The 72,089-nt window shown below is 37.7% G+C and overlaps 1 protein-coding gene across 2 annotated transcripts; it reads right to left on the reverse strand.

Moving 5' to 3' along the window:
• Positions 1 to 802: 802 nt before the first annotated feature.
• Positions 803 to 46,046, reverse strand: SHCBP1L (SHC binding and spindle associated 1 like; the record flags this gene model as incomplete). Of its 2 annotated transcripts, none has more annotated exons than XM_082663519.1 (10): positions 803 to 1,054; positions 1,884 to 2,006; positions 2,856 to 3,106; positions 4,332 to 4,485; positions 23,212 to 23,317; positions 34,228 to 34,446; positions 34,516 to 34,602; positions 35,505 to 35,719; positions 43,716 to 43,865; positions 45,552 to 46,046. In XM_082663519.1, the coding sequence occupies 10 exons, from the start codon at positions 46,023 to 46,025 to the stop codon at positions 803 to 805; spliced, it is 2,031 nt and encodes a 676-aa protein (XP_082519645.1). The 2 variants fall into 2 exon arrangements, with proteins under 2 accessions (XP_082519645.1, XP_082519644.1); XM_082663518.1 differs by having other exon boundaries at positions 45,618 to 46,025.
• Positions 46,047 to 72,089: the final 26,043 nt, after the last annotated feature.

Here is a 72,089-nt window from a genome sequence, read left to right on the forward strand (position 1 = left end):
CTGAATAAAAGTCAAATTGTGGAAGGAAAGATTAGGGACTGAAGCCTGAGTGCTTATTTTCTTTTATATCCTGAAGTCAATGTAAGCTGTGCTTTGTGAAAAAGGCCAGTTTTTTCTTACAAAACAAACACCCTATTTTAGAGGACACATGCCATCCAATTTAAAGATTATATTTCCTAGCTTCATTTGCAGTTAGATGCAGCCATGTGATCAGATTCTAGCTGGAGGGAGGCATGAAAGTTGAAATAATGTGTGTGACTTTGAGGGAGAAATAATTTCTTTGTTTTTTGCCTCTCTTATTTTGAATTTTCTTGTTTCCTATAGTTAAGCCTAAACATAGTGCTATCTTATCTTATTCCAGTTACCTGCACAGATAAATGGGAATGAATCAGGTATTGTCCATAAACTTTTTTTATTTTTTCAATTCTCTACATAAAACACCTAAAGCTTCTTATTGGACTCAGACTATATAAAACAATATTTAAAACCACAATTGTTTTTGGAATTAGTGATGATGGTATATACTAAAAATATACTAAATAGCACTGAATTATTTTAAAATAATAAATAAAAATAATAAATATTTAAAATAATAAATATTTTTAAAGTGTGAATTTTATGATATGTAAATTATATCTCAAAACTTATTTAAAAAAACATGTTAAAATGAATCATTCAATGAAAGCATTAAATATTTAAATTTTTAAATTAAGTTTCACATTTAATTAAAACTACCATTTCTGTGGGATACGAGAATTATTAAATATCTGAAACATAAAACTTTAACATAGATCCAGATGCTTTAACTTGTTACTATTCTGATAGCCCCCTTTAGGTTTGCTTCTATTTTATTATTACTCATTTCCAGATTCAGATTTTGCATTACTTTGGAGAGCATATTATCATCTTTTTTATCTCCTGAAGCAGTCCCTTTGCTGAGGGCTTCTTCTGCTACAATAAAAAACTGTTCAGTTGGTTGAAGAATGCTTACTCCGTAGCCATTGTTGTTGTAAATATGATTATTGGTCATCTTCAACTTGGGTGCTGGAAGAACCTGTTAAATTATTCAAGGAAATTAGTTTTTCAATTTCTATAAAAATAAAATATGAACTAATGAACATCTCATAAACTCTAGAACTTATTCTTGAGTTTACACATTTCTTTAGAACAACTGAATCTCTCAGTTTTGAACAAGTATTATTTTCCTCACACTGGATTAATGTAATACTAACTACAAAAAGTTTTAATATTAAATGGAGTTTTCAATTTTATCCATTATTGATAAAGACAACTGATTCTAGATGGGGATACAGCAATATCCCATGATAAATATGAAAATAATTTCAGATAATGAAAATGCTAAAGATGAAAATAATTTAAAATAATGATATGTAAATTAGTGTTCTAGGGAAAACTTCATTAACTATGCGAGTCTAGAGAGGGATCTAGAAAAGTAGAATTTATAGAAGTAGAAAGGAATGGGAAGGCATTTCACTTATAAATTATTGCTATTAATGTTTTAATTGGTTAGCTTAAATTATTTTACAAAGTTTGAAAGTAAGACTTAAAATATTTAATATATTTATCCTCTTAATTTGCTTTACCTTGGAAAATCTATTACAGGTCTGCTCAGTGAAAAATTAAAACATTTATAAGAGTACTTTCTCATATTCAAAGTTATTTACTAAGAATTTAAGTTGAAATTATTAAATAAGACTAAACTTGTTTCCTATCAACCATCATTTAAACCATATTTTAATTACTTGTACCATACTTTTCCAAATCAACAATAATATTTAGACTAAAATTTAAGACTGAAGGTATCTTTCTAATAATTATTTATAATTCTTACAACAATTCTATGTTAAAAAATGTGAAAATACCTTCATATTAACTCCACCTAAGGTGCTTTTTGAACTGTCAGTTGTTCTGAGGTTATTACAGTGATGAATTTCATTCCTTTCCAAAATAGCTATGCTTCCAGGATACAGTTCAACACCAGCACCCTGTAAATTAAAAGCAAATAAAACAATCTATAAAACACATGCACCTCTCCAAAATTTTCTTTATATTTGAAAACTAATTCTATATTAGCAATCTAAACACACTAAGTTACATGAAAATACATGATAGTGCAGACAACAATTTTGTGGAGATAATGTTTAAAACAAATTGTTTGTGTCAGAGAATCATTGGGCCTAGAAGGAAGGTTGAAGTCATATGGCGTATAACATTCTCTCCTACCCAAATCAAGTCTTAGAAGGGAGTCAAAGACCTCTTTAAGCAACTTTCAATAGTTATAAAAATTCATTTATATATACTCTAAATCCCTCATAATTCTACTTAAGTATTTCCTTATTTTAGTGGGAACTAAGAAAAAGTCATTCAGTAAAAAGGTCTTATTTTTCTGCTTCCTTTAATCTTTTTTTGATTCAATTTTCTAGTCCTTTAATGGTCTTTGTGATTGTTATCTTTAGACTCAAGCTGTCAGAACTAATCAATACCTTACAGCGTCTGATAGCTTATAAGTACTTACATCTTTTTAAGTAAACGATCAAGTAACTGACTCATGATCTGTTTTACAGCCACTGATACCTAGATTTTTTTTAAAAATCACACATAAACCAAAACTAGTAATTTCTTACTTTGGACTTAGGCAGTTTACTTTTCCTAAGTGTACTAAGTGTATAATGACACACGTATACTTGTTCTCATTTTATTTACTTTTGTCAGTTTCTAAGTTTAATTATAATTCAATTAAAAGATAAAATAATTGTTACCCTTTGTTTCCATATTAAGATCACTCAAAGTTATCAATAGCCAAATAAACCCATAAATTTTATAAAATAAAATACCTGGGCACCAGTTATTTCACAGTCTGTAATTGTCAAAGCAGCTCCTGTAAGAACACACACTCCTGTTCCTTCACATTTTAATACACAGTTTTCTAGAGTCATGTGACCAGACTCCACCACCACAATACCATCAACTGTCCCTTGTTGTATCAAAGATAGATGCATTAATTTCACATTATCAGCTTTGGACACCACAAAACTGTCATAAGAAGGTTCAGAAGTAATCATAATTTCCTCTCTCTTTCCAATTCCTGATGTATAAAGACAAAAATACATAATTAAATCAGTACTCCCAAAGCTTAAAGCCCTTTAGTCATTCAATAATACTTGTTCTTACTAAGTGTTTCTTTTCACACATTTTTAATAAGTAACATCTGTAATTATTCAGTCAGCTAATTAGATACTTAACTATAATGTAGTCTTTTGTCCTTATTTTGATGCCATGATGGAAGAATCTGGGTTTATAATCAATCTAAATGTACCTATGGTACTTATTCAACATATTCCTTCCACTATATATTTCCCTATATTATATAGTGAGCAGTCATCTACAAAATGTGTAAGATACAAAAAGTATCTTACCAAAACCTGGTTTCAAAACCATTATAAATTACCATAACGAAAAAGACTGGCAGAGACTTGAATTAGGTTACAAGATTAATGTAATCATATCCATAATTTTGTTCTAGAGTAGTATGAGCAATCTTCTAAATTTAACATCAATCCAAAAATGAGGGGTTGGATCTTTAAGAAGACTACCAATTTTTAAAATTACAAATATGATCCTTATTACCCATATAGTTCAGCAAAATATAACTGACTACAGTCATCAAAATCTAGTGAAAATTTTGCTCAATTTTTGAATTGATAGCAAAGTTTAAGTCATCTGTCTTTTCTTTTGGCTAGACAAGGGGAATAACCTTACTTTAATGTAAAAGGGCAAAATTAAATATGTTCACTAAATATGTTCAGAACCTAAAAGAAATTTAGTAAACTCTGCTTTTTTACTTCTTGAGTTTCCATGTGAATTAAACTTCTTGAGAAAATGCTGAGCATATTTTAATATAGCCTTACATTTAGGTTTCCCTACTAGAGTGCTATGAAGTGCTATGAAGACAGAGGAGAAAAAAGTAGTTTAGGTAAAAATATAGAGCTAATAGAAGATATCGTGAACTGATTTTTTTTTTTCTGATTTTGAGTATTTATTTAGAATCTCTGCTTGTAGTGCTACATTATCATGGGGAAAAAGTAGTCTCATTGATTTGCTCTGGTACAGTATGTCCAAACGAGGTCACCTGTACAGATAATATACTACTGAACAGATGAGAAAATCTTAACTGTAAAAAGCACATAAGGGATTTTTGTGAAACATAAAACCCTGTTCTAATTTCTAGTAATCTGATTAACCATGTTTATAAAATACAGTTTCTCCAGCATACATTGCTGTTAAAAAATTGCAAAGGATGCCTTGCTAACCCTTTATAACGATGTCATCAGTCAATAAAGCAAGATTTACAGCTTGATATTCTCCTGGAAAAATAACTACTGTATCTCCACTATAACAACTGTCCAAAGCCAAATCCAAATCATCATGCTGTTGGAGAAGTGTGTCTGAAGATAAGTCCTTTACCTGAAAAAAAGAAATAAAACAATAGGTCAAACTGAAACAGGTCATTTTAATCAGTTAACTCATTGGTAACATGTGCTTTTCCCAAAGACTGACTTTGTATAGGTAGTGCACTGTAAATACTCTGTGTATTTATGTTCATTAAATGCTCAAAGTATCAGTCCATCAATTAAGGAATGATGAAAAGAGATTTTCTCATTACAATTACATTCACTAGTGAATGATTACAATCACTAGTAATTTTACAGCTATTAAATACAGCCAGAAGTCATATTTTGACCTTTACATATTACCTCCTAAGCCTCACAACAGTTCTTTGAGGTAAAGTATTATTATACCCTTGTAATGTTAAGAAATTGAAACTCGGTGAGAGTAAATGATTTGCCCACGGACACAGAGTTAGTGGGTGGTGAAGCTAAGTTTTAGATCTAGATGACACCAGATCTCTTTCCTACTGGAAACTACTACTTTGTTTTAACTCAAACTGACTCTAAAATTTTGGTAAACCAACAAAAATTTATATATTAAAGATTCTAGAACTAAAAGCAAAAAAGTACCAGAAATTTGCACTGGGAGTAGGAAAGGGGAAAGAACTTCATTATTAGTGCCATGAAGAATGAGGAACTTTAAAAATAAAATCTGGTAACTAAAAATATACTCTGAAAAAATGCCTATTCTTTTATCCCAGTAGAAATGGCATCATCATTCATATATCGTTTTTCTTATTATATAAGAGGCACTTATTGTAAAAAACAAAATGAAACAAAGCATAACAAAAATGGAAATTTTAACCTAAATAAAATATATAGATATTTCCTTCTTATCTTTTTCCCATGCATATATTCATTTATTCGTAATACCAATATATCATACCATAGATGCATATGGTTTTGAATCCTGATTTTTCTCATTTCATTATATCACATTTCCCCATGTCTTTAAATATTTTTTCAAAGCCTAAATTTTTTTTTTTTTAATTGGGGATATAGTTGTTTTACAACGTTGTGTTAGTTTCTACTGTACAGCGAACTGAGGTGGAGTTCCCTGTGCTACATAGCAGGTTCTCATTAGTTATCTATTTTATACATATTAGTGTATATATGTCAATCCCAATCTCCCAGTTCATCCCACCCACCCCCTTACCCTCTTGGTGTCCATATGTTTGTTCTCTACGTCTGTGTCTCCAAAGCCTAATTTTTATGATTTACATAATAATACATCATACAGATGTGTCATGATTTTCTTACCCTCATTTAGATAGCTTACATTTTTTTCAATATTACAAAAATACGACCACAAATAAATTATGCACATCGCTAGTTATTTCTTTAGGATAAACTAGATTGAGAATGACTAAGTCAAAAGGTATAAAACATTTTAAGCCTTTTGGATACATATTGCTAAACCACCCTCCAAGAAAGTTTAACCAAATGAAACTTGGTCTGAGAACTCACTTTTCTGCAAGCTCATCAGCATGGGGTATCTTTTAAATGTATAAAAATATTTGCCATTTTAATAGGCTCACTGCCTCGTTTTAATTTTCTTTGATAAGCAGGAGTGAACATTTTTTTCCAGATATATATATGAAACTCTTAAAATCCTCACTAAATCAGCAAACCAATACAGTCATTTGTGCTTGTATTACATCTTAAATACTCTAAATACTTCTGTAGCAGACAGTACAAGGACTACCTCTGTAAATACTTTGGAAGAACTCTAGAATACATCTCATTTATATATATATATATAAAAAAAAATTTTTTTTTTGGCCGTGCCATGTGTGCGGCTTGCAGGATATTTGTTCCCCAACCAGGGATCGAACCCGTGCCCCTTGCAGTGGAAGCTCAGAGTCCTAACCACTGGACTGCCAGGGAATTCCCATCATTTATTTTTGCCTTATTCACTGAAACAGGAAACATAAGAAAAATGTTTGATGGGGGAAGATAATGAGTTTAATTTTGGTGCCAGTTAATTTGAGGCACCAGTGGAGTCACTCAGAGATATCCGGTAGACCATCTATATAAGGATCTAGAATACAGGACTGAAATCTGACAAGGTATAAAGATCCTAGAATTGTTTACTTGTATGATAATTCAAGCATGGGAATGGGTGAGATTAGCTATAAGAATGTATAAAAAGGAAAAGGTAGCACCCTTGTACAGAACACTGAGGAATAACATTTAAAGGATAGGCAAAAACAAGATATTACAAAGAAAACTGAGGAGTGGCCCAAGAGGTGGTAAGAAAATCAGATCAAGGTGTCATGAAAGGAGGAAGTAGTTGATCATGTCAAATGCTGCTGAAAGATTAAAAGAGATGGTAATCCCTACTGCATTTAGCCACAGCTTGGTCCCACATGACCACAAGAGCATTTTCACTGGTGTTCTGGAGGCAGAAACCAGATCACAGTGAGTAGAGGCATGAATGGGAAAGAAGACAAGTGAAGCCAAATATTTCAAGAAGTTTGGCTCTGCAAGGGAAGAGACAAAGATGTGGTATTTAGGGTAGATATTGTTTTGTTATTTAAGATAAGACAGAATTGAGCATCTCTCAATGCATTCAGGAAGGAGAGAGCAGAGAGAAAGATACAAGAAAGAGGTGACACCCTGGAAATAGTGGAGTAAAGAGCTCCAAGAATTAGTACTTCTTCTAAAGCAAACAAATTGGCAAAAAATGACAGAATCAATGTTTTTTTGTAACTCTGAAATCTAATTAAACATAGCAGCCAAGGAAGTGCTAGATGAAGAGGTTGTTAAAATTCATTAAGAAAGTGTTCTGGTGTTTTTACTTACTTGCCTACCATATCCCATCCTCCAGACTGGCGGCAGTTGAGTGAATAGCAACAGCCCATATTTCTGATGTGGCTTGCTGGCACTGGGATGGGTGAGGGGTGGGGGAAATAGGGATCTTATTCTCAAAAAAATTGTGACTGCATTTTGACCTGTCTGATGATCAGTATCTCAGGAGAGGGACTGGCAAAGAAACTGACCTTTGTTTCACCTCCCCCAGGATGGAGCAGCTTTATAGTAGCATCTGATGAAAGCATTTAAAGACATACTCTACCCAAAGCTACCTGGGACAAAGGATGAAGGAAGGGCAAGGAAAAGCCTACAAATGAGGAGGCTGAAGAGGAAGATTCTTGGGGAAATAAGAGCTACCTTATATACTGGGGAATCTACAGTAAAATGCACAATCTCAGGGATGGATGCATACTCAGAAGAGATCTGTAAAGACCTTAAGCTTGTGCTTCTGGCTGATCACTGGGCCCTGTGCAAGCAGGAGGTGAAAACTAAGGCAGAGTTGTAGGCAGCCTGGCTTAGTTTGAAGGAGTGCCTCAACTCAGAGCTAATCTGCAAAGGCAAGGAGTTTTTTGTTTTAGTTTTTCTTTTTAGCTGCAGGTGTTTAGGGAAATTTCTGTCAGGTCACCGACTAACTGCTGAGATAACAGAGACTTCAGCAGCCACACACAAAAAAGAATAGAGCCTTTGCAAAAACAGTTTGGAAAATTCACTAAACATATGGACAACTGCAGTCCTAAACAACCAATACAGCAAACCCTGGGGATGGGGTAGAATACAATTTCCAGAGTTACCACATTATAATATTAAAAATACCCAGTTTTCAACAAAAATTATAAGACATACAAAGAAACAGGAAGCTATGGCCCATTCACAGGAAAAAAAAAAAAAAAAAAGAGATTGACAGAAACCATCTCTGAGGAAGTCCAGAAAAGACTTTGGACTTACCAGACAAAACTTTAAATCAATTGTCTTAAATAGCCTCAAAGAGCTCAAGGAAACCATGGATAAATAATTAAAGGAAACCAAGAGAACAACAGATGAATAAATAGAGAATATCCATAAAGGGATAAAACTTATAAAATTGAACCAAATAGAAATTCTATAGCTGTACAGTAAAAGTACAAAAAAGTACAATAGTTGAAATGAAAAACTCACTAGAGAGGTTCAATAACAGGTCTGAGCAGGCAGAAGAATAACAAACTTGAAGATAGGACAATTGCAATTATTGGATCTAAGGAGCAGGAAGAAAAATGAACAAAGTCGAAAGGACCAGTGGTATCCCATCAAGAACACTGATATGGGAATCCCAGAAGAAGAGAGAAAGAAAAGAGCAGAAAGAATATTTGAAAAAATAATGGTTGGAAACTTTCCAAATCTGTTGAAAGATGTGAATCAACACATCCAAGAAGCTTAATGGATGCAGAATAAATACAAAGAGATCCACACCAACATACATTATAATCAAACTGTTGAAAGCCAAAACAGAGAGTCTTGAAAGCAGCAAGAGAGAAGCAATTCAATATGAACAAAGGACTGGCAATAAGATTAACATGATTTCTCATAAGAAACTATGGAAGCCAGAAACCAATGAGATGACATATTTAAAGTGCTAAAAGGGGGGAAAAAACACTATCAACCAAGAATTCTATATCTGGCAAAACTATCCTTCAAAATAAAGAAAAACTTAAGACATTCCCAGATAAACAAAGCCTGGATCTTCCCTGTGCTAAAGGGAGTCCTTCAGACTGAAGGAAAAGAACACTAGATAGTAACTCAAAGCCATATGAAGCAGTAACTCCAGCAAAGGCAGCAAATACATGGGTAAATATAAAGCTGGTAATATTATAATCTTTGTTTGTAACTCCTTTTCTTTGTTTCCTGTATGATTTAAAAGAGCAATGCATGAAACAATTATAAATCCATGTTAATGGGCAGACAATGTATAAAGATGTAATTTGTGACAACAGCAACATAAAGTAGGAATGGAGCTGTAAAAGAACAGAGTGTTTGTGTGCTATTGAAGCTAAGTTGGTATCAATCCAGACTAGACTGTTATAAATTTAGAATGTTAATTGTAATCTCCATGGTAACCACTAAGACGATAACTAAAAATATACAGAAAGGAAATGAGGAGTGAATCAAACAAAACGCTAGAAAAAACTCATCAAATACAAAAGAATATGACATATAGAAATCAAATGGCAAATGGCAGAAGTCCTTTCTTATCAGTAATCACTTCAAATGTAAATGGATTAAGATCACCAATTAAAAGATAGAGACTGGTAGAATGGATAAACATGATCCAATTATATAATGTCTACAAGGGACTCACTTTAGGTCCAAAGACACAAATAAATTAATAGTAAAAGGATAGAAAAAAACATTTCATACAAATAGTAACCAGAAGAGAACTGCAGTGACTATACTAATATTAAATAAAATAGACTTTAAGTCAAAAGTTCTTACCAGAGACAAAGAAGGACATTATATATTGACCAAAAAGAATTTATTCATCAAGAAGATATAATAAGCACGTATGCAGGAAACAATGAGGCCCCAGAATATATGAAGCAAACACTGGCAGAGCTGAGGGGAGAACTAGACAGTTCTACAATAATATAATAGTTGAAGACTTCCATACTCCATTTGCAATAATGACTAGTACATCTACAGAAGATCAATAAGGAAACAGGATTTGAACAACACTATAATTCAGCTAGACCTAATACACACAGAACTCAATACAGAAGAATACATATTCTTCTTAATTGCACATAGAACATTCTCCAGGATACACCATATGATAAGCTACAAAACAAATTTCAATAAATGTATCCTCTCTGACCACAATGAAATTGATTTAGAAATGAGTAACAGCAGGAAAAACTGGAAAATTCACAAATATGTGGAAATTAAACAACATTCTTAAACAACAAATGGGTCAAAGAAAACCCAAAGAAAAAATGAGAAAATGAGGTGAATGAAAACAAAATCACAACGTACCAAAACTTATGGGATGCTCAGAGTGGAGTTCAGAGTGAAATTTATAGTTATAAATGCTTATATTAAAACAGAAAGATCTTGGGGCTTCCCTGGTGGTGCAGCGGTTGAGAGTCCGCCTGCAGTTTCAGGGGACACGGGTTCGTGCCCCGGTCTGGGAGGATCCCACGTGCCATGGAGTGGCTGGGCCCGTGAGCCATGGCTGCTGAGCCTGCGCGTCCGGAGCCTGTGCTCCGCAGCGGGAGTAGGCCACAACGGTGAGAGGCCCGCGTACCACAAGAAACAAAAAAAAAAAAAAAAGAAAAGAAAAAAGAAAGATCTTGGGGACTTCCTTGTTGGTGCAGTGGTTGGGAATCCACCTGCCAGTGCAGGGGACACAGGTTCAAGCCCTGGTCTGGGAAGATCCCACGTTCTGTGGACCAACTAGGCCCGTGCACCACAGCTGCTGAGCCTGCGCTCTACAGCCTGTGAGCCACAACTACTGAAGGCCTCATGCCTAGAGCGCATGCTCTGCAGCAAGAGAAGCCACCGCGATGAGAAGCCCGCGCACCGCAACGAAGAGTAGCCCCCACTCACCACAACTAGAGGAAGCCTGCGCGCAGCAATGAAGACCCAATACAGCCAAAAATAAAATAAATAAATTTGAAAAAAGAAAGATCTCAAATCAGTAACCTAACTTTATATCTTATGGAACTAGAAAAAGAAGAACAAACTAAATCCAAAGTCAGCAGAAGAAAGAAAATAATAAAGATTAGAGCAGAGATAAATGAAATGGAGAACAGAAAAACAATAGAATTAATGAAATCAAAAATTGATTCTTTGAAATGATCTATGAAATTGACAAACCTTTAGCTAAACTAAGAAAAAAGGGAGAAGGCAAAAAATAACATCAGAAATGAAAGTGGAGACACTACTACTGAACTTCTAGAAATAAAAAGGATTATAAGAGAATATTATGAACAAATATACACCAACAAATGCTCCAACAAAATGAACAACAAAATGAACTGTACAAATTTCTAGAAATACACAAATTACCAAAACTGAGTCAAAAAGAAATAGAAAATCTGAACAGACCTAGAACAAGTAAAGAGATTGAATCAGTAATCAAAAACCTCCCAACAAAGAAAAATCTAGGACCAGATGGCTCCATTAGTAACTACTACAAAACATTTAAAGAATTAACACCAATTCTTCTCTCCAATTCTTCCAAAAACAGGAGAGAACAACTCCTAACTCCTTCTATGACGCCAGCATCCTCTGATAACAAAGCCAAAGAAACCAGAAGAAAACTACAGACCAATTTTGCTTATGAATATAAATGCAAAAATCCTCAACATATTCTAGCAAGCCAAACCCAACAGTATTTTAAAAGTTATACACTATGACCAAGTGGGATTTATCCCAGGAATTCAGGGGTAGTTTAACATATAAAAATCAATCAATGCTACATTAATAAAATAAAGGGGGGAAAGAAACTACAGGATCGTCTCAATTGATGTATAAAAAGCATTTGAGGGCTTCCCTGGTGGCGCAGTGGTTGAGAGTCCACCTGCCGATGCAGGGGACATGGGTTCGTGCCCCAGTCCGGGAAGATCCCACATGCCGCAGAGCGGCTGAGCCCGTGAGCCATGGCTACTGAGCCTGTGCGTCTGGAGCCTGTCCTGTGCTCTGCAACAGGAGAGGCCCGTGTACCGAAAAAAAAAAAGCATTTGACAAAATCCAATACCTTTTCATTATAAAAACCACTCAAAAATTAGGAATAGAGGGGAACTTCCTCAACACAATAAATGTAATTTACGAAAACCTCACAGTTAACATCATAATCATAGAAGACTGAAAACTTTCTCCCTGTATTAGTTTCCTAGGGTAACAAAATATCACAAACTTAGTTAGCTAAACAACAGAAATTTATTTTCTCACAGTTCTAGAGGCTGCAAATCCTAGATCAAGGTGTCAGTAAGTTTGGTTTCTTTTGAGACCTCTCTCCTTGGCTTGCACATGGCCACCCTCTTGCTTCCTCTTCACATGGTTGTCCCTCTGTGCATGTGCACCCTGGTACCTCTTTGTGTGTCCAAATTTTGTCTTCTTATAAGGACATCAGGCAGTTTGCATTAGGACCCACCATAAGGACTTCATTTTAACTTAATCATTTCTTTAAATACCCATCTCCAAATACATGTAGTTATATTTTGAGGTATGGGGATTAAGACTTCAACATACGAATTCTGGAGAGACACAGTTCATCCTGTAACACTTCCCTACAATCAGGAACAAAACAAAGACACCCATTTTTACCACTGCTATTCAACACTGTACTAGCCAGAAGAAGTTCTAGCCTGAGCAACTAGGTAAAAATAAATAAAAGGCATCTAGACTGGAAAGGAAGAAGTAAAACTATTTCTATTTGCAGACAACATGATTCTACATATCATATACATAGAAAATCCCAAAAGAATTCACCAAAAAAGTATGATAGCTATTAAATTCAGCAAAGTTGCAGGACACAAGATCAACACACAAGTCAGTTTTGTTTCTATATACCAGCAATGAACAATCTGAAGAGAAAATTAAGGAAATAATTCTATTTACAAGAGCATCCAAAATAATAAAATATCTAGGAATATTTTTTACATACATATAAGGTGAAAGCCTTTATGTAAAAACTACAAAACTTTGCTGAAAGAAATTAAAGAATGCCTAAGTAAATTGGAAGGCTCCATGTTTATGGATTGGAAGCTTTTCATATTGCTAAGATGGCAATAATACCCTAATTGATCTACAGATTCAATGTAATTCCTGTCAAAATTCCAATAGCCTTTTTAGCAGAAATGGAAGATCTTATCCTCAAATTTATATGGAATTGCAAGGGACCCTGAATATCCAAGACAGTACTGAAAAAAAAATTGGAGAACTCACACCTCTGATTTCAAAACTTACTACAAAGCTATGGTAATTGAACTGTGTGATACTGTCATAAGGATAGACAGTATCTGAAACAGAACTGAAAGCCCAGAAATAAACCCATACAACCAAGGCCAACTGATTTTCAACAAGGGTGCCAAGACTATTCAGTGGAGGAAAGAACAGTCTCTTCAACAATGGTGTTGGGACAACGGGATATCTACATGCAGAGAAATAGAATTGGACTCCTCACTCACACCATATACAAAAATTAACTGAAAATGGATCAATGACCTAAATATAAGAGATAAACTATAAAACTCTTAAGAGAAAACATAAGGTTAAATTTTTATGACCTTGGATTTGGCACTGGATTCTTTGGTATGATACCAAAAGCATGAGTAATAAAAGAAGAAATAGATAAACTGAACTTCACCAAACTTTAAAACGTCTGTGCGTCAAAGAACATTATTAAGAAAGTGAAAAGACAACTATGAAATGGGAGAAAACATACATAAACATACATCTAATATGAATCTAGTATCCAGAATATACAAGGAATTCATAATCAGTAACAAAAAAACAAACAGCCCAATTAAAAATGGGCATAGGACTTGAAGAGATCTCTCTCCAAACCAGAGATACAAATGGCCAACAAGCACATGAAAAGACGAAATGAAAATCAAAATCACAATGAGATACCACTTCATATACCACTAGGATGACTTTAATGAAAGAGACAGATAAGTGCTGATAAAGATGTAGAGAAATCAGAACCCTCAAACATTTCTGGTGGGAATGTAAAATGGTTCAGCCGCTGTGGAAAACAGTTTAGTGGTTCTTTAAAAAGTTAAACATATATGGTTTAACATATGTAGTTGACTGGAAGGATATTTAGGACATTAATTCAATAGAGAATACAGGAGGACTAGGGATGGGATTAATTAATAAGTTAAAAAAAATTAATAAGTTCAGGTCGAGGAAACACCATGGCGGAGTAGAAGGATGTGCTCTCACTCCCTCTTGTGAGAACACCAAAATCACAACTAGCTGCTGCACAGTCATCTACAGGAAGACACTGGAACTCACCAAAAAAGATACCCCACATCCAAAGACAAAGGAGAAGCCACAATGAGACGGTAGGAGGGGCGCAATCACAGTAAAATCAAATCCCATAACTGCTGGGTGGGTGACTCACAGACTGGAGAACACATACCACAGAAGTCCACCCACTGGAGTGAAGGTTCTGAGCCCCATGTCAGGCTTCCCAACCTGAGGGTCTGGCAACAGGAGGAGGAATTCCTAGAGAATCAGACTTTGAAGCCTAGTGGGAATTGATTGCAGGACTTCGACAGGACTGGGGAAAACAGAGACTCCACTCTTGGAGGGCACACACAAAGTAGTGTGCACATCAGGACCCAGGGGAAGGAGCAGTGACCCCAGGGGAGACTGAACCAGACCTACCTGCTAGTGTTGGAGGGTCTCCTGCAGAGGTGGGGGGTGGCTGTGGCTCACGGTGGGGACAAGGACACTGGCAACAGAAGTTCTGGGAAGTACTCCTTGGCATGAGCCCTCCCGGAGTCCGCCATTAGTCCCATCAAAGAGCCTGTAGCCTCTAGTGCTGGGTTGCCTCAGGCCAAAAAACCAACAGGGAGGAAACCCAGCCCCACCCATCAACAGTCAAGTGGATTAAAGTTTTACTGAGCTCTGCCCACCAGAGCAACAGTCAGTGCTACCCACCACCAGTCCCTCCCACCAGGAAACTTACACAAGCCTCTTAAGATAGCCTTATCCACCAGAGGGCAGACAGCAGAAGCAAGAAGAACTACAATCCTGCAGTCTGCAGAACAAACCACATTCACAGAAAGACAGACAAGACGAAAAGGCAGAGGGCTATGTACCAGATGAAGCAACAAGATAAAATCCCAGAAAAACAACTAAATGAAGTGGAGATAGGCAACCTTCCAGAAAAAGAATTCAGAATAATGATAGTGAAGATGATCCAGGACCTCAGAAAAAGAATGGAGGCAGAGATGGAGAAGATGCAAGAAATGTTTAACAAAGACTTAGAAGAATCAAAGAACAAACAAACAGAGATGAATGATACAATAATTGAAATGAAAACTACACTAGAAGGAATCAATAGCAGAATAACTGAGGCAGAACAGATAAGTGAAAGACAGAATGGTGGAATTCACTGCTGCGGAACAGAATTAAGAAAAAAGAATGAAAAGAAATGAAGACAGCCTAAGAGACCTCTGGGACAACATTAAACACAACAACATTCGCGTTATAGGGGTCCCAGAAGAAGAAGAGAGAGAAAAAGGACCAGAGAAAATATTTGAAGAGATTATAGTCGAAAACTTCCCTAACATGGGGGGCTTCCCTGGTGGCGCAGTGGTTGAGAGTCCGCCTGCCGATGCAGGGGACGCGGGTTCGTGCCCCATCCAGGAAAATCCCACATGCCATGGAGCAGCTAGGCCTGTGAGCCATGGCCACTGAGCCTGCGCATCCGGAGCGCATCCAGAGCCTGTGCTCTGCGGCGGGAGAGGCCACAATGGTGAGAGGCCCATGTACTGAAAAAAAAAAAAAAAATTAACTTCCCTAACATGGGAAAGGAAATAGCCACCCAAGTCCAGGAAGTGCAGCGAGTCCCAGGCAAGATAAACCCAAGGAGAAACATACAGAGACACATAGTAATCAAATTGGGAAAAATTAAAGACAAAGCAAAATTATTGAAAGCAGCAAGGGAAAAATGACAAATAACATACAAGGGAACTCCCATAAGGATAAAAACTGATTTCTCAGCAGAAACTCTACAAGCCAGAAGGGAATGGCATGATATACTTAAAGTGATGAAAGGGAAGAACCTACAACCAAGATTACTATACCCGGCAAGGATCTCATTCAGATTCGATGGAGAAATCAAAAGCTTTACAGACAAGCAAAAGCTAAGAGAATTCAGCACCACCAAACTAGCTCTACAACAAATACTAAAGGAACTTCTCTAGGTGGGAAACACAAGAGAAAAAAAGGACCTACAAAAACAAACCCAAAACAATTAAGAGAGTGGAAATAGGAACATACATATCGATAATTACCTTAAACGTGAATGGATTAAATGCCCCAACCAAAAGACACAGGCTTGCTGAATGGATACAAAAACAAGACCCATCTATATGCTGTCTACAAGAGACCCACTTCAGACCTAGGGACACATACAGACTGAAAGTGAGGGGATGGAAAAAGATATTCCACACAAATGGAAATCAAAAGAAAGCTGGAATAGCTATACTCATATCAGATAAAATACTTTAAAATAAAGAATGTTACAAGAGACAAGGAAGGACACTACATAATGATCAAGGGATCAATCCAAGAAGAAGATATAACAATTATACATATATATGCACTCAACATAGGAGCACCTCAATACATAAGGCAACTGCTAACAGCTATAAAAGAGGAAATCAACAGTAACACAGTAATAGTGGGGGACTTTAACACCTCACTTACACCAATGGACAGATCATCCAAAATGAAAATAAATAAGGAAACAGAAGCTTTAAATGACACAATAGACCAGATAGATTTAATTGATATTTATAGGACATTCCATCCAAAAACAGCAGATTACACTTTCTTCTCAAGTGCGCATGGAACATTCTCCAGGATAGATCACATCCTGGGTCACAAATCAAGCCTCAGTAAATTAAGAAAATCGAAATCATATCAAGCATCTTTTCTGACCACAATGCTATGATTTTAGAAATCAATTACAGGGGAAAAAACCCGAAAGAAACACAAACACATGGAGGCTAAACAATACGTTACTAAATAACCAAGAGATCACGGAAGAAATCAAAGAAGAAATCAAAAAATACCTAGAGACAAATGACAATGAAAACATGACAATCCAAAACCTATGGGATGCAGCAAAAGCAGTTCTAAGAGGGAAGTTTATAGCTATACAAGCCTATCCCAAGAAACATGAAAAATCTCAAACAATCTAAACTTACACCTAAAGGAACGAGAGAAAGAAGAACAAACAAAACCCAAAGTTAGCAGGAGGAAAGAAATCATAAAGATCAGAGCAGAAATAAATGAATTAGAAACAAAGAACACAATAGCAAAGATCAATAAAACTAAAAGCTGGTTCTTTGAGAAGATAAACAAAATTGATAAACCTTTAGCCAGACTCATCAAAAAAAAGAGGGAGAGGACTCAAATCAATAAAATTAGAAATGAAAAAGGAGATGTTACAAGAGACACCTCAGTAATACAAAGCATCCTAAGAGACTACTACAAGCAACTCTATGCCAACAAAATGGACAACCTGGAAGAAATGGACAAATTCTTAGAAAGGTATAACCTTCCAAGACTGAACCAGGAAGAAATAGAAAATATGAACAGACCAATCACAAGTAATGAAATTGAAACTGTTATTTAAAATCTTCCAACAAACAAAAGTCCAGGACCAGATGGCTTCACAGGCAAATTCTGTCAACCACTTAGAGAAGAGCTAACACCCATCCTTCTCAAACTCTTCCAAAACATTGCGGAGGAAGGAACACTCTCAAACTCACTCTACAAGGCCACAATTACCCTGACACCAAAACCAGACAAAGATACTACAAAAAAAGAAAATTACAGACCAATATCACTGATGAATATAGATGCAAAAATCATCAGCAAAATACTAACAAACAGAATCCAACAACACATTAAAAGGATCATACACCATGATCAAGTGGGATTTATCCCAGGGATGCAAGGATTCTTCAGTATATGCAAATCAATCAATGCAATACACCATATTAACAAACTGAAGAATAAAAACCATATGATCATCTCAATAGATGTAGAAGATACTTTTGACAAAATTCAACACCCATTTATGATAAAAACTCTCCAAAAGGGGGCATAGAGGGAACCTACCTCAATGTAATAAAGGCCATATACGACTAACCCACAGCAAACATCATTCTCAATGGTGAAAAACTGAAAGCATTTCCTCTAAGATCACGTACAAAACAAGGATGTCCACTCTCACCACTATTATTCAACATAGTTTTGGAAGTCCTAGCCACGGTAATCAGAGTAGAAAAAGAAATGAAAGGAATGCAAATTGGAAAAGAAGAAGTAGAGCTGTGACTGTTTGCCGATGACATGATACTAAACATAGATAATCCTAAAGATGCCACAAGAAAACTACTAGAGCTCTTCAGTGAATTTGGTAAAGTTGCAGGATACAAAATTAATGCACAGAAATCTCTTGCATTCCTATACACAAATAATGAAAGATCAGAAAGAGAAATTAAGGAAACAATCCCATTCACCATTGCAACAAAAGGAATAAAATATCCAGGAATAAACCTACCTAAGGAGGTAAAAGACCTGTACTCAGAAAATTATAAGACACTGATGAAAGAAATCAAAGATGACACAAACAGATGGAGAGATATACCATGTTCTTGGATTGGAAGAATCAATATTGTGAAAATGACTATACTACCCAAAGCAATCTACAGATTCAATGCAATCCCTATCAAATTACCAGTGGTAGTTTTAACAGAACTAGAACGAAAACTCTTAAAATTTGTATGAAGGCACAAAAGACCCCGAATAGCCAAAGCAATCTTGAGAAAGAAAAACAGAGTTGGAGGAATTAGGCTCCCCGACTTCAGACTATACTACAAAGCTACAGTAATCAAGACAATACGGTACTGGCACAAAAACAGAAATATAGATCAATGGAACAAGATAGAAAGCCCAGAGATAAACCCACGGACCTATGGTCAACTAATGTATGACAAAGGAGGCGAGGATACACAGTGGAGAAAAGACAGTACCTTCAGTAAGTGGTGCTGGGAAAACTGGACAGCTACATGTAAAAGAATGAAATTAGAACACTTCCTAACACCATACACAAAAATAAACTCAAAATGGATTAGAGACCTAAATGTAAGACCGGACACTATAAAACTCTTAGAGGAAAACATAGGAAGAACACTCTTTGACATAAATCACAGCAAGATCTTTTTTGACCCACCTCCTAGAGTAATGGAAATAAAAACGAAAATAAACAAATGGGACCTAATTAAACTTAAAAGCTTTTGCACAGCAAAGGAAACCATAAACAAGATGAAAAGACAGCTCTCAGAATGGGAGAAAATATTTGCAAACGAATTAACGGACAAAGGATTAATCTCCAAAATATATAAACAGCTCATACAGTTCAATATTAAAGAAACAAACAACCCAATCCAAAAATGGGCAGAAGACCTACATAGACATTTCTGCAAAGAAGACATACGGATGGCCAAGAAGCACATGAAAAGCTGCTCAACATCACTAATCATTAGAGAAATGCAAATCAAAACTACAATGAGGTATCACCTCACACCAGTTAGAATGGGCATCAACAGAAAATCTACAAACAACAAATGCTGGAGAGGGTGTGGAGAAAAGGGAACCCTCTTGCACTGTTGGTGGGAATGCAAACTGACACAGCCACTATGGAGAACAGTATGGAGGTTCCTTAAAAAACTAAATATAGAGGGCTTCCCTGTTGGCACAGCAGTTGAGAATCCACCTGCCGATGCAGGGGACACGGGTTCGTGCCCCTTTCCGGGAAGATCCCACATGCCGCGGAGCGGCTAGGCCCGTGAGCCATGGCCGCTGAGCCTGCGCGTCCAGAGCCTGTGCTACGCAGCGGGAGAGGCCACAGCAGGGAGAGGCCCGCGTACCGCAAAAACAAACAAAGAAACAAACAAACAAAACTAAATATAGTATTACCATATGATCCAGCAATCCCACTACTGGGCATATACCCAGAGAAAACCATAATTCAAAAAGACACATGCCCCCCAATGTTCATTGCAGCACTATTTACAATAGCCAGGTCATGGAAACAACCTAAATGCCCATCGATAGACGAATGGATGAAGAAGATGTGGTACATATATACAATGGAATAATACTCAGCCATAAAAAGAAATGAAATTGAGTCATTTGTTGAGATGTGGATGGATCTAGAGACTGTCATACAGAGTGAAGTAAGTCAGAAAGAGAAAAACAAATGTATATTAACACATGTATGTGGAACCTAGAAAAATGGTACAGATGAACCAGTTTGCAGGGCAGAAGTTGAAACACAGATGTAGAGAACATACGTATGGACACCAAGGGGGGAAAGCCACGGGGAGATGGGGATGGTGGTGTGCTGAATTGGGTGATTGGGATTGACATGTATACACTGATGTGTAAAAAATTGATGACTAATAAGAACCTGCTGTATAAAAAAATAAGTAAAATAAAATTCAAAAAATTTTTTTAAATTAATAAATTCAAATTTAGGATTGTTGTATGTTAGTGAGACATAAGGTAAAGGTGCTGGGAAGAACTTGTAGTAATGTTGGTCAGCAAAGAATACAAGCAAGAAGGGAAAGAGAAAAGGGAATGAAATTACTGAAAAACCACTGTGTGCCAGACACTGCTAGGTATTTTATACATAGCATCTCATTTCATTCTCAAAAAACCCTATAAGGTGTCAGTGGTGGTGGTAGCCGTAATAGTAGTAATAAAATATTTATTTAGTACTTACTATGTGCTGGCCATTATTCTAAGCACATCACATATATGAACTCATTTAATCTTCATAGCTCTATAAATAAGGAACACTCATAGCTCTATAAATAAGGAAATAAGGTATTATCCCCATTTTACAAATGAGGAACTAAAGCACAAATGGGCAAATAACTTGTTGAAAATCACATAAGTAGTAAGTGCCAAAGCCAGAATCTGAATCCAGGCAGTTTGGCTCCAGAGATCATCATCCTCATCAGAACAGTACACAGTTTTTTCTCTTTTTAAAGCACTCTGCAAATAGAAATTGAGGTTCAGAGGTCAGGCAGCTTGCCCAAGACAGGCTATTTACCTGACTACAAAGTCCATGCCTTTTCGCTATACTACTTGTGAAGATCACCAGCATAAAGATGATGGGCATGGATAAAACTGTTTAAGGAGAGAGTATAGAGGAGGAAAAACACCAAGTAAAGAATCTTCAAAGTTGAGAAAATTGTTAAAGGCTTATGTACATAGCTGCAACTACCGTCAAATTAAAATTTTTTGTCAACCTCAAAGGTAAATCTAAAATCAAAGATCCAAGCAAAGTGGAAGTTGATGATAACTGCCTTCTCAGAGTAGCCTTCCTCTCATTATCCTGTCCTCTGAAGTTCATGGATATTTACTTACACAAATGAAGAAAGGGTAGCAAAGCACTGAATAAAAATCAAATAAATTTCTTACTGCCATATAGGAAAATAAAGCCAAAAACAGATTTAAAAACAAAAGAAAGATAAATAAAAATATTTTAAAAGGCTGGAGATAAAAGCAAAATCTATACCTTACTTTACAATGATGTTTTAAAAGATGGTTACAAATATAATTGGTGGAATAATTAACGTTACTGAAAATCTGATCTAATAAGCAAATCAAAGGAAAGTTAAATTTTGTTGAAAATAATAAAAATGGGTAGAATAGCAGATAAGACCAGTCTAATAGTCCAGCTTTATCTCTAACCACTCTCCTCCTAGGTATTAAACACCATCCTTGCTGGACTTCTTTTAGTTCTTCACATATACCCCATACTCTCTTGTCAAACATGCACTCATTTACTAATTCAACAAAAACTGCTCAGCACCTACCTCGTGCTAAGCATCATGCTAGGTGATTGGATGAATGGTAAACATACACCCCTTGCTCTCAAGAAGCTCATATTCTAGTAAAAGAGACAGACATGCAATAGATAGCCACAAAAGTATTTAATACAGTCATGATAAGGAAAAGTGCCAATAAGAGAAAGTGCAGGGTACATGGGAATATGTAGTAAAATGTATTCTGGAAGGTTGAGAAAGCCTTTTTCTACGGAAATGACATTTAAATTGAGACCTAAAGGATGTGCAGTAGCTCTCTGAAACAACATGGTGTACACCAGGATATGGTATTAATGAGGAATAAAAGAGGGTACATGAAGGTGATAAGGGATAGGATTAGGCTAACTCTCAGAAGATTGTAATTAACAACTGGGTAGATAGTGGAGCCATTTACTGAAACAGAGAACTCTAGTATATAAACAAGTCAATGGATAAGATCATGAATTTAATTGTGGACATCTGAGTTGAAGTAATCAAGGGGTGATGAGTAATAGGCAGCTAGACATATAGGTCTGGGGCTCAGAACGGAAACGTGGGCTGTGGATACATATTTTAGATTATCAGTGTATATAACTGAAGTCACGGGAAGAGATCAGATAAATCACTTAGGGATATTATAGTGCAGAAAAAAGATAAGTTCCAAGCATTTAGAGGACAGAAGGATAAAAAAACTAGACAGACTGAAACCAGCAAAGTATTGTAACAGAAGACAATGAAAAAGAGTATTCCAAGGAGAGAGCTGTGAAATGCTACTGAGAGGTCAAACGAGATAGAAATATTTACTCTGACTTAGAACACTTTCCCCTCTTGGGCTGGTTAAATTTACACTCATCCTTCAGGTTTCATCTGGTTATTTCTTCCAGCCAGCACTGCCAGAATTCCTAACTCTGGCTTATGTACCCATCTTATATGCCTTCTGTACATACTCCTATCATAGCATTTATCATTTTGTGTTGTAATTGTAATAGCCTATTTACTTGTCCATATCTCCACCATAATTCAAACTTGTCAAATGTATGGAAGAAGCAAGACTGTGGGTCTGGTTCAAAACTGTATCTCCCTCAAATGCAGTATTTCTCGTATTTGTCTCCCATAGCTACTAGCATAGCACCTGGCAACAAGACTAGTACTCTGTAAATAGTTGCTGACATATATTTATTTAGTACCTATTAATTGCCAATCTCTGAGCTGGACGTAATGGAGGAAATAAGGCATTACTGTCAGATAAGAATCCAACCTTCAAAGAGCTTCTTTTCTGATTATATGCAGCTATATAAATGAACAAATAATAATAGTGTATTTCTTACCATGTCAGTAGTCATCACTTTTGCTACGATATGTGTTATAGTCTTTCCAAAGTCTCTTTTTCCTTTCCTACGCCTCAGAATTCTTGGAAAGAAAGGCCCATGAACTCTGAAGTTGAAAACATTTATTTATGATTAAAGTAACATGAAAAAGACAACATATACTTACTTAGAAAATTAAAACTTGGTACTAAGCATCTTTGAGAAATAGGTTTCACTAATTTTAAGCTTCTTGAGAGCAATGAGCAACTTGAGAGCAATGCAACAATTGAAATCTTTTAGATAACTGAGTGTTTAAAGCTTTGAATTCTAAATTCTTTTCATTTTAATGAAAATCTGCGTGCAACCCACTACAATCATCTCAACTTTTCAATACAGTAGAAATTTTCTTGATTGTACTTTCATAATCCACTGAATTGTAGACACTTGAAGCAGCGATAGGTTATGTCTGTGATACTGAGGTATAAGAATGTTTTGGGACATGCCTAATTTGAGATACTATGTTCATTTAACAGATTGTTTTTGTTTCAAAGGTTAAGTTCTCCATAGATATAGTTGGCTGCTGGCCTCCCAGCAGAACAATTATAGCTTCCCTCTTCATTGCTTCTTAACTGTTGGATGTTCAGCGCTCTTTCTCTTCTTTCTGCTTTTCTTTACAGTTCCTGTTTCCTATCAATCATGTAAATGTCATCAAAAGAAAGAAAGGAAAAAAAAAATTGAGTATAACTTTTACCGTTACTGTCAGCCAAAAGGGATACTCCTTTTTCAACATATTTACCAGTAGTCTCCTTCGGTGTAATCTTTTGGGTTCTCTGCAGCACTTTGATTATTGCCTGATGCTAATGGGATGCAGCATTAATACCAATATTTTTCAGCTTATATTTCAATTGTTAATATTTTTGTAAAGCTTAAAAATTCAGAAAACTGTTTCTAAGAATTTATGACACCAATTATTAAATTTTGAATTTTAAGATACTAGCAATGTCCTCCAAAGCAAAAGTTTCATTCAACATTTCAAAATCAAACCCATTCAGCATTTTTATACCTATTTAAGCAATTGGTTTTGATTTTGAGAGAAATACTCATACATTTTTTTCACTGTATAGCTAATTACTAGTTGCTCAAAGAGTAAAGTATCTTACATGCAGGAAATAAGTAGTTTCTCATACAATCCTAGTTTTGAAATTAAAGGTATATGTGATTTTTTAAATTATACCTTTATTAAGGTATAATTTACATCACAGACACTCATTTTAAATGAACCATTCTATGAGGTTTCACAAATGTAAACACCCATTTAACTCAATCATAATAATCAAGATATAGAACATTCCCATCATACTGATAAGTTCCTTCATGCATCTTTGCAGTCAATCCTCCACATCCACTCCCAGAAAACCACTGATCTGCTTTCTGTCATAGATTTCCCTTTCTTGGAAGTTTTTTTTTTGTTTTTTTTTTTTGAGGTACGGGGGCCTCTCACTCTTGTGGCCTCTCTCGTTGCGGAGCACAGGCTCCGGACGCACAGGCTCAGCGGCCATGGTTCACGGGCGCAGCCGCCCCGCGGCATGTGGGATCTTCCCGGACCGGGGCACGAACCCATGGCCCCTGCATCAGCAGGTGGACTCTCAGCCACTGCGCCACCAGGGAAGCCCCCTTTCTTGGAATTTTTAAATGGAATTTTAAAATGGAATATGCTATGTACTCTCTTGTGTCTGGCTTTTTTCAGTCAGACTATTTTGAGATCCATCATGTTATTTTGTGTATCAGCAATTTATTTCTTTATAGCGCAGAGCAGTATTTCATTATAGGATTTTCTATATACAAGCATGTCATCTGCAAGTACAGATAATTTTACTTTTCCCTTTCTGATCTGGATGACTTTTATTTCTTTTTCTTGCCTACTGCTCTGGCTAGTAACTCTAGTACAACTGAATACAAGAATGGACATACTTGTCTTGTTCCTGATCTTAGGCAGGGAAATATCCATTCTTTCATCAGTAAGTATGATGTTAATTATAGGTTTTTCATAGATGGTCTCAAACAGGTTGGGAAAGATCCATGCTATTCCAAGCTTTTTGAGAATTTTTGTTGTGAAAGAGTGTTGAATTTTGTCAAATGATTTTTCTATAACAATTGAGATGATAATATGGCTTTATTGTGTATTACATTGATTTATTTTCATATTTTAAACGAACCTTGCATTCCTGGGATAAACTCCACTTGTCATAATGTATGATCCTTTTTATATGTTGCTAGACTCAGTTTGTTAAAGTATTACTGAGGATTTTGCATCTATATTTATATGGGATAGTTTATGTAGTTTTCTTGTTATGTCTTTCTATAGTTTTAGTATCAGGGTGATTGATAGTGGCCTCATAGAATGAGTTGGGGAGGTGTTCCCTTCTCTTTTTATTTTCTGGAAGAGTTTGTAAAAAACAAAAATTGGTGTTAATTCTTTAAATGTTTGGTAGAATTCACCAGTGAAGATATCTGGTCCTTGGCTTTTCTTTGTGGATAGTTTTTAAATTTGCTAATTCAATCTCCCTACTTGCTATAGGTCCATTCAAATTTTCTGTTTCTGTTTGAGTCAGTTTTGGTAGATTGTGTCCATTTGATCTAGGTTATCTAATTTGTTGGCATATAATTGCTCATACTATTCCTTAATAATCCTTTTTATTTCTGTTCATATTTTCAACTTATTTGGGTAAATACCAACGGTTTGAATAAGTTTAGCTTTTAAGAAACTATCTAACCATCTTCAAAAGAGGCTGTACTACTCTGTATTCCCATAAATAATGAGAGTTCCTATTGCTCCACATCCTTGTCAGCAATAGGTATTGTCAGGTTTTTGCTTTGTTTTGTTTGTTTAGCCATTCTAATAGGTTATAATGAGATCTCATTTTAATTTGTAATTCCCTAATGACAAATGATGTTGAGCATCTTTTTTTTAATTTATTGATTTATTTATTTTTGGCTGTGTTGGGTCTTCATTGCTGCGTGTGGGCTTTCTCTAGTTGCAGCGAGCGGAGTCTACTCTTTGCTGCGGTGCGCGGGCCTCTCATGGTGGCTTCTCTTGTTGTGGAGCATGGGCTCTGGGCATGCAAGCTTCAGTAGTTGTGGCACGCGGGCTCAGTATTTGTGGCTCACAGGCTCTAGAGCGCAGGACCAGTAGTTGTGGCACACGAGCTTAGTTGCTCCATGGCATGTGGGATCTTCCCGGACCAGGGACTGAACCTGTGTCCCCTTCATTTGCAGGCATATTCTTAACCACTGCACCACCAGGGAAGTCCCTCAAGCATCTTTTTATATGCTTATTTACCATTTACCATCTATATATTTTCTTTGGTAAGGTGTCTGTTTAAGTCCTTTTCCCATTTTTAATTGGGTTATTTGCTACTTATGAATGAATTTTAAGAGATCTATCTATATCTATCTATCTATATATTAGATATGTCTCTTTTTTTTTTGGCCACACCACATGCCATGCAGGATCTTAGTTCCTGACCAGGTATTAAACTCGTGCCCACTGCAGTGGAAGCGCAGAGTCCTAACCACTGGACTGCCAGGGAATTCCCCTAGATACAAATCCTTTATAAGATATGTGTTTTGCAAATATTTTCTCCGAATCTATGGCTAATCTTTTCATTCCCTTAACAGTGTCTTTCACAGAGCAGAAGTTTTTCATTTTAATGAAGTCTAATTCATCATCTTTTTCTCTCATGGATCATACTTTTGGTGTTGTATATAAAAACTCATTGCCAAACCCAAAGTCACATAGATTTTCTTCTGTTTTATTCTAGAAGTCTTAGTTTGTTTACATTTAGGTCTACGGATCACTGTGAGTTAATTTTTTGTGAAAGGTGTAAGGTCTGTGTCTAAGTTCATGTTTTTACACAAGGACATTCAATTATTCTAACTCCATTTGTTGAAAAGAATATCCTTTCTCTATTTAATTTCCTTTGCCAAAAATCAGTCAACTATATTTGTGTAGATCCATTTATGGACTCTCTATTCTGTTCCATTGATCTATATGTCTATTCCTTCACCAATACCATGCTCCTCTGATTACTGTAGCTTTATAGTAAACCTTAAAATTGGGTAGTATGAGTACTCCCACTTTATTCTTCTTTGGTACTGTGTTGGCTATCTTAGGCTATTGCCTTTCCATACAAATTTTAGAAGTAGGTGGTATCTACAAAATAGCTTTCTGAGATTTTCATTAGGATTGCATTGAATCTATAGATCAAGTTGGAAAGAACTGACATCTTAACAACATTGAGTCTTCCAATCCGTGAACATGGACTATCTCTTCATTTATTTACATTCCCTTTTCTTTTCTGTCATCATAGTTTTATAATTTTTCACATATAGATCCTATACATATTTTGTTAGATTTATACCTAAGTATTTCATTTTTTTGGCTCTACTGTAAGTGGTATTTTTTAGAATTCTAAATTGTTCCTGGTTTATAAGGAAGCAATTGACTTTTTAACTGAGGTTTACTGATTTACAATATTATATTAGTTTCAGGTGTACAAAATGATTCAAAATTTTTATAGATTATAATTCACTTATAGTTATTATAAGATATTGGCTATATTCCCTGTGCTGTACAATATATCCTTGTAGCTTATTTATTTTATACATAGTAGTGTGTACTTTTTAATCCCCTACTCCTATCTTGTGTCTCCCCCTTTTCCTCTCCCCACTGGTAACCACTAGTTTGTTCTCTATATCTGTAGGTCTGTTTCTTTTTTGTTATAGTCACCAGTTTGTTTTATTTTTTATATTCCACACACAAGTGAATACAGACAGTATTTATTTTTCTCTGTCTGACTTATTTCACTAAGCATAATACCTCCAGGTCCATCCATATTGTTGCAAATTGCAAAATTTCATTCTTTATATGGCTGAGTACTATTCCATTGAATCTATATGGACTTAGGTTGCTTACATATCTTGGCTATTATAAATAATGTTGCTATGAACATTGGGGTGGAAGAAATTGACTTTTGAATATTAACCTTGCATCCTGTGAACTGGCTATACTCATTTTTTGTTCCAGGCTTTTTTGTTATTGTGGTGGTTATTTAGGATTCTCTATGTAGACAGTCATGTCATCTGTAAAGAGTTTTATTTATTCCTTCCCAGCCTGTATACCTTTCATTTCTATTTCTTGTACTATTGCACTATCTAAGACTTCTAGTATGATGGTGAATAGAAGTGATTAGAGAAAATATTCTTGCCTTATTCCTAGAGGGAAAGCATATAGTTTCTCACCAGTGAGTATGATGTTAGCTGTAGAGTTTTTGTAATGTTCTTTTTCAAGAAGAGGAATTCTCCTCTAGATCTATTATTATTATTGCTTGATCTATCAACTATTGAAAAAGGGATGCTGAAGTCTCCAACTATAATAGTGTATTTGTCTATTTGTCCTTGCATTTCTATCAGTTTTTGCCTCACATACTTTGATTCTCTGTTGTTGGGTGCATACACACATTAAGGATTGTCATGTCTTCTTGGAAAATCAAACCATTTATCATTATGCAATTCCTGATAATTTTACTGATTCTGAAAGCCTACTTTGTCTGAAATTAATATAGCTACTCCAGCTTTTTAATGGTTGTGTTAGCATGAAGTATCTTTCTCTAACCTTTTCCTTTGAACATTTCTAAGCCTTTATGTTTAAAGTGGGTTTCTTGTAGATGACATATGGTTGAATCTTGTCTTTTTATCCACTTTGACAATCTCTTATCTTTTGATTTATGTATTTAGATCATTCACATTTAAAGTAATTATTGAGGAACTTCCCTGGTGATCCAGTGGCTAAGACTCTGTGCTCCCAATGCCAGGGGCCTGGGTTCAATGCCAGGTCGGGGAACTAGATCCCACACGCTGCAACTAAGAGGTCGCATGCCGCAACTAAAGACCCCACGTGCCACAACTAAAAAGATCCCGCGTGCCACAACTAGGACGCAGCACAACCAAATAAATAAAAATTTTAAAAAATAAATTATTGATATCGTTAAATTAATATCTACTACACTTGCAACAGTTTTCTATTTGTTGTACCTCCTTTTTGTCTCCTCTAGTTTTAGCTGAGCATTTAGTAATTCCATTTTATCTTCCCTCTTAACATATCAATTATTTTAAAAAGTTTTTTTAGTGTTTGCCCTATAGATGGCAATATACATTTTAAACTAAGTCCACCATCAAATAACACTATACTACTTCATGTACAGTACAGGTACCTTTTAACAGAGTTTTCCCATTTCTCCCCTCCTATCCCTATGATATTACTGTCACTTATTTAACCAATCCATAAACAATTACCACCTAATACCATCATAACTACTATTACTTTAAATAGTTATCTTTTAGATTGATAGAGATCTATTGAGAATAAGAAAAAAAAAAGATTTTATCTTCATTTATTCCTCCTCCAAAGCTCTTCTTTTGTATAAGTAGATCTGAGTTTCTGACCTTTACTAATTTTTCTTCTCCCTGAAGAACTTCCGTTAGCCTTTCTTGCAAGGCCAATCTACTGGTGACAAATTCCTTTGGTTTTTGTTAGTTTGCTCTTCTTTTTTTTTTTTTTTTGGTCTAAGGAAGCTATTCCCCTTCACTTTTGAATGATAATTTCACTAGACATAGAATTCTAGGATGGTGGTTTTCTTTCAACACTGAATATTTCACTCTACTATCATCTTGTTTACATGATTTCTTATAAGGAGCCCACTGAATTTCTCATTCTTGTTCACCTATAGGTAGGGTTTCCTTACCCCCCTAGGCTTCTTTCAAGATTTTTTCTTTATCTTTGATTTTCTTCAGTTTAAATATAATATGCCTATTTATACAATTTTGGGGTATTTATCCTGCTTGGAGTTCTCTAAGCTTCCTGAATCTGTGGTTTGGTGTCTGCATTTAATTTGGAAAATCTTCACCATTATTATTATTTTTTTTTTTCCTGCGGTACGCGGGCCTCTCACTGTTGTGGCCTCTCCCGTTGTGGAGCACAGGCTCCGGACGCACAGGCTCAGCAGCCATGGCTCACGGGCCTAGCCGCTCCGTGGCATGTGGGATCTTCCCGGACCGCGGCACGAACCCGTGTCCCCTGCATCAGCAGGCGGACTCTCAACCACTGCACCAACAGGGAAGCCCTTTCACCATTATTAATTTAAATTTTTTTTCTGCTGCATTTCCTTTTTCTCTTCTGGTATTCCAATTACACATATGCTACATTCTTTGAAACTGTTCCACAGTTTTTGTATGTTTTGTTGTTTTTTCATTATTTTTTCTCTTTGCATTTCAGTTTGAGACAATGCAATTGACATATCTTCAAGCTTTCTGATTCTTTCCTCAGTTGTGTCCCATCTACTGGTGAGCCCTTCAAAGGTATTCTTCATTTCTATTTACAGTGTCTTTGATTTCTAGCATGATTTTTTAATTTGTTCTTACAGATTCCATCTTCTGCTTACATTAGCCATCTGTTCTTGCAGGTTGTGTACTTTTTCCCATTAAAGTCCTTAACGTATTAATCATAGCTTTTTTTTTTTTTTTTCTTTTTGGCTGTACTGCACGGCATGCAGGATCTTAGTTCCCTGACCAGGGATTGAACCTGTGCCCCCTGCAGTGGAAGCACGCAGTCCTAACCACTGGACTGCCACGGAAGTCCCAATCACAGCTATTTTAAATTTCCTGTTTGGTTAATTCCAAAATCATACTTGAGTCTGGTTCTGATGCTTGCTTTCCCTCTTCAGACTTAGTTTTTTCTTGCCTTTTAGCATATCTTATAATTTTTTGTTGAAACCCACGCATGATGTATTGGCTAATAGGAAGTGAGGGAGATAGGCTTTTAGTGTGAGGTTTTATATTAATCCAACCAGGAGGTAGCCTGTGTTTGTTGTAGCTTTAGGTGTCAGAGGCTTCAAATTGCTGTAGTTTCCATATTTCTGTCTCCTCTCCTTTCCATATTTCTGTCTCCTCTCCTTTCCATATTTCTGTCTCCTCCTCTTCCTTTAAAACTACTCTTGGAAGAGTCTGCGTCTTACAGGTCTTTTAACTATAATCCAGTTATTATACTGGAATCCTGTTGGTGTGGTTTTAAGTTTCGGCAGAGAGGAAATGTTCTATATTCTTATGATTGATTTTCAGAATTTTACTGAGTCTGTATCACCAAACTGTGACCTTCACAAGTGTTTCTTAGTCTGCTCTTTACCCAGACAAGAAGGCTAGATGGGGCTAGAGTCAGGGAAATGCTCTTCCTCTAGGTGGGAAAAAGCTCTGGTAAAGTCTTTTCCCCTGGAGAATAGATCTTTGTTATGGAAAATGCTCGGGGTATATTTCACAGTGGTTACTTTTCCCTTCACCCTGCCACAGTCATAATGGGATCTTTCTTGGCTCTTCACCTGAGAACCTAGTGAGACTCCTGGAGGTTAAACCCCACAAAGGTATGAGGTCTCCCTAAGAACTGCAGCTCCCCAGGAGTTTCTCTCATACTCGTTAACATTCAGCCTCCAGCAATCTATCAAAATTACCATTTAAGTCTTACAATTTATGGCTCTAGTGGATTCTGTTTGAGGTAAGCAGATCTTAGCTGTGACTCTTACCTTTCTCCAGATTTCAGGGTGGCAGTTTGTCCTGTGACCTCAGTTCTCTGATAGTTCCAAGAAAGTAATTTTCAAGTTTGTTCAGCTTTTTTCTTGTTGTAAGGATAGGACTGATAACTCACAAGCTCTTTGCATGTCAGAGCTGAATCTGGAAATCCTTGGTTCTATTTTATAGTTTTCATTTCTCTGTTGAGATTCTCTGTATACTTATGCTTTCCTTTAGTTCTCTGATATAGTTATAACAGCTGCTTTGAAGTCTTTGTCTGACAAATCTAACATCTGGGCCCACCCAAAATCAGATTCTATTAACTTCTTTTTTTCCTGAGGATAGATCTAAATTTCTGGTTTCTTTGCATACCTGTTAATTTTGGGTTGAACACTGGAGATTTTGGATAATATACTCTGGTAACTCTGTGTTATGTTCTTCTGAGGATTGTTAGTCCTGTATTTTAGCAGGCAGTTAACTTGCCTGGCCTCAAAATGCAAAATGTTTTCCTTGAGGTATGTAGCAGCTGACATCTCTGCTCAGTTCTCTCACCTTCCATGTTTCGCTCTTATACTTCCTTATTTAGCAGAGTTCCCAGATTTCTCTCCCCTGCCATTGCTAGCAAAGTTTAGTGGACAGCCAAGGATCTGAGCAGAGTTTATGCTCAAATTTTGGGTCTCACTCCTTTTGCAGCTCTCTCACTTTCAGACTATCCCAACTAAATTTCCAGCTGCTCTGCCAGCACTGTCCTTTGTCACCTTGAAACAGTAAGATGCCATTTTTTTTGTTGCCTGGGCTATGAGAACTGGTGATGACCCTCAGAACAGAATGCCACAAGTTCCCATTTCTTACCCATTCCAAGGATAAACTTTTCTTGTTCCTGATGCTTTTGGTCATTTCATAGTGCCTTAAAATATTTGAAGACTTTTAATATATTTTGCCAGATATTATAATTGTTACCTATGGAAAGGTTTGACCAATTAACTCACTCCACCACCCCTGGAATAAGATTCTCTGTGATTATAACTTTTAAGATGAGAGGACTCTGTGTTGCCCTATACCATTAGAATATAAAGTCTAGTAACGATAACTTGTATTAAAATTCAACTTTCACTGAATCTGGATTTCTAGATAAGTGGATTTCAAAAATCTTATCTATACTGATTCCCCAAAGTAATCCTAAGATTTTGTTACACAGGAATCCCACTAACAATGAAACATCAAAAATGGGCACTAGAATGAGATTATTAGTGATTTTTAAAAAGGGCAAACTTGGGGACTTCCCTGGTGGTGCAGTGGTTAAGACTCCACACTCCCAATGCAGGGGCCTGGGTTCAATCCCTGGTCAGGGAACTAGATCCCACATGCGCACCACAACTAAGAGTTCGCATGCCGCAACTAAGACCCGGCACAACCAAATAAATAAACAAATAAGAAATTTTTTTTTTTTTTTAAAGGTCAAACTTGAGGGCTTCCCTGGTGGCACAGTGGTTGAGAGTCTGCCTGCCGATGCAGGGGACACGGGTTCGTGCCCCGGTCCGGGAAGATCCCACATGCCGCGGAGCGGCTGGGCCCGTGAGCCATGGCTACTGAGCCTGTGCATCCAGAGCCTGTCCTGTGCTCTGCAACGGGAGAGGCCACAACAGTGAGAGGCCCGCATACCGCAAAAAATAAATAAATAAATAAAAATTTAAAAAGGTCAAACTTGAAAGAAAATAGAATAAGAAAATATTTAGGCTAATAATTAATTGTTAGACAAGTAAAATATGGCTTAGAATTCCTAAGGCAAAGAATGAGTAATGGTGGAACACAAAGGAAGGAGCTTAACAACTTAGTATGAAATAGCCAAAAGTCCTTTGGCTCCAGTCAAGATTTTCCATTAATTTTGGGGTCATGAGCAAGAATTCCTCTTTCCCCTCTATTTCAAACAAAGACAGAAATATATACTTTACTGCACAGTAATGTAAAAATATTTTAATACATTTTGAAGTATTCTGGAGAATGATGCCAGTTAAATCTGCATTATTTTATTTAACATCAAAAAAACAACTTATTTTGGTTAGAAAAGAAATTAGGCAGCCAAATTAGTCAACTCTCTCTCTACTTTTCATTTTATATGTGGATGATGTCTACTTACTCTTTTCTTATGCTTTGGCCAAAATTAAGAAGGTAAAGGAGAAAGGTAAGGAAAGGACTAGATTTATGCGATTTTTTTCATCAAAAAAACCCAAAACAATGATTTCAGTGAATTCAGCTAATATAAAAATAATTTTCCAATATTGGTAGTTGCACCTGTGCTTATAAATTGGACATCTACTTTTATAATCTATTTCAATTAGGGTAACATATATGACAAGTGATATGATAAAAGAATGACCATGCAATCTTTTTGTTTCCATTTAAAATAGAACAAATTATTACCTGAGGCGTAAATCTTCCCACATTTTCAATAATCCACAGAGCATTACTATCTCATAGTACTTTTTCCAGCATTCAACAGCCTCTGCTGCAGATGGATCTTCTTTAATATTGCTCTGATACTCAATGAGCTCGATTCGCTTGTTTTTATACTTCTCCAAAGTTTTTTTGAAACGTTGTGCAATAGGACCAGGTATTGTTCCATCTTGTATATCACACCACCTGAAAAGTGTGAGTATAGTTACAATGTTTATCTTACATAATGTGATGAATGCTTTTAACTATACTTACAAATTAATTCTTTCTTCAATCAAAGCAGTATAATTCTCACAACTTTCTTCATCATCCCAGTCCCTCCAAAGAAAGTCATAAAAAAACCTATGATAAATCAAATTGAGATGACAGTGATCAAAATCAGCCAGTACATGTTTAGAATTAAAAAGACATTCTGATGTCAGAAATCTTTATATGAAGCTTAATTGTTAAGAAAAATATTTCAAAATGATCTTTCAGTGAACTAATATTAAAAGTAAAACTTTATACATTAGATGATCTGCATTCTATTTCAAGTTACTACAGATAAGATAATGTTTCTTGAAGTGGGATTGTAAAATTCATGTTCCACATTTCATAGATTGTGGCTATGGCTTTGTTTACCAAAGAAATAATACTTGAGATATCATCATATTTTTATATTGGGGGAGCATTAGGAAAACAAAAACATGCCCCCAGTATTCTGTATTATGCTTACGTATAGCTTCTCTCAAATGATATCAACTTGTAAGAAGCAATCACAATGGGGATGAAGACATCAGGTATTTGTAATACCTTTAAATGTGAAAAATGAAATCTAATATATTTAAGATGCTTAAATATGAACAGAATTTAGTGGTTTTGTTTTTTGGATTTTGGGTTTTTTTGGCTGTGCCGTGCAGCTTCCCAGAACTTAGTTCCCCGACCAGGGATTGAACCTGGGCCCCAGCAATGAAAGTGCTGAGTCCTAACCACTGAACTGCCAGGGAATTCCCTAGAATTTAGCATTACTTATCTCTAGAACTGTTCAAAATTCAATTTTTGTAAAATGCAAGATCAAAAAACAGCAAACTTCCACAAGAGAGAATGTTTTAAGTAAAAGTTACAAGTATGTTCATTAAAAATAGAAAAATTGAATTCAGCAGTGAGTAAAAGTTAAATAAAGTGCCTATATGAACAAAACTTACATATTAAATCAACTTTTTGAATATGAGAATTGAACTTTCAGAAGAAATAACCTCTAATACCTTACAACTTCCAAGGCCAAAGCAATATCATGTGAATCAGAATCTTGTCCTTCAACAGGGTACACTTCCAAGAGAGGCACACTATGCTCTAGTTCTTCCAAAATCTCATCGACCAAATCCCTTGGAATATTTGCAATGTTAGAAGAAAAGGGCTCAGCAACAGAAACAGTAACTTTGAAACAAGATGATGAGCTTTGGCGTAGTTTACAAGTTACCTAAGATAAATATTATAAAATTTGTAATTATAAATGAAAGTAAACCACAAGAATTCTTTCTCAAATATGACCTACTTATAAAATTTCTTCTTTTAAATTTTTATGACTTCTCTAACAATCAACATACATAATAATAATAGATCAATATTGAATAAAATATAAACACAATTTTTCAAACTAATTCTTAAACAACATTAATTTTAAGGTTCATGAGAGGAATTCCCTATGTCCCACATCATTCTAAGTTTGAGTTGCCAGACTTTGGGATTTTATAAAATAGTAGTATTAAAAAAAGTTTTTGGACTAATTTTGCCATAAAAGTATGTTTTTAAAAATCCTACTATCTATATTACATTATTTTTAAAAGAAAGGCTAATACAGTACCAAAAAAAAGTAGAAAGGACATAATCAAAAAATGACATCCTAAAAAAAAAGGTAAAGTCCTTAGGTTGAATAAATTTAGCTTCATAAACTGCACACTATATTGTGCTTACTTGTCTCATTTCACCACAATAGAGTGATAACCTCCAGCACGTCTGAAAATCAGTGCTTGAGAACCACTGAGTTGACAGTAGCTTTAAAAATTAATAAATTATGCTAAGTATTAACACAAAATTTAAAATTACAGAAGTTGGTAAAAGGGTACAAACTTTCAGCTATAAGGTGAATAAGGTCTGAGGATCTAATGTATAGCATAGTGACTATAGTTGATAACACTGTAGTATATATTTGAAATTTCCTAAGATAGAACTTAAATCTTTTCACCAAATAAGGGGGGGGGGGTAAATATGTGAGGTGATGGATATGTTAATTAACTTAATGAAGGGAATCCTTTCACAATGTATATGGGTATATATATATATAAAATCATCATGTTATACACTCTATCCTACAATTTTGTTAGTTAAACCTCAATAAAGCTGAAAAAAATACACTTCCAATAATGAATTTTAAACATTTTCAAGTACATCTCCAATAAAATTATTTATTTTTAAGTAGATTTTATTTACCTAATGCTACTTATAGCAGCTTTATTCATAGCTGCCAAAACTTGGAAACAACCAAGATGCCCTTCAGTAGATGAATGGATAAATAAACTGTGGTACATCCAGGCAATGGAATATTATTCAGTGGTAAAAAGGAATGAGCCGTCAAGCCATGAAAGAACATGGAGGAACCTTAAATGCATATTACTAAGTGAAAGAAACCAACCTGAAAAGGCTATATACTATATGATATCCTTGAAAAGAGAAAATTTTTTCTACTCTTTTACTTAACTGATAGTGTGACTGGGTATAGAATTCTAGGTTAGGATATCACTTTTGTTGACAATATACTTACATAGCTTTTTAAAGTTAAGAACTTACTTTTGAGAAGTCCAATGCTATTCTGCCTCTTGATCATTTATATGAACTTATTGTTTTTCTCTCTGTAATCCTGCTCAACCTTCTCTTTGGCCCTCGTGTTCTCAAATTTCACTATGTGCTAGACAATCAGTGGGCCTTTTCAATTTAGAAATTCATGTCCTTTTGTTCTAGGAAACTTTCACAACTTGACAATTTTCTTTCCTCTGTCTGTTGTTCTTGTTTTCTCCTCTTCCTATTTCTCTCTCTCTCTCCTTCTCCTCTTCTTTTCTTCCCTCCCTCCCTCCTTCCTTTTCTCTCTCTAGAACATTTAATTGGATGTTGGACCCAATCCCCTAACTACTCTCCTCTATTTCCTTTCCATTTCTTAGTCCTTCAGCTCTACTTTATGGGAGATTTTACTCCACTTTATCTTCTAATGCTTCTAATCCTTCTATTCAGTTTTTCACTTGCTGTTGTATTTTTATTTTCCAAAAGCTCTCTTTCTTTCTTGGAATTTTCCCATCATACAGGATCCAGTTCTTGTTTCATGAATGCTTTAGCTTGTCTCTTCTTTCTGAGAATATTAATAGTTTTATATATATGTGTGTGTTTTTCTTCTCCCTGTCATCTGTTTCTTCCAAATGTCTCCTTTTCTGCTGTTTTAACCACTGTTTTGATATTTAAGTTTCCTCAAATGTCTGGTGACCCTTGGCTGTCTGCTCATATTTAAGAGTTGAGTACTATAAAGGTAATTGGAAGGTCTGTGTGGAACAAGTCTACTATGGATCCACTGTAAGATGTTCTGCCCAGGCTCTTTCCATGGGAACTTCATGTATCAGTATCTTTAGATCTTTTCTTTTGAACTGATCATAGAAGAATCTTTCAATTTTAATGCCTAGAGAGATATGCCTTAGCTGCCTGTGTTCTAGAAGGAGAATCAGGGTAGAGGACAGAGGATCCTAACATTCAGTACCAATGAAGTATCACAATCTTTTTTTCAGTGGGATACTCCCATCTTTAACCATGCTTCTCAAGCCAGCTTCTTAAATCTGTAGGTTTATGTCTTTTGCCAAATTTGGGGAATTTCAGCCATTATTTCTTTGAATATTTTTTTTCAGCCCAATCTTTTCTTCTAGGACTCTGAAGACATGAATTGTTATAGTCTAACATGGCCCTGAGGCTCCGTTTTTTATTTGTTTGCTTATTTTTTGGTTTTGGGGGTTTTTTTCATCTATTTTCTCTCAGGTGTTCAGTTAGGTCATTTCTATTATTCTACCTTCAAGTTTACTGATTGTTTCCTCTGTCTTCATTCTGTTGTTGAGCACATCCACTGAGTTTTTAATTGCAGTTACTATATATTTTTTAGTTTTAGTTCTAAAACTTTGTTTTGTTTTTTCTTTACATCATTTCATTTTCTTTATATCTTTCATTTACTTACTTTCTATTTCTTTGCTGAGACCTATTTTTTCATTTCACGTGTGTTCATAATTGCTCACTGATGCATTTTTATGATGGCTGCTTTAAAATCCTTATCAGATAATTCTAACATTTGTGTCATCTCAGTGTTGATGTCTATTGGTTTATCTCATTCAAGTTGAGATCTTCCTGGGTCTTAGAAGTGATTGAGAGTGATGACAAGTAATTTTCTATTGAAAACTGGACATTTTGTGTATTACATTGTGAGAGTATTGATTTTATTTAAATCTTTTATTTTATCAGTCCTCCTCTGACACCAATCCGGCATGGAAAAGGGGCTTTGTTACTGCCAGATGGGGATGGAAGTCCATATTCTCTGCTCAGCCTCTGTTGATCCTGGAGGATGAGGGGGTTGTTCATTACTGCTATTCAGGGGTGGGAGTTCAGGTTCTCTGTTAGGCCTCCACTGATACCACCCTGACTCAGAGAGAGGAGAGCACCTCATTACTGCTCCCTACGTTGTCTCCACTAACATCATGGGGGTGGTAGTGAAAGTTCTGATTCTCCACTAGACCTTTTCTGACACCATCCTTGCAGGGAGTGGAAGGAGTCCCTTTACCAGTGGGGGTGGTAGTCCGGGCTTCCCATGTAGTCTACACTGACATCATGGAAGGCAGGGAAAGTTCCTTATCACCCAGCTCCCCATTTTCTTCCCACTAGATCTTCTCTAACACCACTCTGGGAGTGGGGTTAGTGTGCCTTGTTACAACTTGGCAAGGGTGGAAGTGTAGGTTCTTCACTTTGTCTTTTCTTGCAAGATGGGAGTGAAGAGCAGCAGTTTTTTTTCTGTATTGTTTGGCTGTCCCTTTCCTAACTTTGACTAGAGAAAGCAGGCTTTTGAGCGGAATTTTTAATTTTTTTTCCTACACCTGTTGGTGTTTCCAGGTTTCCAGGTCCTCTAGTACACAGTCTAGGATATATGAAGCAAAGCCCAGGGAACTCATCATCATGTCATTCCTTGTGTCACAAGGTCCCTAGACAATCTGCCTCCTCTCCAACTTGCAGAGTCTTATGTTTATTTACACATATAATCCAGGGTTTTTAGCTGTACTTGATAGGAAGAATAGGGCAAAGTTTGTCTACTCCATCTTCCTGGAAGGGAAGTCTCTGTTTCTTAAATACCTTTCAAGCTATTCTTCTTGAATTCAAGCTCCATCTTCAAGCCAATTCAAGTTCTCAGTACAGTCAGTTCCTAAGCCTTTGGGGTTATGCAGTGTAAATCAAGTGTTTTGTTTTTTTCGGCTTTCCCTACTGTAAACAGAATTCAACTTTCTTAGCGCTACTAAGTCAGTTGTCATTTATTTATATGTTTTACACCTTCTAAATTGTGTTGCTATTGTCTCCTTTTCTATCTCTTGTCCTTGGGTACCTTTTAAAAAATCCCTTTGCTATCATTTTGGTGAAGGACTCTGGGGACAATACTATAAGAGAAGATACTACAAGTTTTCAGACAGGAAACAATGTATCAGCTGGACTTCCCTAGTGGCACAGTGGTTAAGAGTCTGCCTGCCAATGCAGGGGACACGGGTTCGAGTGCTGGTCCAGGAAGATCCCACATGCCACAGAGCACCTAAGCCCGCGAGCCACAACTGCTGAGCCCACGCACTGCAACTACTGAAGCTCACAAGCCCAGAGCCTATTGCTCCGCAACAAGAGAAGCCACTGCAATGAGAAGCCTGCGCACCATAACGAAGAGTAGCCCCTGCTCGCTGCAACTAGAGAAAGCCCATGCGCAGCAACGAAGGCTCAACACAGCCACAAAAATATATACATATATTTTATATCTATATCTATATCTATATCTATATATATATATATCATCAAAGAATCAGTGACACTGGATTCTCAACCAGCAACACTGGAAGTTTGAAGACAATGGAATAGAATTTTACAAATTCTGGGCATGAAATCAAACCTAGAATTTGTGTATCCAGTTAATCTGTCAAATAAACTTGAAGATCTGTAAAGATATTTTCAAGCACACAATATCACAAAAATTTTATCTACTTTGTGCCCTTACCCGTGAAGCTATTAGGATAAGATCCTTGGCCAAAATGAGAGAATAAACTAAGAAAAAAGCAATTTGGGGAAATAGGTTATTTACACAAGAGAATGATGAAAGAAATTTCTAGGATGATGATGGAGGGAGATCCCAAAAGCTGTCCAGCAGGTCTAGAGATCACCAAGTTTTAAAACAGGCTTTAAAACCAAGGAGCCTATTACTGGAGTTGGGAGTGTGTGGAAATAGCCGCGATGCAAGCTGTGAATGTTGAGCACAGCCCAAAGTTACTATTTCCTCTTTACAACTATGATATAGCAGAATCAGGTAAATAACCAATTTCCAGAATCCACTGAGAATTCCCTTCAACATCTGCAAATTAAAGATTCTCTAAGCCTTCATCAAGGGATATAAACAAAATTTTAAAGCATGTTGTCCAAGAAAGCTTACTGATGGTGACTAGACATGCTTTTTTTACAAAATTTTAAAAAATCAACCAAAATTCTGTCGTCAGAGATAACCACTGTTAACCTTTTGCTCTTTATCTTCCAGTTTTATTCCTATGTACTTCGTTGGATCATACTGTATATTTAGTTTTGTGTCTTCTGTTTTACTTTATGTACACAATGAGCATGTTCCAAATCATTAAGAGTTTTTTTGTTATCATAAGTTTTATAACTACATGATATTCTATCTTATGAATAAATTATCATTTATTTGACCCATATCCTATTATTAAACTTTTATGGTCTTCCCAATTTTTTATTGTATAAATATGACTTGATTACCTTAAATACATTAAATCTTTTTCTACATTTATGATTTCTATAGAATGAATTTCTAGAAATAAAATGAACATTTTAAATTTTTATTTATTTTTCTGTGCAGTGGGGTCTATTTATTTCTTACTATTTTTATTTCTTCCAGCTTTATTGAGAAATAACTGACTTACAACAAATAAACTATTTTAAAGTTCTTAATATATTTTACCAAATTGCTTTCTACAGAGGTTATAAAAAAGTTTCCTTACTATTTGGCCCACTTTGTAACAAAGAAGGATATGCTAGATTTCCTTCCAATCAAATATTATATTTCCAAGCCTTTTCTCTTTGTTGTATGGATCTGTATTAGTCAGAATAATGGCCCTCAAATGGTCCCCTACTACTTAGAACCTGTGAATATATTACTTTACAAGGCAACAGGGACTTTACAGATGTAATTATGGTTAAGGAATTGAGATGGGGAAGTTCTCTTGGATTACCCAGTTGGGCCCATTCTAATCATGAGTCTTTTAAAATGGAAGCACCTTTCTAGACTGTAGGGAACCAGAGAGATAGTGTGAGAAGGACTTTGAAAATGGATAAAGGGGGCCACAAGTCATGGAATGCAGGTACCTTATAAAGGCTGGAAAAGACAGGGAAACAGATTTTCCCCTAGAGCTTCCAGAAAGGAATAAGCCCTGTCTACTCCTTGATTTTAGCCCAATTAGTCCCATGTCAGATTCCTTTCCTATAGAATTGTAAAAGAACAAATTTATATTAAGCCACCAAATTTGTGGTAATTTGTTGCAGCAGCAATAGAAAAACTAATATAGCATCTAAAGCTAAAGCCAGAGATTGAGGTCCATAGGAATAGATTATTGTAACTTCAGAACAAGGAGCATTATACAGCACTGTTGATATTTCGATTCAAGTAAGACTAAAGAAGTGGAGGCAGACAAAACCACCAAATGTGAATTGTGCAGCACAATCTTAAGAGGTCCCAAGAGCTAGTCTCAATGCCTTGTAATGCAAATTAGAATCTGCCAATATGTTATTCTGCTTTTCTTCTGTTCTCACTTTTCTTCCCACCTTTCTAATGTTTAAAGGACGTTAGCATTTCGTAGAGGATTTTAAAGCAATCTAATTATGTGTAATCTTGTTTGTTATTTTTGGAATAAGGAAGAGAGTAAATATATTGCATGTAAAATCTTAGAACTTGATAGAATTTTTGGATAACCTAATCCAGTGAGTTTCCATGTAACTTTAGGGATCTTGAAAAGTTTTATGGAATGTAGGGGCTATCATGTGATGTTGAGAGAGAAGCCAAGCAATTGCTATGTTACCATCCCTCATTTCAATCAGGAATGTTCCACTTTAGTATGTTGTATATGTGGGACTTCCTCATAAAACTTGACTGAAAAAGCCCAAACTTATACTGTTAAAAAATTTTTTTCAGATACTATAGAGTCCACCTCCTCTTATTTTATCCACATGAAAAAAGTCCAAAGAAGTTATGAAAGTTCTAGGCAAAATCTACTCAAAATCTGAAGTTGGTCAAACCTCAAAGGACCACTAAAAATAGAGTATTATTGGAAAATTAATCCCAAGACTTTCATATTCTTTTGTAGCAGCTATGACTGAAAATATGCCATCTTTTACTGTAAAAATACCACTAATTTACTTTTCCATATAACACAGAATTGAATTGTTTTCAGGCAGTGTGCAATGTAATGAGTTTCAAACACAATTTTTTCTTGTCACCGAAACCACAGATTTGAAATAGCTATCTGAAACAGGGGTACCATTTGTGATTGTAAATATTGATTTCTATACAAGGATAATTAACCTTTAAGTGAATTGAATTTATCATGTCAAATATGCTACAATATTTAACATATAGACCTATAAAAGCAAAATTGTATCAGCTGAAGGTTTGGAAGTGGATGTATTATACTAAAAGGGCACTTTTCATAGGAAAATATTTCAAATTTTACCAATAGTTTTCTGATCTATTTTTTTCTTTCCTAATGTAACTAAACCTCATAATTCAGATAAATGAAGATTAAAGAGAAATGATGGGGGAAAAGGGCCCAAGTTAATTAAAGCCTAAGTTACTAAATTTTAAGAAATGCACTTTATTTTTATGTTATTTGAGCAATTAAAACTAGGCTAATAAATATTATGTAATACTACTAGATTTGATTTAATGACAACTGTTTATAGGTAAATGGGTGCTAATATCCCTCCTTACCTTCTTTTTACACTATTAATTTGCTTAGAAACTTAAAATAGAAGTAAACTTTTGTCAACCTTTGTTTAAGTATCAAAGCCTCAAATTAATAAGGTTACATTTTGGTCTTAAAAAGAACTGATAATTTCACTCAAAGAACAAGGATCAGGTGAAAATTATTTACCTCAACCAGTATACCAACAAAAGAAATAGAAGCTTCTTCATATTTCACAAAGAATAACTCAGGATTAGTTTTCCAGACTCCAAGCCATTTGCCTTTCAACTTTAATTTTTCTGATAGGTATCTACACATAGCATCATCAGCATCTTCTGCCTAGCAAAAGAAAAAATAGATACATATAAATACATGAAATTATAGATTTATATATTTTTTTACTGATTTCTATTTAAATATGAAACCGATATACCCTTAAATAATGAAAAACCTGGGAAATAATAGATTTTTAACTGAATCTATATTTAATGGAAAATAGAAACATTAAAAAATTAAAATAAATTTAAAAGAGATCTATTCACTCAATAGAGTAATTCAGAGATGAGACATCTACTTATTATGTTTTAAGTAACTGGTTTTATTAATCCACTGAGCAAAAAGTATACTGTAATTATACATATAAAAACATAGTTATTATCATGTTAAAAAACAGTAATGACTTTTTCTGAACTTTAAAGATTTATTGACTTTATTTAAAATTTATTCAGTACATAAAAATTTAAAATAGAAATCTACTCTATAAAACAAATGAGCATTTTAAGCATTCAATAAATATCTGCCCATTTGATTTTCTACATTTCAATTCAGCGACCTCAGGATGATAAGTAATATAAACTATTATGAAACTCAGTCATTAGACCCTGACTGATTAATGACACTGTGATTTATATAAATGTTTTTCAATTGCCTTTAAGAGGTCTAGCCTTCTCCAACCTCGAATATCAAATATAAGTTGGTCATTAAGTACCATTCTAGTTTTATGGTAACAGTATTTTTAAAATTTTTCTTCTGATTATAAAATATGGTTAACCTACAGAAAATCTGCAAAATACAGATAATATAAGGAAAACAAAAACCACCCCTAATCCTGACAGCCAGAATAACCATTGTTGATATTTTGGTGCATTTCCTTCCAGTCTTTTTTCTATGCATATATTCATCCATACATATGAAGCATATGTTTTGTCTTCTGATTTTTTTTCTTAACACTATAGCATAAGCATATCTATAGTTTCTGAAAACATAATTTTTACAGCTGCATGATTTTCCATTACATGAAGCCACCACAAGTTCTTTACAGCCCCCATAGTTGGAAATTTAGTTTCTAGTTTTTAAATTTTATAAACATCGGTGCAATGAAATCCTTGTACACAAATTCTTCTGCTATAACTTAAAAAAAGAAAAAACAGGTTAGAAGAAACAATATTTGCTCTATTCAGTATTACCAAGTATGTATCTTCTTTACAAAACCTCATTCCACATCCTAGACTGATGGCTGGGAACCACTCTTAAAATGTAAACGTTTTGAGTTATTGTAGTGTAAAAGTCAAGGCTAAGTAACCTTATCCTTACGCTTGGGCACAGATTGTTAACGAAAACACTAAGATGCATACCTGGGCACTGATAACCTCTCAGAAAACCAGAAAACACTATGTGATCTGTTTGAAGGAAAATCGAATTGGAACTCTTTTAACAGGGCCTGGGAACCTCTAACAAGGTGGAAGCCCTGGAAGTGTGGAGTAAATTTACTTTTTTTTTTTTGTGGTACGCGGGCCTCTCACTGTTGTGGCCTCTCCCTCCCGTTGCGGAGCACAGGCTCCGGACGCGCAGGCTCAACGGCCATGGCTCACGGGCCCAGCCGCTCCGCGGCATGTGGGATCTTCCCGGACCGGGGCACGAACCCGTGTCCCCTGCATTGGCAGGCGGACTCTCAACCACTGCGCCACCAGGGAAGCCCCGTAAATTTACTTTTTGAAATGCAGGGTTTCTTTGTGCCATCTGTACCCCCATCAGCATAGGAGGAAGACCCGAGTCCCCCTGGATTCCCGTCCGTTTTCTTCTCCTTCTCACCTTGCAGCCCTGCAGCACCTCGTCGCAATACAGGGCCACCTTCTCCTCCCTCCACATCCCCCTCATGGGGGACACGCAGACTGGGGGCAGTGGCTGCGCTTTCTCGTCATCCTCCTCCGGCACCGACAGAAGGGGCTCCTCTTCCTCTTCCTCGGGCCCCTGTCCCCGGCCCTCGGCCTGAGAGCCCGGCAGGAGCTGGAGCCGCCGCTGGGCCGCCTCCCGGACGGCTTTCCGCTTCACGGGGCGAGGGGAGGCCACCACCCACCGCACGGTAGACGCGGCGCTCTTCAGGGTCCCCGCCTCCACCGAGTCCCCGGTGAGCGCGGAGACAGACTTCTCGCCTCGCTGCCCGGGGCTGACGGTTCGGACCGAGTCTTCAGGCACCGTGGCTCTGGATCCCGACGCCATCTCCTCAGCACCCTGCGGGCCAGCGGCAACCGTTAGTCGCTTTACGGCCCGGACCGCGCGGGCCAATGGGCGAGCAACGAGCGCGGCGGCTCGAGGGGATCCCGCCTGGAGGGAGTTAGGGGATGGGGTGGTGGGCGCGGGTCCGGGTGTCGCGGGTGGTTCTGGGGCTTGGAGGTAGGTAGGGATACTGTGGGGCGCGACGGGGCGTGGGGGAAGGAAGGTTCTGGGCCAGCTGTTGGCGGGCGGGGTAGGGGCGCCACTAGATGATGCCCACTCCGCGGGCGCTGGCTCTAACCTCACCCTACTCACCTCAGAACCATCCAGAGACAGACTTCTCTCCCCATGGAGGGTTTTTATGGGGTCCTCACACGTTTTCAGGGTGATTGTGCGTCACCCTCCAGGTCCTCATGACCTAACGAATGTAGGTGGTACCTAACCCTCTATACACGCGTGTCTGCACAAACACAACCTGGAGGAAAATTTATTTTTATACTGGGTGGTGATGATAACTACAACTTTCTGGTTATTACTAGAGTTAACTCCAGTGTCAAATTCAACGATGTAGGTTTCCTCCAACATATTCACAGGGTTCCCAAAATAAAATTTCTTTTACATTTTAAGCAAGACATTTTCTGCCAAGAAGGATAGGTTAGTCTATTTTCATGCCCCTATTGTGTTGCTCAAAATTCTCACGTGAAAGATTATATTATGTAACTGTTAAACTGGACGCAAATTTCCAGCTGGGAATAATGTGTGCAAACTATAACACTTTAATAATAAAAGTCTGCTCAAGATGATACTTTGGAGAACAGAGACCATTCGTTTCTGTGATTTTACTATTGAATGTACGTTGAGCCAACTGGAATAACTTTTGTTTACAGTCTAGCTGTGAAATACTGCATAGGGGCTGACAGCACGCAAGGAGAGGAACACCATTGGGAAAACACCTGCCTGCCTTACCCCTGATCTGGAAGGACACTGTGTTAAATTTGGAGTCTATTTTAAGGTAAATATTAGTATTAATATCGTGTAACTATAGTTCAGGGAATAATTACAACATTCATCATGTTTAACTCTAAGTTTATTTCTTTTGTCAGAAGTCCTGGATTTTTAAAAAAATGATCCCACGCTGTAGATTTTACTCACCAAAAGTAAAATCAGTTACACAAGCATCTCTTGAAAAAGTTTGTTTTTAATAAAATTTGGATTTTTTATTCTTAGGTTCAGAATAATAGAGACCACTTGTCTTAGTCAGAAGTTCGAAAACAACAACAACCTCCCACCAAAAAAAGAGAAAGAAAACAAATATTTGTTAGGAACCTGCTACGTGCCAGGCAATGCATAAATGCCAAGTCATAGAAATAAAAGACAAAATTCTTATCCTCATAATCGTAGTGAAGGGTGCAGGTAGGTGAATAGATGATTGTGTTTGGTAAGGACCATGATAAAAATATATATACATATATAAGTATACATATATGTATGTATATACAAATATATGTATATATATATATTTTTTCCACATTGTGAGAAAAAGGGACTTTTCTTCCCAGAAGGGATACTTAACCTAAATCTTGATTATGAAAGCAGTATCTGTTCCCTGAGCCAATTTTGCAGTACAGAAAAGCATAAGAAAGAAGAAAATTTAAATAACTTTTTCTTCTTATTGCAATGCCTGGCAACAACAGCTGCTAAATTTGGTAATATTTTCTTTCAGTATTGTTTCCTATCATATTATTACAAAGTTTTGTTCCTATTAACTTCATTTTGTTTTTTATTTAGTGTATCATAAGCATTTTCTTATCATTACAAATTATTTAAACACATCATTTTCAATAGCTACATACAATTTTTTTGTATGGATGTAATTTCCTTAAACCTATACTTTCAGATATTTGGGTTATATTAATTTTTATAATAATAAATATGCCATTTTTAATATCTTTGTGCATAAATTTTTGAAAATTTCAGATCCCCTCACACCACCCCCAGGGAAAAGTGGCATTCCTGAACCAATTTAAGGCTCTCAGTATTGCAAAATCGTTTCCAAAAAAGGATGCATTAATTTCTACTTCACTTAGCAGATAAGATTCCCAGATGGGCTGTTATGAAATAGAAGTAGACTATAGGCGCCTACGGCAGGGGTAGAATGGGGGATGGAGTAGGGTGAACATTCTAGGAAGAGAGAGTTGTTAATGGTTTTACAGAGGGGTAAAATAACTTGGCCTAAGTAGGTTGGTATTGCTGGAATAGAGGGGACAAATTGAATAAAACCTCAGGTTGGAAAACACACAAAAGCCGTATCACAAAGGGTCACATATATGATGTCTGTAAGGAGTTGAATTCTAACCATACTGATGAACTGTCCCTTACCCTACTTTATATTCCACTCTCTGATCCAGCACCCTCAGTATCCATTCCCATATAAACTTTCCCACCTCCTTCCATTACATATGGGCCACTCCTTCAGTGTCCTTGTCTTCCCTTAGCAGACCCAATACTCCCCTGGCTGAGTTATGTTGTATCTTTTTTTTTTTTTTAATCACCCAAAAGATCTCCTATAAAATAAATTCTTAGGCAAAGAGATAGAATATGATTAAAGTACACACACACACACACACACACACACACACACACACATCATAGAAAAAACAGTTAGGGACTTCCCTGGTGGTGCACTGGTTAAGAATCCACCAGCCAATGCAGGGGACACGCGTTCAAGCCCTGGTCTGGGAAGATCCCACATGCCGCGGAGCAACTAAGCCTGTGTGCTGCAACTACTGAGCCTGCGCTCTAGAGCCCGCGAGCCACAACTACTGAGCACACGTGCCACGACTACTGAAGCCAGTGTGGCTAGAGCCCATGCTCTGCAACAAGAGAAGCCACCACAATGAGAAGCAGACGCACCACAATGAAGAGTAGCCCCTGCTCGCCACAACTAGAGAAAGCCCACGTGCAGCAATGAAGACCCAACGCAGCCAAAAATAAATAAATAAAAATTAATTAATTAATTAAAAAAAAACAGTTAATAAGAGTATACCTAGAGATGAACCAGATACTGAAATTAACATATGAAGTCTTTTTTTAATTTAATTTTTTTATACAGCAGGTTCTTATTATCTGTTTTATACATATTAGTGTATACACGTCAATCCCAATCTCCCAATTCATTCCACCACCCCCCCCACCCCCGCTTTCCCCCCTTGGTGTCCATACCTTTGTTCTCTACATCTGTGTCTCTATTTCTGCCTTGCAAACCAGTTCATCCATACCATTTTTCTAGATTCCACATGTATGCATGAATATACGATATTTGTTTTTCTCTTTCTGACTTAGTTCACTGTCTATGACATTCTCTAGGTCCACCCGCATCTCTACAAATGACCCAATTTCATGGCTGAGTAATAATGCATTGTATATATGTAGCACATCTTCTTTATCCATTCATCTGTCGATGGGCATTTAGGTTGCTTCCATGACCTGCCTATTGTAAATAGTGCTGCAGTGAACACTGGGATGCATGCGTCTTTTTGAATTATAGTTTTCTCAGGGTATATGCCCAGTAGTGGGATTGCTGGGTCATATGGTAATTCTATTTTTAGTTTTTTAAGCAACCTCTATACTGTTCTCCGTAGTAGCTGTATCAATTTGCATTCCCACCAACAGTGCAAGAAGTTTCCCTTTTCTCCACACCCTCCCCAGCATTTGTTGTTTGTAGATTTTCTGATGATGTCCATTCTAACAGGTGTGTGGTGAGAACTCATTGTAGTTTTGATTTGCATTTCTCTAATAATTAGTGATGTTGAGCAGCTTTTCATGTGCCTCTTGGCCATCCGTATGTCTTCTTTGGAGAAATGTCTATTTAGGTCTTCTGCCCATGTTTTGATTGGGTTTTTTGTTTTTTTAATGTTGAGGTGCATGAGCTGTTTATATATTTTGCAGATTAATCCTTTGTCAGTTGATTTGTTTGCAAATATTTTCTGAGGGTTGTCTTTTCATTGTGTTTATAGTTTCCCTTGCTGTGCAAAAACTTTTAAGTTTCATTACATCCCATTTGTTTATTTTTGTTTTTATTTTCATTACTCTAGGAGGTGGGTCAGAAAAAATCTTGCTGTGATTTATGTCAAAGAGTGTTCTTCTATGTTTTCCTCTAAGAGTTTTATTGTGTCCAGTCTTACATTTAGGTCTTTAATCCATTTTGAGTTTATTTTTGTGTATTGTGTTAGGGAGTGTTCTAATTTCACTTTTTACACGTAATTGTCCAGTTTTCCCAGCACCACTTATTGACGAGACTGTCTTTTCTCCACTGTATCTCCTCGCCTCCTTTGTCATAGATTAGTTGACCATAAGTGCGTATGTTTATCTCTGGGCTTTCTATCCTGTTCCATTGATCTATATTTCTGTTTTTGTGCCAGTACCATACTATCTTGATTACTGTAGCTTTGTGGTATAGTTTGAAGTCGGGGAGCCTAATTCCTCCAACTCCGTTTTTCTTTCTCAAGATTGCTTTGGCTATTCCGGGTCTTTTGTGCCTTCATACAAATTTTAAGAGTTTTCATTCTAGTTCTGTAAAAGCTACCACTGGTAACTTGATAGGGATTGCATTGAATCTGTAGATTGCTTTGTGTAGTATAGTCATTTTCACAATATTGATTCTTCCAATCCAAGAACATGGTATGTCTCTCCATCTGTTTGTGTCATCTTTGATTTCTTTCATCAGTGTCTTATAATTTTCTGAGTACAGGTCTTTTACCTCCTTAGGTAGGTTCATTCCTGGGTATTTTATTCCTTTTGTTGCAATGGTGAATAGGATTGTTTCCTTAATTTCTCTTTCTGATCTTTCATTATTTGTGTATAGGAATGCAAGAGATTTCTGTGCATTAATTTTGTATCCTGCAACTTTACCAAATTCATTGAAGAGCTCTAGTAGTTTTCTGGTGGCATCTTTAGGATTATCTATGTTTAGTATCATGTCATCTGCAAACAATGACAGCTTTTCTTCTTCTTTTCTGATTTGTATTCCTTTTATTTCTTTTTCTTCTCTGATTGCCATGGCTAGGACTTCCAAAACTATGTTGAATAATAGTGGTGAGAGTGGACATCCTTGTTTTGTACGTGATCTTAGAGGAAATGCTTTCAGTTTTTCACCATTGAGAATGATGTTTGCTGTGGGTTAGTCATATATGGCCTTTATTACGTTGAGGTAGGTTCCCTCTATGCCCACTTTCTGGAGAGTTTTTATCATAAATGGGTGTTGAATTTTGTCAAAAGCATTTTCTACATCTATTGAGATGATCATATGGTTTTTATTCTTCAGTTTGTTAATATGGTGTATTGCATTGATTGATTTGCATATATTGAAGAATCCTTGCATCCCTGGGATAAATCCCACTTGATCAAGGTGTATGATCCTTTTAATGTGTTGTTGGATTCTGTTTGTTAGTATTTTGTTGATGATTTTTGCATCTATATTAGTGATATTGGTCTGTAATTTTCTTTTTTGGTAGTATTTTTGTCTGGTTTTGGTGTCAGGGTAATTGTGGCCTTGTAGAATGAATTTGGCACTTTTCCTTCCTCTGCAATTTTCTGGAAGAGTTTGAGAAGGATGGGTGTTAGCTCTTCTCTAAGTGGTTGACAGAATTTGCCTGTGAAGCCATCTGGTCCTGGACTTTTGTTTGTTGGGAGATTTTTAATCCCAGTTTCAATTTCATTACTTGTGATTGGTCTGTTCATATTTTCTGTTTCTTCCTGGTTCAGTCTTGGAAGGTTATACCTTTCTAAGAATTTGTCCATTTCTTCCAGGTTGTCCATTTTGTTGGCATAGAGTTGCTTGTAGTAGTCTCTTAGGATGCTTTGTATTTCTGAGGTGTCTCTTGTAACATCTCCTTTTTCATTTCTAATTTTATTGATTTCAGTCCTCTCCCTCTTTTTCTTGATGAGTCTGGCTAAAGGTTTATCAATTTTGTTTATCTTCTCAAAGAACCAGCTTTTAGTTTTATTGATCTTTGCTATTGTGTTCTTTGTTTCTAATTCATTTATTTCTGCTCTGATCTTTATGATTTCTTTCCTTCTGCTAACTTTGGGTTTTGTTTGTTCTTCTTTCTCTAGTTCCTTTAGGTGTAAGGTTAGATTGTTTATTTGAGATTTTTCTTGTTTCTTGAGGTAGGATTGTATTGCTTTAAACTTCCCTCTTAGAACTGCTTTTGCTGCGTCCCATAGGTTTTGGATCGTCGTGTTTGCATTGTCATTTGTCTCTAGGTATTTTCTGATTTCCTCTTTGATTTCTTCAGTGATCTCTTGGTTATTTAGTTACATATAGTTTAGCCTCTATGTGTTTGTGTTTTTTTCGTTTTTTTCCCCTGTAATTGATTTCTAATCTCATAGCGTTGTGGTTGGAAAAGACACTTGGTATGATTTCAATTCTTTTAAATTTACCAGGGCTTGATTTGTGACCCAAGATGTGATCTATCCTGAAGAATGTTCCATTTGCACTTGAGAAGGGAGTGTAATCTTCTGTTTTCACATGGAATGTCCTATATATATCAATTAAATCTATCTGGTCTGTTATGTCATTTAAAGCTTGTGTTTCCTTATTAATTTTCTGTTTGGATGATCTGTCCATTGGTGTAAGTGAAGTGTTAAAGTCCCCCACTATTATTGCATTACTGTTGATTTCCTTTTTTATAGCTGTTAGCATTTGCCTTATGTGTTGAGGTGCTCCTATGTTAGGTGCATATATATGCATAATTGTTATATCTTCTTCTTGGATTGATCCCTTGATCATTATGTAGTGTCCTTCCTTGTCTCTTGTAACATTCTTTATTTTAAAATCTATTTTATCTGATATGAGTATTGCTACTCCAGCTTTCTTTTTTTTTTTTTTTTTGCGGTACGGGGGCCTCTCACTGTTGTGGCCTCTCCCTCCCGTTGCGGAGCACAGGCTCCGGACGTGCAGGCTCAACGGCCATGGCTCACGGGCCCAGCCGCTCCGCGGCATGTGGGATCTTCCCGGACCAGGGCACGAACCCGTGTCCCCTGCATGAGCAGGCGGACTCTCAACCACTGCGCCACCAGGGAAGCCCCTCCAGCTTTCTTTTGATTTCCATTTGCATGGAATATCTTTTTCCGTCCCCTCACTTTCAGTCTGTATGTGTCCCTAGGTCTGAAGTGAGTCTCTTGTAGATAGCATATAGATGGGTCTTGTTTTTGTAACCATTCAGCGAGCCTGTGTCTTTTGGTTGGAGCATTTAATCTATTCACATTTAAGGTAATTATCGATATGTATGTTCCTATTACCATTTTCTTAATTGTCTTGGGTTTGTTTTTGTAGGTCCTTTTCTCCTCTTGTGTTTCCCACTTAGAGAAGTTCCTTTAGCATTTGTTGTAGAGCTGGTTTGGTGGTGCTGCATTCTCTTAGGTTTTGCTTGTCTGTAAACTTTAGATTTCTCCGTCAAATCTGAATGAGACCATTGCCAGATAGAGTAATCTTGGTTGTAGGTTCTTCCTTTTCATCACTCTAAATATATTGTGCTGCTCCCTTCTGGCTTGTAGAGTTTCTGCTGAGAAATCAGCTGTTAACCTTATTGGAGTTCCCTTGTATGTTATTTGTCGTTTTTCCCCTGTTGCTTTTAATAATTTTGCTTTGTCTTTAATTTTTCCCAATTTGATTACTATGTGTCTAGGCGTATTTCTCCTTGGGTTTATCTTGCCTGGGAATCGCTGCACTTCCTGGACTTGGGTGGCTATTTCCTTTCCCATGTTAGGGAAGTTTTTGACTAAAATCTCTTTAAATATTTTCTCGGGTCCTCTCTCTCTCTCTTCTCCTTCTGGGACCCCTATAATGCGAATGTTAATGCATTTAATGTTGTCCCAGTGGCCTCTTAGGCTGTCTTCATTTCTTCTGTTCCACGGCAGTGAATTCCACCATTTTGTCTTCCAAGTCTCTTATCCGTTCTTCTGCCCCAGTCATTCTGCTATTGATTCCTTCGAGTGTGTTTTTCATATTGGTTATTGTATTGTTCATCTCTGTTTGTTGTTCTTTAATTCTTCTAGGTGTTCTTTAATTCTTTTAGGTGTTTGTTCTTTAATTCTTCTAGGCCTTTGTTAAACGTTTCTTGCATCTTCTCCATCTTTGCCTCCATTCTTTTTGCGAGGTCCTGGATCATCTTCACTATCATTATTTTGAATTTTTTTTCTGGAAGGTTGCCTGTCTCCACTTCGTTTAGTTGTTTTTCTGGGGTTTTATCTTGTTCCTTCATCTGGTACAAAGTCCTGTGCCTTTTCATTTTGTCTGTCTTTCTGTGAATGTTGTTTTCATTCCACAGGCTGCAGGATTGTAGTTCTTGCTTCTGCTGTCTGCCCTCTGGTGGATGAGCCTATCTAAGAGGTTTGTGGAAGCTTCCTGACGGGAGAGACTGGTGGTGGGTAGAGCTGGGTGTTGTTCTGGTGGGCAGAGCTCAGTAAAACTTTAATCCACTTGTCTGCTGATGGATGGGGCTGAGTTCCCTCCCTGTTGGTTTTTTGGCCTGAGGCAACCCAGCACTAGAGGCTACAGGCTCTTTGATGGGACTAATGGTGGACTCCGGGAGGGCTCATGCCAAGGAGTACTTCCCAGAACTTCTGTTGCCAGTGTCCTTGTCCCCACCGTGAGCCACAGCCGCCCTCTGCCTCTTCAGGAGACCCTCCAACACTAGCAGGTAGGTCTGGTTCAGTCTCCTATGAGGTCACTGCTCCTTCCCCCTGGGTCCTGATGCGCACACTACTTTGTGTGTGCTCTCCAAGAGTGGAGTCTCTTTTTCCCCCAGTCCTGTCAAAGTCCTGCAATCAAATCCTGCTAACCTTCAAAGTCTGATTCTCTGGGAATTCCTCCCATTGCCGGGCCCCCAGGTTGGGAAGCCTGATGTGGGGCTCAGCACCTTCAGTTCAGTGGGTGGACTTCTGTGGTATAATTTTTCTCCAGTTTGTGAGTCACCCACCCAGTGGTTATTGGATTTGATTTTATTGTGATTGTGCCCCTCCTACTGTCTCATTGTGGCTTCTCCTTTGTCTTTAGATGTGGGGTATCTTTTCTGGTGAGTTCCAGTGTCTTCCTGTCAATGATTGTTCAGCAGTTAGTTGTGATTCTGGTGCTCTCGCAAGAGGGAGTCGGGTTTTGTTGTATCTTAACCCTATTTATTGGACTGGTGGCCAGGAGGAAATATGGGGTAGATCGTCAGGAGTGGTGCATGTAAGGCAGAAGCGTATGCCTCATCTACAAGCACAGGGGGACTAGCCTTTAATGGGTAGATGTATGCCCAGAAGGTTCAGGGGAACCTGGGGATTTAATATTTTCAAACGTATCAACCAAGATATCCCCAAGTCTCAGGTTCTCACTCCTTCCCAATCAGAGCCTCACTTTGATTTAGCAATCTTGCTCTGACTGAGAACTCAACCTTCTCTGAAACTTCATTGCTTTTGTAAAAACCTGGAGCTCGGTTTTTTCCTGCCCTTCTGCAGAAAATGAGTCTTTTATTTGCTGCAGTGGAGGCCTCTCGCCTCTCACCTTAAATTGGTGATTAATCACCTTAGCCTTTCTTTGTCTTATGCCAGTGCATAGAATAAGTAAGACTCAGCAAGAGCCATAAGAGTCCTTATAATTACCTCTTCCACCAAACTTCTCAAACTCCTGATATTGTACCACCAGTGAAGCCCTTCCCTTTCACCCACAGTGAAAGTTTTAACCATTGCACCTACACCTGCTGGGAGCTATTGGTATTCCACCTACCACCAATGACAGTGTTCTCATTGACAACTGGTGATCCAGCTCCACAATATCATCTTATAATCTGCTTCCATACCAACTGTCTTAGGTTGGGTCTCCTGGGATTCAGGATCTGAGAGAATGATTTGCATAAAGAGAATTTGAGGGAGTGTTTTTGAGAACAACATCTGTAAGGGAATGAAGGAAGTGGGAATCTGTGCTTTCTTACAGCAGTTAAAACAATTCTTGCATTTAATTAGTAATTCTAACTAGCAAGGCCTTGTGTGCTAAATGAGACCAGCTCTATTCTATACTTTGCATGGGAGAGGGGTGTGTGGGGGGGGAGGGGCATATTTCCTCTCTTTTTGGAGACTTTTCCTTGAATTGGATATTCCTTGCCATTGTAGTGGTAAGATGCATGATTTTGATAGTTGAGTGGTGCCCCAAGGTGGAAAGGATGTTTCCAGGCCTGTGCAGAGATTAGGGCTCAGGTCTGCCAAAAATGAGGAGAGAGTCTGTGGACCCTGCATACGTGGGCTAGTTTCCACATTGGGTTTTGTTGCAAAAACCTCCTGGTTTGTCTTGTTTGTCACAAGGACCTTGAAGGGGATACCTGACTATAGCATAATTGAATTTGAGAAAGTTAAGGTCCTGGATATCGTTCTTTCTCTCTTATTCCCAAGGATCTGATCAGTAGCCATTGTCCTACCTTGCTCATGCTCTTTTCTTCACCTGAAATGCCTTTCCTGCTTGCCTCTACCTGTCAAAATTCCTCTAAGCCAGGTTCCAATACATGTCCCTTGTCAGAACTAAACTTCCTCTCTTCTGTGCTCTCAGAGTACTTTTTGCATAGTATTATAATACACTGAAAACACTTCATGTGGAAAGACAACGACATTTATAGTTTTTATCCCCAGTACTTAACCCAGTTTTGGCATATAACTAGTAAAAGTTTTAAGAATTACAGCACTCTAGGGGTACAATAAATATTTTTCCAACTTCTGAATTGTGTGTCTGTCTCCCTTAGGTTATTACCTCCATGCTGCTCAGGATCAGGTTCTACTCATCTTTATGTTCACTACAGAACTTTTTTAGCACGGAGGTCTCACATTGCCAGTTCTTAGTGCATGTGTGCTTAAATTCTTTAGATTAATGTAAATACTTGTATGCTGTTATTCTCTTTGGGTTGGACTCTCTTGGGGAGCTCTGGGTTAAATCCACAGACTGTTTCCAATATACAAATCATCTAAATGACAACATTTTATTTAAAATTTAGAACTCATTATTTTTTATGAGAAAAATATTTCTGATAAAAACTTATTTTCTTCTTGGGTCACTGTGAAGTAGAAAAAGTAGGCTTGTAAATTCTTTCAATCCTGCAGCCCCTGAACATTAATTCCTTGGGATCTTCTTTTCTCTTTTTTGATCTTAGAGGGAAAGAACAAAGAACTGATGAGTAATAACAGCTAGCCCTAAGCAAAACAAAGCCTTGATAAGGCTCACTGACATTTCAGAGGTCCACCCAGACTCAGAGTTTTCTTGATATTTCATTATTGTATAGAGTAGGGGCTTGGAGTCAGGAGCAGTGCAGATCCACTTGACATAAATACAGAGATGTAATAGGGGCTGGAGTGTAATAAAACCAACTTTGGGATTGGAGGAATGTACTGGAGAGATAGCAGAGACTTGGAGGATTTGTGAAATGTGAAATAAAATAGAGTCACTAATGTCAAGCTGTTTTAAAATGGAGTCAGGAGGCTGTTAAGGAAGTGGACGTTACACATATCCTCACCAGGTGGAACCATGAAATTTTGAACTGAGCCAAACCACAAGTAGTCCAAAGATTCTGCAAAAACACCTGCAACTTGTCAGAGTAATGGACTTTTACCTCCCTCTAGTGATAACCTTGGCATTCAGTAATGTTTAGCAAAGACTAGCTTCTGCCTCCAACTCCAATTAAAAGTCTTTGTAATGCAAACCTCCCTTCTTTGCCTTTAAAAGCCCCTGACTTTTTCTCCCTAGCAGGACACTGTTCGGGTTGCTACCTGAATTTGCATGCCTTGAATTGCAATTCTTTGATCCCAAATAAAGGTTTTTTGCCTGATTATCCCTTTCTAGTTTTGTTTAGGTCGAGGGGTGTCAGAAGTGGGATCTGAAGTGCTCTCAATGCCACAGGACTGATATTTCCTGGAATCAGTGTGGTACACCCAGACCATCTTGTGTTCACTGTTTCCACAAATTGCCATCTCCTTCAACTGTGAGTCATCTCAGGCTCCAACCTCCCTTCTTTAAGTTGAGGTTGATCCTTTCTTTGGGATCAGGTGGGCAGTTGCCCTGGAGGACGATTGTCTCACTCTGCCAGTTCATTGCTGTGCTGCTATAGGGGTTTCCCTTCTGCTGAGTGTTCTGATCTCTTTGCATGCTTATTTAATTATGGGATTGTACTTTTTTAAGTTCCCCCAAGTATCTTCCCCCAGGGACCCAAGCAGGTTTTATGTTTAAAAACTATGGTCCTGGGAGTTCCCTGGTGGCCTAGTGGTTAGGATTTGGCACTTTCACTGCAGAGGCCCAGGTTTGATCCCTGGTCGGGGAACCATCCCACATGCCACACAGCATGGCCAAAATCCAAAAAGAAAGAAACAAACAAAAAACAGAAAACAGGGCTTCCCTGGTGGTACAGTGGTTGAGAGTCCGCCTGCTGATGCAGGGGATGTGGGTTCGTGTCCCGGTCCGGGAGGATCCCACATGCCGCGGAGCCACTGGGCCCGTGAGCCATGGCCGCTGAGCCTGCGCGTCTGGAGCCTGTGCTCCACAACGGGAGAGGCCCGCGTACTGCACACACACACACAAAAAAAAACCCAGAAAACAAAACAAAACAACAAAAAAACCAAAAAAACTATGGTCCTTTATTTTATAAATTTCTCTTTCAATGGACTGATAATACCAAATATGATTTAAAATTACAGTTGGCTACAACGGGGTTCTTTTGAAGTCCCTAAACTTATTTTTCTGCACAATAAACTCGAGAACTGCAGAACTAAGCAAACTGAATGGGGCACTTACTTTAATTGGTGTTTAGAAGCCTCTAAACGAGTCCAAGATTCCAAAATCACTTCCCTCCAAGATACAAATTCTAAACTTTCTGAAGTGGTTTCTCAATTACAAAAGACTCATAACTCTTCTCTGTCACCCCCTCCTGCTCCTCAAGTCTGCCCTCCACCCACCCAACCTCCACCTCTCCCGCTTCCCTTGCTGAACTCCCATTTTATTCCAAAGACCCCAAGGCCTCCCTTGATCTTCCAGCCCCAGCGTCTTCTACTTAAACCATTTCAAATTTTGCCCTTTAAATTGGAACCCAATAATGAGAGCACCCATTTATTTATGTGGCCATGCCACATGGCTTGTGGGATATTAGCTTCCTGACCAGGGATTGAACCCTGGCCGACAACACTGAAAGCATGAAGTCCCAACTACTGGACCTCCAGGGGATTCCCAGGGCACCCTTTTACATGTCATTTATACACTTTGGACGAAGGCAGAATTGTGAGCTATAGCCAAAGAATTTCCCAAGGTTACTGAAGACCCTCACCATTTTGCAAAGGAATTTATCATTGTCATTCAAACCTATGAGCCTGTGTTTCCTGATCTTTAATAATTAGTCCACATGCTCATGGGAGAAGGTCAGGCCCAACACTAGATAGCTAATGCTAGCTGGAATCATCCTCTAGAGTATCTTCAGTGGATCATGGCAGCTGATCCAAAGCCCAAGAAGCAGCGAAAACCTTATATGAAGCCATCTGCCAGGCCTTCCCAAAAACCAGTTGATAGGAATAAAATGCAAGCATGCACAAAGGGCTGACAAACCTGTGCATGACTATTACAACCGACATAAAGTTGTTTTCAAGGAAAACTCTGGACTCCCTTTGGATGCAGAGTCACTAAGGTGGCCTGTAACTCCATGTTCATAAACAATCCAGATGAAGATCTCACAATTCTAGTAAAATGAGCACAACTTAATTGGGAAACCATGGTAACTTCCAATTTGGTTAATCTGGCAAACCAATTGACCTGGACTATTCAAAATTCAAATAAATGAAAAGCCACTAAAATCGTGAATTTACAGCTTCAACAGGTATAGGCCTCTTTCCAGGGGCTTCCACAAACTAAATCAAAGCCTCACACTCTAAAAATGTCTGCCATTTTTGCAAGAAACATGGCCGTTGGAAAAAGGATTGCCTTAAACTAAAACACTTTAAACAATCCTCCTGTGTTAAACCTTCAGCTCCTCTTATGGACTGAGCCTGCTCGAGGACAAACAAGGGGTTTTTCCAATCCTTCCCTTCAGTCTTCTGGACGAAACTTCCTTATGATTGGAAATGAAGTCCTTACTGTCTTAACTGACACTGGAGCCACACTATTCACGCTCAACCACACCAACCTCAAACAACCCCTTCCTCAGAGCACTGAGAAAATTCAAATGGTGACAACATCCAATAAACCCCTGATAGCTTATAAGTCCCTTAACTTTCCTTTCCAACTGGGCTCCCTCCAGGACAGCTATTCCTTCCTATTGGTCAATTCTGCTCCTGTCAACTTCCTAGGAAAAGACTTTTTAGAAAAATATCATGCTGCCATCTTTTTTTCTCTAAAGAGGGAAATTATCCTCGAAATTGATTTAACCCCCTCAACAACTAATGGCATTCCAAGCTCCTCAATCCTATTAGCAACTTTTGCCCTTAGGACAAGCTTCTAAAATGACATAAACTTAAAACTCCTCAAAGAAGTCCCTGAGAAACTCTGGGCAAGCAAAGTCCACAGCCAACATTGGGTGGATTCATTCAGCTCTCCCAATTCAAATTTAAATTGACCCTGGTAAGCCTTCTCCTAATATTGAACAGTATCCTTTAAATCTTGAGGCCTTAGCAGGGATTAAACCAATCATAGAGGAATATAAGACACAAGGCCCCATAGTCCCTTGCACTAGTCCTTGTATTATACCCATTCTCCCTATTAAGAAGCCCGAGGAAGAGGATAGAGATTTGTCCAAGATTTGAGGGCTATTAATAACATTGTTATCTCCTTCTTGTTATCCAGTTGTCTCCAACCCTCATACCGTTTTAACGGCAATACCTACAGAGAATAAATTTTTCACCATAATAAATCTCTGTAGTGAATTTTTCAGCATACCCTGTGGATCCTGAAAGTCAATTTTTATTCACTTTCATGTGGGAAGGACAACGATACCCCTGACTGTACTGAGAGCTTTTTCTACTTTTCACAGATCCTAGAAGCAGATTTAGCAGATGTCGTTTTTCCACAAGGGTCTACCGTCTTTCAATATGTTGATGAACTTCTTTTCTGGTCCTCTTGCAAGGAAGCAAGTGAGCAAGATAGCATCCGTCTCCTCAAGCTGTTAGTAACTAAAGTCTTTAGGTCTCTAAAGAGATTACTGCTTACTCAAATTCAGATCAAATACCCAAGACACTTGATCTCAGATCAAGGACTCCTTTTAGACCCTAAAAAGATTCAAAATGTCTCAAATTTCCCACAGACCAAAAGACAACTTCAAGGATTTGGGGGTCTGGCCAGATACTGTAGGAACTGGATACCTAACTTTTTCTTAATTACCCAGTCTCTTTATGCGTTGCTCAAAGCTGAAAGACCAGATCCCTTAGAGTGGGAAGAAAACACCTTATGGCTTTCCAGAACCAGAAAAGCAGATTTCTCAGTCCCCCTGCTTTAGGACATCTAATTACCAGCTTCCTTTTTTTCTCTTTGTGTAGGAAAGGGAAGAGAATGCCTTAGGAGTGCTTATTAAAAGGCACAGAGGTCAACACCGACCCCTTAGCTATTGCAGTCAACAATTAGACCCTGTAGCTAGAGGTCTTCCCCCATGAATGAGAGCTATTTCAGCTGCAGCAGCGCTTACAAAATCAACTGAAGAAATAGTTATGTGCTGTCCACTCATCATCTATGTTCCCCATGCAATAAAAGCCTTGCTCAATTCTCATCACACTAAACACCTTTCTGCAAGCCGTCTTACCTCATACAAAATATTGTGACTAACTTCTCCTCACATAACTCTTTCCCACTGCAACAACCTTAACACTGCAAGCCGTGTCCCTCTACCTACTGAGGAAACTCCTCATGACTGTCTGATCCTGACTGATCAGTTATTAATCCTAAGAGCTGACTTACAAGAAACCACTATTGCTAATGCAGAGATTTTATGATTTATTGATGGTTCTTATTTGAAAAATGTCAAAGGAAAATATTGTGCTGGGTATGCAGTCACCTCATCTTTTGAAGCTATTTTGAGGCAGCTCTGCTGATGACTGCTACTTCAAAACAACACCTAGAACTCCATGTTTTAACTAGAGCTTGCACCTTAGCAGAAGGCAAAACTGTGAGTATCTATACAGACAGTCACTCTGTCTTTGGGGTAGTTCATGACTTTGGCATGCTTTGGAAAGTATGGGGGGCAGGGGAGAACCAGATTAAGAATAGAAATTGGGATGATCCAACTTCCATTTGTTCTAGCCATCGTTTAGGTGCGTGTACGTTCAAAACTAAATTCAGATGAAACCAAAGGAAATAATTTGGCTGATTAGGACACAAGGACAGCTGCCTTACAAGCCAACCAACGTGAAACTGTTATAGCAAACTTTAAATTAAAATTTAATTTAAAAAATGACTAGCGTCAGACGACATCTGATGCTAACGGCTTTCCCAAGATTCAGGACCAGGCTAGTATATACATACACACTGCTCTAACCTCATTACTGATCCTTTTCATATTAGATCTGCTCTATCACACTGAATAATTTACTGAGTTTAATGATACTAATTCAACATTGTTGCTAAGGAAGGCCCACTCAATTGGCTGGTGGTTTCGGAATATCACTTAATGACTTCCTTTATTATGTCCAAGATGGTGACATTTTGTTGGAATCTATTTAATCTTAGCTGAAGTTTTTACCTTCGCTGAGGGTGCTTCTTTTGAAAAATGGGAAAGATATTATTCTAGTGAACTATTCCCAAAATAGAGCAACTGGGGGACCTCTCTCTGAGTGCTTTGGTATGTCTCCAAAGACCACAATCATCCGGATCTAAGGGCTTTGTAGTTATACTTTTCACCAATAATTTCTCCTTGGTTTCCAACACTCTGGTAGATTTTAAGCATCTGGTAGATTTTAAGCATCCAGCCCCTAAGACTGTCTGCAGAGTAAAACTATATGATAAGGTGTCTCCACCTTGCTTTCAGTTGACACAAAACATTTCTCTAAAGCCCTATTCCTCTAACGTTCCTACCACCTGTACCCTCTTTTTCCTTTACCTCTGGCATCAAACAAATGACGGACCAAAATTTGTAAGAAATGTGATGTCATCAGCGTATGCCAAGCCTTTTGTCATACTGGGATCAGATGGTTGTCAGCCGACCCTTAACGGTCTGTAAAGGCCGCGTGGATCCTTGGCTAGGACGGATCCCTAAGTTCATACCTGTCACTGAAAACATGAGTAACCACACTCTTGGCAGCATACTATGTGCCTCTTCTGGATACACCTGTGTATGTGGTTACAAAGGAGAACCATGGGCTTATGAATATCTAGAAGCTGGCATATGACAGGACAATACCTTTGGGAATACCATAAATTCAGTTTCAAGTTTTTGTTAAAGAAAAAATCCAAGGAGAGACTTGGCAGCCCCTTTTTATACCCAATCTACTCTCCATTGATTACCGTTGCCAAAGGACTTGTTCCCTGGATTGGTGCAGTCCATAACGACCTGCTGATAAAGAATTTATCCCTAAGCATAGCTAAATTAGAAAATTCTACCGCTCGAGTCTTGGCTCAATGGCAATGATCCCTGGATTCCCTAGCAAGGGTTACATTTAGATAATCGAACAGCACTCGATTATCTCCTTGCAGAACAGGTTGGTATCTGTGCCATAGACAACACCTTCTGCTACACCGGAATCAATGCTTCTGGTGAAGTTGAATTAGAACTCAAAAAAATTAGAAAAATAGCAGAAAACCTCTCTGGTCCTATATCCCTGGGTTCCCTATTGATGTTTTCAGCTGGTTTCCTTCAGGTTCAGGCTCTCGGCTAACATCAGGACTTCAAATTTTGCTCATTCTTTTATTACTGGAATTTTGCTCTGGGCGCTTGATTTAAACTTCTTATGCTACTCCTCACTCTGTTCTGCTCCAAAACATCTATGAAAACCAAGATTATGGTTGCTTAACAGATTGAAATGATAGATAAGTCTTATTCACCTGAACCTTCATGTAACTCGATGAAATTCCCAGACAAGGAAACTGCCTCAGAATCACTTCCTAAACATCTCCCTGTTGCTCAAATGTGGCCTAACCCTTAAGATACTGACTCCTTGAAATAACCACGGAAGATTAAAAATTCCCCCCAATGTAGGACATGACTTTCTGGGACAGGTCCATCCCAGCAATGTGAGACAAAGCAAATCTGTAAGTTGATTAGCAATGTTTTAGAGAAAGATCTTGATCAAGAGGGGGAAATGTGAAATGTGAAATAAAATGAAGCCACTTATGTCGAGGGAGTTTTTAAAATGGAGCCAGGAGGCCATTAAGGAGGTGGATCTTACGCCTGTCCTCACCTGGTGGATCCATGAACTCTTGAACTGGGCCAAACAACAAATACATTTGACCCTGAACAATGTTGGGGGTTAGGGGCACCAACTCCCACACAGTCAAAAATCCTTTAACTTTACAGTAGGCCCTCTGTCTCTACAGTTCTGCATCTGCAGATTTAACAAACCAGTTAAAGTATTTGTAATGCAAAACTCTCTTCTTTGCCTTTAAAAGCCCCTGACGTTTACTCCCTAGTGGGACACCGAGTGGGTGCAATTCTTTGCAATTTTTTGATCCCAAATAAACACTTTTTGCTTGATTATTGCCTCCTAGGTTAATTTACGTCTACAGAGTCACCTTCCTTTCTTCCTAGTGATGACTCACCTGACTTTAGGCGAAAAGTTGGAACCAGAATTAAGAGGAACTGAGGGAGCCCATGCTGCAAAATATTGTCTTCCAAAAAGGAGAGAGGAAAACAATTCATTCATTTTTACAGGTATGTATTGAGCATCTACCTTATGTTGGCATGGTATTAGGTGCAGGGGATATAGCAAAATATTCAAAAATCTCTGAGCTTGCATTCTTGTTGGGGAGACAGACAACAAACATGATTTTTTTTTAAAGGAAGTAAAATTCCCAAGAGAAATGAAAACATACATCCTCACAAAAACTTGTACATGAATGTTCATAGCAGCGTTATTTACAATAGCCAAAAAGTGGAAAGAACCCAAATGTCCATCAGCTGATTAACAGAAAAGGAAAATGTGGTATGGCCATACAAAGGAACATTATTTGGCCACTGAAAGAAATGAAGTACTGATGCACGCTGCAACATGGAAGAACCTTGAACACATGCTAAGTGAATAAGGTCAGTTACTAAGGTTCATATAACATATGATTCCATTTATATGAAATGCCCAGAACAGGCACATCTGTAGAGCTAGAAAGAAAGTTAGTGGCTGCTTAAGAGTAGGGGCAGTGGGATGGTTTGAGGGGAAATGGGGACTGACTGCTAATGGGTTTAGGAGTTCGTTTGGGGACAGTGAGAATGCACTATAATTGATTGTTACGTTGGTTGTACAGCTCTGACAATAATACTAAAAACCATTGAATTGTATGCTTTAAATGAATGAATTGCATGGTATGTGAATTATACCTCAATTTGAAAAAGTAAAATTTATAGTACATTCAGTGGTGGTAAGTACTATGGAGAATGTTAAAAAAATAAGGGGGATGGGCATGGGCCGAGCAGGAATGGGGGAGTTTCGGAGGGTGGAGCTGGGATACAATTTTTATACAGAGTTGGGAGGGTAGTCACCCATTGGTGACTTTTGAGTAAAGATCTAAAGGAGGTCAGAGGAGAACCTTCGACTCTGACAGCTGCAAGGGAAGGAAAGTTTTTTCCATCACTCAGTCATTCCCAGAGGGCAATTCAGATATAACGAACACTAGTAAATAAAGAGTAACTACAGTTTTATAAAGTTCTTAATATTGCTAGCATATTATTTTCACATTTTTCTACATGTTAAACATTTAAATAAGGCCGGTATTGGTCAGAAAACACTAAGTGAGTGCATCTGAAGATTTAGGAATTTTAGAAGTTTTGTATGGTGGAGATTTGGTTTTTATTGTTTCGAAGGTGCACACAGGAGGATGCTGTAAAATGTAGTTGTATTTTTTTTCTTTTGGCTTTCTCAATTGAAAAAATAAATATTAATAAACATGGCAGTCAGAAATTTATTCCCAAATACTTTAATTTTCCTCTGTCTTTTTTTTTTTTTTTTTTTTTTTTTTTTGCCGTGCGCGGGTCTCTCACTGCTGCGGCCTCTCCCGTTACAGAGCACAGGCTCCAGACGCGCAGGCTCACGGGCCTAGCCGCTCCGCGCATGGGGCACGAACCCGCGTCCCCTGCATTGGCATGCGGACTCCCAACCACTGCGCCACCAGGGAAGCCCAATTTTTCTTTCTTAAAACACTGAATTTTCCCTCTTCTTTAACTCTTTGACGTTAACTTTGTAAACAAATACTCTGAATGTTGGGACAATACAGGAAACGTTCTCCGGTTAGCATGTAACTCCTCACTTTGGCCAGAAGAGGGCACTAGAGAGCTTTTGGGCTGCTTAATCCCAAAGGGCTGGGTGGAGCCTGAAGCATTCCTTTAGCCCCGCCAGCTCCAGCCCTGACTCAGAAGCAGGCTACCCACCATTTCTCTGAAGGACAAGCTCAGACACATTCTTTAACGTCTAACACTTCTTTAACCTCAAGCGTGACGTTCTGCGAAATCTTCAGACTCTGACAATATGTGCTTATCCCCTGATACTTGTTTTGTGTTCTGCTTTTGTTTTTAGCTCTTTTTGAGGTAAATACAGGATTTTAATTTCATTTTACATAAACCACACAAAAGAAGCACCAAACATGATTCAGGGCACATGCGTCCCACTAAAGAGAGGCAATACCGGATATGGACAAAGTACAACCTAAAACAGCTGACTATAGCTCCTCTGGTAAAAATCTGGTGGCCTAAACTTGCCTTGATACCCAACAGAAGTCTTACATTTCAGGCTTGACAGTAAAGGACACTGAGAATGACAATAGCTAATTAGCCTAAGTTTTGAAAAGTGCACAGATGTCTAATAGTAGAGCAAACATATTTAAAATTGATAGTGACCAATGTAAGATAGGCACTCTTAACTACCGTGGATTAAAGTAGAAATCATTAAAGACTTTTAGGAAGACAATTTGGCAAAACCTTTCAAAATTTTAAATGTGCTTAACTTCAACCCAGTAATTCCACCTTTAGAAATCAGTTCCCTTGTATATGTGCACAAAGATGTTATATATAATAATTATAATAATGATAATAGCGTTTAGCTCTTACCATGTGCCAGACACAGTTGAAGAACTCTATATATGCTGACTAATTTAATTCTAAAAGTAGCCCCATAATCCCCACTTTATTTGTTTTTTTTGTTTGTTTTTTTCGGTACGCGGGCCTCTCACTGTTGTGGCCTCTCCCGTTGCGGAGCACAGGCTCCGGACGCGCAGGCTCAGCGGCCATGGCTCACGGGCCCAGCCGCTCCAGGCATGTGGGATCTTCCCCGACCGGGGCACGAACCCGTGTCCCCTGCATCGGCAGGCGGACTCTCAACCACTGCGCCACCAGGGAAGCCCATAATCCCCACTTTATTAATGAGGAGACTGAGGCACAGAGAGGTTAAGTAACAGCTATGAAGTGGTGGAGCCGGGATTCAAATGCACGTAGCCTGAGTCCAAAGTTCATGCTCTTAACCCCTATGCCATGCAGTACAGGGTATTTACCGTTGCACTGTTTACAATAGTGTAAAACTGGAAGCAACCTGTGACTATTGCTGGTGGAATTGTTAAATAACTGATGGTAACAACCATTTTATCAAAATAAATTCAGTTTAGATATGCTGACTCTGAAAGAGCCCTAAAGATATATTGTAGGGAAATGGGAAAAAGGGGAAAGAAGCAATTCTCAGAATAATACACATAATATCCCATTTATGAGTTTTTAAATTACAAATTTGTATTTGGACATATATAAAAGCATAGTAAAAGGATGGAAGGACCTACAGACATCAAACTATACCTGTTGTAGCCTTTGGAGAGGAGAGTGGTACTGGGGATGGGGGTGGTTGTAAAATGGAAATTTCATGTTTTACTCTATATAATTCTGTATTACTTAAATCTTTAAAAAAAATAAAATAGGGCTTCCCTGGTGGCACCCTGGTTAAGAATCCGCCTGCTGATGCAGGGGACATGGATTTGAGCCCTGGACCGGGAAGATCCCACATGCTGCGGAGCAAATAAGCCCGTGCGCCACAACTACTGAGCCTGCGTGCCTAGAGCCCATGCTCTGCAAGAAGAGAAGCCACTGCAATGAGAAACCCGCGCACCGCAAAGAAGAGTAACTCCCGCTCGCCTCAACTAGAGAAAGCCTGCACACAGCAACGGAGATCCAATGCAGCCAAAAATAAATAAATTTAAAAATATATATATATGTTTATGTACTACAGTAACACCCTTTCAAAGAAAGAAAATGATATAGTGTAAAAATAGAAGTGAATCTTAGCAAGCAGTCCAATCAACCCCTTCATATCACAAATGAGGAAACCGAGGTATGAAGAAGTAAAATGGAGTGTGTACTGTTATATGTACAATGACTGAGCAAAGCTAGAGCCTGCCAGCCTGACTCCTGCCTCAGGGTTCTTTGTGTTACATCATTTTGTCTTTCCCTGGTAAAACTTTAGAAAATGAGTTATGTACGATTTTAATGTGATTTCACAGTTACACTTTATTTCAGAGATTCATAATTATGTGGCCTTTAAAAAGTTTTGGAAGGATATATAATGTCAGTCATTCAATCAACTAATATTTGTTAAATCAAATAATTAGACATTACTAATTAGATGCTAATTGCTATATGCCAGGTACGGTGCTAGGCCCTGGAAATATAACGTTGATCCAAATAAACATAGTTGTCGCCCTCAAGAATTATGAGAAAATGTTTACCACATTACCATACATGAAGAAAACAAAATGTGAAGCTGTATATGCTGGAAGAAAATGCACAGAAATGTTAACAGTGTTATCTTAGGAGTTATGTGGTTCTTTACATATTTCCATGTTTTCTTTTTCGTAAAAGTTTTCCATTTGCATGTATTTCTGTCACAATCGGAAAAATATACATTAAAGAATCAAATAGTAACTCCTTGCTAAGTTTTGAAACATATTGAATTATATGAAAAGAGAAGAAGGCCATTGTACTAGAGGAAATCAAATGTTTCCTGGGGGAAAGAAGGCTTGGGCTAGCTCTTCTATTCCTGACTCTAAACCGTAAATCTATGGAATTCCCAGACTTCTCAGAGGGCACAGAATGGAGGTGGGAGACATCTTTTGTCGCATTACTAGGGAACATCAAGCGTAAACTTCAGAAGAAAGAGCACTGGGAACCACTTCAAGCTAGCAGTTTAGTCCTCAGGCTCTGGAGAGAGACAACTCAGCTCGGCCCCTTTCTAGCTATGCAACTTCGAGAAATGTACTTGCCTTTCTGAACTTCGGTTTCTCCATCTGTAAATGGGAACAAGAGAGAAATTATATCACTGTGTGGTTATGAGAATTAAATGAGATAATGTCTGTAAAATGCTCAAAACCATGATTGTCACATAATTGTGCTTAGTTTATGTTACCTGCTGCCAAACTCAGCAGCAGGAGCTTATTCTCACTTCCCTGACCATCCCCCTGACTCTGACGTCCACACACAGTCCACACACATATATGGACGCATACACTGAAAAACATAGGCTAACCCATAGAGAACATGTCATTAGTGCACTTTTAGGCCGTCATACAAATCAGCTCCTCTACTTAACAATTGGACTAGAAAGAGAATTGCCCTGAATATTAAAATATAATAATAAATAGAGAATGATACATTAGAAGAAAATTTTCACATTATTGTTTAAGCTTCCTCTATGTCCATAGAAATAGGTCTTAATATTTTACAATATCCATTGCTTTATTTTCCAAGTCCCTTAAAAATAATGTTTTCTTTTTCTTTAAGCATATATATTTTTAAAATTTATTTATTTATTTAATTTTTGGCCACGTTGGGTCTTGGTTGCTGCGCGCGGGCTTTCTCTAGTTGCAGCGAGCGGGGGCTTCTCTTCATTGCAGTGCACAGGCTTCTCACTGCAGTGGCTTCTCTTGCTGCGGAGCACGGGCTCTAGATGCATGGGCTTCAGTTGTTGTGGCTCATGGGCTCTAGAGCACAGGTTGTGGCGCACAGGCTTAGTTGCTCCGCAGCACACGGGATCTTCCCAGACCAAGGCTTGAACCCGTGTCCCCTGCATGAGCAGGTGGATTCTTAACCACTGCACCACCAGGGAAGTCCCTAAGTCCCTTAAAAATAACCAGTAATGAAAGGACTCTGAAGAAAACTGGCCATATGGTAATGCAAGACGGCTTAGCCCTGAATTCCAGAGCTCCCAAATAAACAAAGGCTTGGTGCTCTCCTGACGTGGGACCAGCAGAGCTATCCAACTTGAAGAGACCACATGCGCCTGGACAATGTGGATGTCCACAGCCCCCATGGTGACTTAACCCTTATTCATTGTCCAGAGCCAGAAGTTGGTGCTTCAGCACTTTGATGCTTTGAAGAACCATTTGTCAAATACACAAATGCCATTTGTGTAATAATGCAGCACCTGCTAGATTTTTTTTTTTTTTTTTTTTGCGGTATGCGGGCCTCTCACTGTTGTGGCCTCTCCCGTTGCGGAGCACAGGCTCCGGACGCGCAGGCCCAGCGGCCATGGCTCACGGGCCCAGCCGCTCTGCGGCATGTGGGATCTTCCCGGACCGGGGCACGAACCCGTGTCCCCTACATCGGCAGGCGGACTCTCAACCACTGCGCCACCAGGGAAGCCCCAGCACCTGCTAGATTTTGAAGGAAAGTAAAAAAATTCAGTAAGCCTACAGTGAAATCATAAGATCATTTTCCAACATGTAGTCCTACTGCTGAGATCCCTCTTACAGCCACGAAGGAAGCCAGCACCAATAAGGACAGAAAGAAAGAAAACCAGAGCCCTGAATCCACAATGCTTGAAGCTTGGAACTACCTCTGGACTCTTCAATTCTATGGGCCAATAAATCCTCATGCTTTAAAAAAAATAACCTATAATGGATAAATAGTGGTGAAACAAGTGAGTTTTTTATTCTGGTTTTGAGTCATAGAACCAATTTTTTTTTTCTTCCAGTTTTATTGAGCTATAACTGACATACAGCCCTGTATAAGTTTAAGGTGTACAGCATAATGATTTGACTTACATACATCATGAAATGATTATTACAATAAATTTAGTGAACATCCATCACCTCATATAGATACTGAATTAAATAAATTCTCGTGATTTACTCTCTTAACAGCTTTCATATATAACACACAGCACTGTTAAATTATATTTATCATGTTGTACATTATATCCCTAGTCCTTATTTATCTTACATCTGGAAGTTTGTACCTTTTGCCTTCATCCAATCCCCCTCCCTTGCCCCCTGCCTCTGGTAACCACAAATCTGACCTCTTTTTCTATATTTGTTTGTTTGTTTTTGAAGTATAATTGACCTACAACACCATGTTAGTCCCCGTTACACAACATAATGACTTGATATTTCTGTACATTTCAAAATGATCACCATGATAAGTCTAGTTAAGATATGTCACCATACAAAGATATTGCATAGTTTTTAACTATAGTCCCCACATCGTACATTTCATCCTCATGACTCATTTATTTTGCAACTAGAAGTTTCTCCCTCTTAATCTCCCACACCTATTTCTTTCCTCTCCCCACTGTGGCAACCACCTATTTGTTCTCTGTATCTGTAACTCTATTTCTATTTTGCTGTGTTTGTTCATTCATTTTATTTTTTAGATTCCACATCTAAGTGAAATCATACAGTATTTGTCTTTCTCTGTCTGACATTTCACTTGTCATAATGTCCTCCATGTTCATACATGTTGCTGCAAATGGCAACATTTCAGTCCTTTTTGTGCTGAATAATATTCCACTGTGTGTGTGTATATATATATATATACACACACACCCCCTACGTCTGTCATAGAACCAAATTTATGGAGCATGGACTTACGTAGAGTCACACCAACGTTTTAACAGTAACATGTTTGTTCCCTA

This window comes from Grampus griseus, assembly GCF_964374135.1.
Source record: "Grampus griseus genome assembly, chromosome: 1".
Taxonomy (NCBI): domain Eukaryota; kingdom Metazoa; phylum Chordata; class Mammalia; order Artiodactyla; family Delphinidae; genus Grampus; species Grampus griseus.